Here is a 60948-nt window from a genome sequence, read left to right as displayed (position 1 = left end):
TCCTACAGAAAGGGACTGAACCTTCCGATCCAGATCAGCTGTTCCCTCTTCCATAGTAATGAATTTCTCCTTAACATCAGCCTGGAGAACTTCAAACTGATTCTTGAGAAGATTGTTATCAGCCTGGAGAACTTCAAACTGATTCTCGAGAAGATTGTTATCAGTCTGGAGAACTTCAAACTGATTCTTAAGAAGATTGTTATCAGCCTGGAGAACTTCAAACTGATTCTTCAGAAGATTGTTATCATTCTCAATTGTTTTTAAGCGTTCAATCTCTGCCTTAAGAATCCTGGATTCGTCTCGTAAAGACTTTATCATATTTTTATTATCAAACCATTTGGTGCCAATGAAAACTACGAATCCCAGAAGGATCCATAGATGTGGGGTGATAGACACCTCTTGTAAAATCTCCCACATGGTACAATTAAAAAAAACTGTTAAATTCTTGAACAGTAATGTGTTCAGACATTTTATTTATAAAAAAAAATTTTTTTTACCTGCAATGATCGGTTCCTGTCAGTGGTGGTTTCTGTGTTTTTGGAGCCTGTCCTAGAACTAGCTCTTGTAGACCAGGCTGGCCTCGAACTCACAGAGATCCGCCTGTCTCTGCCTCCCAAGTGCTGGGATTAAAGGCGTGCACTACCACTGCCTGGCCGGCCTCAAACTCACAGAGATCCGCCTGCCCTTGCCTCCCAAGTGCTGGTATCAAAAGCGTTCGCCACCCCTGCCCGGCCAAGTCACTTTGTATCAGACCAAATCTGACACTGTGGCAGCTTTTGTTGCAAAACCGCAGGTACTTGAGCTTCTGCTAATTCAGGCAGTGGGGTTCTGCTGCAAAACTTAGCCAAGGCAGGCAGAATGGGCCTGTGTTGCTGAGTATGTCTCGGACTGTTTTTCAGTCACGAACTGAAAAACAGCACCCGGGAGGGTGCTGTGTTAGCTAGCGGGCTACCCGCTTGAGTCGGGGGCAAAATAGCCCGACATTGGACGCCAAAATGTAGTGGCATAAACGAATGCAGACAGATTGTAAAAATATATATAGTTTTAATGTAGAAATAGACTTACAGAACCACCATTCCAGCGGAGACCAGGAAAGCAGAAGAGACAGCTAGGAGCACGCTTGCCAAATTTATAGGCAGACATTAGCCCGAGGCAAACACGCCCCCTAAGAGGCGGGACTTATCCCTACAACCAAGCTTCAGATGTCTTCCAGAGTCTAAGCTATCATGCACATTATATGGGAGGGAAAAAAAAGTAGTATTCTTGGCAGCAACATGTTATCACACTCCTCTCCTTAATTCCTCTCTCTCTCTCTCTCTCTCTCTCTCTCTCTCTCTCTCTCTCCTCTTTCTCACACATACACAGCTGATATTTTAAATGGAGAAAAGTTTTAAACTAAATCATAAAAATCAAGGAAGCCCATGTTTTGGCAGCTGATTTTATTACATAGCTTTAGATGGAAGCAAATGTCTTTGTCAAGGCATAGCAGAAAGTACAAAAGTTTGAAAAGCAGGACAGAGTCAGGTTCATGGCCAGTTGCAGCAATTACAGCTGGTATCAAAGACAAGGCCTGCCGGACAGTGCTGCAGGTATGTGATTCCGTGGGAGCAGTGCCAGAAGGCATGTCTGTCATTGACCACAGGGTACAGGCCATCAGCTTTGGCAGCACAGAATCCGCTGCCTTCAGAGCTTCCTCCAGAGCTCCCACTCCCACTCCTGCTTCCGCTTCCTGGAGGAGAAGTCACTGGCTCCGTAGGATCAGTGGGCACATCAGGGGCTGTGCAACCTAAAATATAATAATAGAAAGAGTAGAGGGGTGGTCATGTTGTGGCCATAAACTTCAAGTGAAAGTAAAGAAAACTAGGTACATTATTCCCAGTCTGTATTCCTGTAGGGTCTTACCACATTGAGGCAATCATTGCTGCCAGTGTCAGTAGGATATTTGTAGAGGGAACTGTTCTCTCCTGTGTAGCCATCCCAGGAGCCATGGAGGTCATATGTCATGACATGGATTTGATCAAGGTACCTGACAGGTAATAAGATTTAAAATCATTTCTGATAACTGTTTCTCACATCTTTGCCTTCAATAACACCTTTTCCAAAGCAAGTACACAAGCAATGTCTTTTGAGTGCAAGATATCGCTAGACTGACCACCACAGTGCTTTAACAGTTCCCACAGACGTTTGGAATAAGTACATCACTCACTGGGAAAGTTCACGGATCTCATAGCCAGCCTCAATGTTGGAAATGCCAGCAGCTACAGCCACAGTTATCATCAACCTGGGTTGGTTCTCATTAGCCTCCTTCTCAAAAGCTTCATAAATTTTCTATAGAACAAGGCAAGCATATTTGAAGTTAGTTTCAGAGATGTATATATAATAAATACATATTTTCACAGTGTCTTTCTTCTCTAAAGTACTTCAACTATTTTATCTGACATTACTCTATCAATGTCTTAATAATGTCAATAGTACAGATGATATTAATTTTAAAAGTTACAGCTATGCAATATGCATGAGAGTGTGGGAAAGTACTTTGCAGGCTACTGAAACAGAAACACGGACACCAACCCAGGCACAAAATCTTCGAACTACATTCTGTCCTGCTATAAAATATGCTAGGACACTTTTTCACAATGGGTTTGCCGTCAGAATGCAGGTGTTGTGAAAACCACTGCTAATTCAAAGCCAAAATGGGAAAGGAAAAGACTCACGTCAACATCATCTTCATTGGACAGGTTAATTCCGGCAAGTCCACTACAACCGGCCACCTGATCTACAAGAGTGGTGGAATCAACAAATGAACCATCAAGAAGTTTGAGAAGGAGGCTGCCGAGATGGGAAAAGGCTCCTTCAAGAATGCCTGGGTCTTGGACAAACTGAAAGCTGAGCGTGAGCATGGTATCACTATTGGCATCTCCCTGTGGAAGTTTTAGACCAGCAAGTACTATGTTACTATCATTGATGTCCCAGGACACAGAGACTTCATCAAAAACATGATTGCAGGCACATCACAGGCTGACTGTGCTGTCCTGATTGTTGCTGCTGGTGTTGGTGAATTCAAAGCTGGTACTTCCAAGAATGGGCAGACTCGTGAGCATGCACTTCTGGCTTCCACCCTGGGTGTGAAACAGCTAATTGTTGGTGTCAACAAAATGGATTCCACCGAGTCACCCTACAGCCAGAAGAGATACAAGGAAAATGTTAAGGAAGTCAGCGCCTACATTAAGAAAATTGGCTACAACCCTGACACAGTAGCATTTGTGCCGATTTCTGGTTGGAATGGTGACAACACGCTGGAGCCAAGTGCTAATATGCCTTGGTTCAAGGAATGGAAAGTCACTTGCAAAGATGGTAGTTCCAGTGGGACCACCCTGTTGGAAGCTTTGGATTGTATCCTGCCACCAACTCATCCAACTGACAAGCCTCTGCTACTGCCCCTCCGGGATGTCTATAAAATTGGTGTTATTGGGACCGTCCCTGTGGACCAAGTGGACACCGGTGTTTTAAAACCTGGCATGGTGGTGACCTTTGTTCCAGTCAATGTGACAACAGAAGTAAAGTCTGTTGAAATGCACCATGAAGCTTTGAGTGAAGCTCTTCCTGAGGACGTGGGCTTCAATGTGAATAACGTGTCTGTCAAAGATGTTAGACGTGGCAACATTGCTGGTGACAGCAAAAATGACCCACCAATGGGGACTGGAGAGATGGCTCAGCGGTTAAGAGCATTGCCTGTTCTTCTGAAGGTCCTGAGTTCAATTCCCAGCAACCACATGGTGGCTCACAACCATCTGTAATGAGGTCTGGTGCCCTCTTCCGGCATTCATGCAGACAGAATATTGTATACATAATAAATAAATAAATATTTTTTAAAAATAAATGACCCACCAATGGAAGCTGCTGGCTTCACTGTTCAGGTGATTATCCTGAACCACCCAGGCCCCATTAGTGCTGGCTATGCTCCTGTACTAGACTGTCACACAGCTCACATAGCATGCAAGTTTGCTGAGCTTATAGAAATGATTGATCATCGTTCTGGCAAGAAGCTGGAAGATGGTCCAAAATTCTTGGAATCTGGTGATGCAGCCAGTTTTGATATGGTTCCTGGCCAGCCCATGTGTGTCAAGAGCTTCTCTGACTATCCTCCACTGGATCGTTTTGCTGTTCATGACATGAGGCAGACAGTTGCTGTGGTGTCATCAAAGCTGTGGACAAGAAGGCTGCTGGAGCTGGTGAGGTCACCAAGTCTGCCCAGAAAGCTCAGAAGGCTAAATGAATATTACCCCTAACACCTGCCACCCAAGTCTTAATCAGTAGTGGAAGAACTGCTTCAGAATTGTTTGTCTCAATTGGACATTTAAGTTTAATAATATAAGACCAGTTAATGATAACAATGCATCGTAAAATCTTAAGAAGGAAAGGAGATTGTTTTGTGGACCATTTTTTTGTGTGTGTGGCAGTTTTAAGTTATTAGTTTTCAAAATCAGTAAATTTTAATGGAAACAACTTGGCCAAAAATCTGTCACAGAATTTTGAGACCCATTAAAACAAGTTTAATGGAAAAAAATATGCTAGGACAATTATGGCACAGAATTCTGTGAGAAGTCAACCATTTTCTGATTTGACCTAAGGCCCACTTCACAAAAGGCAACTCATACCTGACACTTCTAGGGTGGAAAAGAACCAGAGAATAGATAGCCCTAAGAACTAGGATAAAACAAAACACTAATGATCTATAAATAAAGAAAAAAATACAAATAAAATGACTCCCAATAGTATTCTGCTATAGTCATAGACCATGGCCTTATCTAATCATCATCAAAAAGACTTCTTCTGGCAGCAGATGGGAACAGAGTCAGAGACCCACAGTTAGACATTATACATTGAAAGAGTGTAACTGAGAGGGCTCCATCAAGTCCTTCCCCTCTGAGCTCAGGGAATCCTGCCAAATAAGAGGCAGATTCTTTTGTGTTTTGTTTTGTTTTTTAAAACAGAATTTTTCTGTGTAGCTTTGGCTATCCTGTAACTCATTCTGTAGACCAAGCTGGGCTTAAACTCATGAAAATCTGCCTGAATCTGCCTCCTGATGTCTGGGATTAATGGCATGTGCCACAACCTTCAAGTCTGGCAGAAAGGTTCTAAGATCAAGAGGAGATAGAGGACACCAGGAGACCATGGACTTCTGAATCAACTAAACAAGTACATATAAGCTCATAGAGACTGAAACAACAATCACATGCCCACAGTGGCCTAAAACACATCCTCTTCATATATGACTATTAGTTTAGTATATTGTGGTACTCCTCACTGTGAAAGCAAGTGAGCTGTGATTCTTGAGACTGTGCTTTATACTCTTTACCTACTGTAAGTTTTCCATGTCCAACTTCAATATGGTAGCCTTTCCCTTACATTATTATATCTTATTCTTGTCATGTTTAATTATTATCTTTTAGAAGCCTTTCTTTTTCTGATAAGGACAATAAGGGCATAGGTATTCCTGGGAAGGGAAGTAGGGAAAATGGGAGGAGCAGGGAAAGAGGACACTATAATCTTGATATATTGTAAAATAAAACAATATATTTTCAATAAAAGAAAAATATCTTTATCTATACATATATATATAATTTCTATAGTAGTGGGTTTCCATATGGTTTGTCAAAAAGCCTTTCGTGTAGGCTGTCACTCCCCTTATTCTCTTCTTTATTGGGCCCACCATCTCCTCCCTGACTTAATCCTCCTATTCTATTGTCGTTTTATCTCTTTATAAAACTATATTCAATTTCCTTTCTTTGGAAGAGTGTATCCTCCTGCCTGATCCCTTTTTAATAATGCAACCTCTGTAGCTATTCAGAAAAAACACACACATACAAAGCTTAAAGTCAAAGATCCACATATAAGAGAAAATACGTGATGATTATCCTTTGGGTTTGGGTTACCTGGCTCAGGATAATAGTTTCTAACTCCATCCATTTAGCTGAAAATTTCATTTTTCTTCACAGTTGAATAATACTATAAAATACATATGTGTCATATTTTTATTATATGCTCATCAGTTGATGGATATCTAGGCTGTTTCCCATTTCTGACTATTATGAATAGAATAGCAGTGATCATGGATAAGCAAATATCTCAAAGTAAGATGCAGAGTTCATTGAGTATATACCCATGAGTGATGGACTGGATCTTGAAATAAACTGATTTTCAGCTTAAAATCGGAGAAAATAGTTGAACAAATGCTTTTGTCATATGATAGAGCATCTCTTGGGTATATTCCCAGGAGTGGTATTGCTGGGTCCAAGGGTAGGTTGATCCTGAGTTTCCTGAGGAACCGAAACACTGACTTCCACAGTGGTTGCACAAGATTGCATTCCCACCAGCAATGGATGAGGGTACCCCTTCCTCCACAGCCTCTCCAGCAAAGGCTATCATTGGTGTTTTTGACTTTAGCCATTCTGACAGGTGTAAGATGATATCTCAAAGTTGTTTTGATTTGCATTTCCCTGATTGCTAAGGAAGTTGAGCACGACCTTAAGTGTCTTTTGGCCATTTGAACTTCTTCTGTTGAGAATTCTCTGTTCAGTTCAGTGCCCCATTTTTTAATTGGGTTAATTAGCATTTTAAAGTCTAGTTTCTTGAGTTCTCTATATATTTTGGAGATCAGACCTTTGTCTGTTGCGGGGTTGGTGAAGATCTTCTCCCAGGCAGTAGGTTGCCTTTGTGTCTTAGTGACAGTGTCCTTTGCTTTACAGAAGCTTCTCAGTTTAAGTAGGTCCCATTTATTCAATGTTGCCCTTAATGTCTGTGCTTCTGGGGTTATACATAGGAAGCGATCTCCTGTGCCCATCTGTTGTAGGGTATTTCCCACTTTCTCTTCTATCAGGTTCAGTGTGTTCGGGCTGATATTGAGGTCTTTAATCCATTTGGACTTGAGTTTTGTGCACAGTGATAGATATGGGTCTATTTTCATTCTTCTACAGGTTGACATCCAGTTGTGCCAGCACCATTTGTTGAAGATGCTCTCTTTCTTCCATTGTATACTTTTAGCTCCTTTATTGAAAATGAGGTGTTCATAGGTTTGTGGGATAAAATCCGGGTCTTCTATACTATTCCACTGGTCGACTTCTCTGTTTTTATGCTAGTACCACACTGTTTTCATTATTGTAGCTCTGTAATAGAGTTTGAAGGCAGGGAAGGTAATGCCTCCATAAAATCCTTTATTGTATAGGATTGTCTTGGCTATCCTGGGTTTTTTGTTTTTCCATATAAAGTTGATTATTGTCCTCTCCAGATCTGTGAAGAATTTTGATGGGATCTTGATGGGGATTGCATTGAATCTATAAATTGCCTTTGGTAGAATTGCCATTTTTACTATGTTGATCCTCACAATCCAAGAGCAAGGGAGGTCCATCCATTTTTTGATATCCTCTTCAATTTCTTTCTTCAATGCCTTAAAGTTCTTGTCAAATAGATCTTTCACTTCCTTTGTTAGATTTACCCCATAGCAGTATTATTTGTAATAGCCAGAACCTGGAAACAACCTAGATGCCCTTCAATGGAAAAATGGATGAAGAAAGTACGGAATATATACACACTAGAGTACTACGCTGCGGCAAAAAACAATGACTTCTCGAATTTTGCATGCAAATGGATGGAAATAGAAAACACTATCCTGAGTGAGGTGTCCCAGACCCAAAAAGATGAACATGGGATGTACTCGCTCATAATTGGTTTCTAGCCATAAATAAGGGTAATGGAGTTTACAATAGGTGAACCTAAAGAAGCTAAGTAAGAAGGTGAACCCAAGGAAAAACATATAGTTATCCTCTTGGCTAAGGGAAGTATTCAAAATTGCCGGGGAGAAAATTGGGATCTTGGGGGTGGTGTGGGAGGGGGGTAAGGGAACATGGGGAGAGAAAAGGTAGAAGGGAAGGAGGGGGGGGACTTGGGGAAACAGGAGGATTGGGATAAAGGAAGGGTGGATAGGGGAAAACGGAACCACAATTCTTAGTTAAGGGAGCCACTTTAGGGTGGGCAAGAGACTTGACCCTAGAGGGGCTCCCAGGTGCCCAAGATGAGGTTCCCAGTTAGTTCCTTGGGCAGCTGAGGATAGGGAACCTGAAATGACCCTATCCTATAGCAATAATGACGAATATCTTGCATATCATCATAGAACCTTCATCTGGTGATGGATGGAGATAGAGACAGAGACCCACACTGGAGCACTGGACTGAGCTCCCAAGGTTCCAATGAGGAGCAGAAGGAGGGAGAACATGAGCAAAGAAGTCAGGACCACGAGGGGTGCACCCACCCACTGAGACAGTGGAGCTGATCTACTGGGAGCTCACCAAAGCCAGCTGGACTGTGACCGAAAAAGCATGGGATAAAACTGGACTCTCTGTACATGGCGAACAATGAGGACTGATGAGATGCCAAGGACAATGGCACGGGGTTTTGATCCTACTTAATGTGCTGGCTTTGTGGGAGCCTAGCCAGTTTGGATGTTCACCTTCCTAGATATGGAAGGATGGGGGAGGACCTAGGACTTACCACAGTGCAGGGAACCCGGACTGCTCTGTGGACTGGATAGGGAGGAGGAGAGGAGTGGGGGAGGGGGAGAAGGGTGGTAGGATGGGGAGAAGGGTGGGAGGAGGGGAAGGGAAATGGGAGGCTGGGAGGAGGTGGAAACTTGTTTTTTTGTTTTTGTTTTATTTTCTCCTTTTCTCAATAAAAAAATTTTTAAAAAAAATTGGAGAAAATATCTGCAAACCATATATCTTGCAAAGGATGCTATCCCAAATATATCAAGAACTCATCTCAATAGCAAGAGAACAACCTAATTGTAAAAGGGAGAAGACCCTGAGTAGATGTTTTCAAAAATAATATAAATGTCCTAAAGATATATAAAAATAGATATATAATATAAAAAACTAAAAGAGTATTGAGAGTACAATTTATCAAAAACAGAGTAGATAAATCATTTTGTCAATCATAGCACTTCAATATTAATTGTAACATTATTCTTAATTATTTAAGAAACATAATCACTGCAAATGTCTAGAAAATAATTAAACTTGAAAAATTATGTAATTAATTATGTTATTCAGTCTTTAAAAGAATTAAATCTGCCATTAGTAACAAAATTTCTAATTTGAAGGTATGTTAACTGAAATTAACAAGGCATAGATTAACAAATAATACAAGATCTCACTTATGAGCAGAATCTAAAATATTTGAACTCATAGAAGTAGATGGCAGAATTTTATCTTCTTGCTTTTATTGAAAATAGATTTCATTCTCATACAATATACCCTGATTATTGCTTATCTGCCCTCAACAACTCCCACTCCTCCAGCTTTGTTCTCCACTCTGTCTGTATTCACTTCCTTTCTGACTATTATTAGAAAAGAATAGGCTTCTAAAAGATAGCTTAGCTAGACATGACAAAATAAAATATAATAAAATGAAGAAACAACTGATTCTGAAGTTATAATGTTTAAGCAGGGGAAGAAAGGATTAAAGAAATGTTGGTCAGCAATACAAACTTTGAGTGAGATAGAATGAGTTCAGAGCTTATCTCTACAACAAAGGACCTACAATTCATAGCATTGTATCATATTTTGAAAACCATTTGTATCAACACGAAATCAAAAGAACCTGTGTGTCCAAGGGTCTTGGTCCTGACAATAATGCCTTTATGACTTTGATCATGTGGACCAGCCCATAAATCAAACAGGGAAATATCACAGAAGAGGGGGTAGAAAGAAGCAGAGATGGTGGACTACAGTAAAGGTGTTTTCCAGAAACAACAGACAAGTTGCACATATGAATACACTTCACTGCAGGTGGAACAGCCTGCACAAGACATCCAAGATCTCAAGCCAGACTAAACACCATCACAGAAAGGGAAGGTGGGCATAAGGTCGCATCTCTAGCTGAAGCACTGGTGCCAAATGATAGGTTCTGGGAGAGTTGTGGGACTCCTTATGGGCAAACAAATTTCCAATGGATTCCCACACACTCAAAAATATATGAACTTAGACTAAGTTTAAAACAAAGATGAGGACACTAAAGTTGTATAGGTAGAGAAAGAGAGCATTTGCGGAATACTGAAAAGGTACTGATATGATTTGAATACATTATACAAATTCTCAAAATTAATTTTGAAATAAGTAAAAGGTGGTAGATAGATACATAGATGATAAACGTTGACTTGTTACAGTCAGTTTTGAGGAATATCTTCAAAGAAACTGGGACTTGGCAACAACTGGACCAAATGATACTAATTTAGATATTTACCCCTTTCTTTTACCTGTTTTTGAGGCCATTGAAAGCTTTGTAGAACTCTACATCATTCCATTCTATGGTGGTGATCTCATTGTTCTGCATCCCAGCAAAAGCATAGATCAGGTGAGTACACAGGCAAGGGTCAATGTTATCAGGTGTGAAACTATCCGGGCCTGGCTGATACTGAGCCCAGTTGGAGAAGTAGAATACCAGATTGTAGGCAGACCCTGTGGTGGTCAAAAATAAGGATGATGATCCATTATAGATATCATTTATCTATGATGAATGTTTGGGTTTTGCTTATGCCCCACGGCTTTAATCCTACTGATAATGCTTGGTAAATTAAAGGCTCCTGTGGTCAGAAAAAGAGAGATATACAGTAAAGAGAGATTCAAAGACAAAGAAAATTTCTAAATGGTTTACTGTGTGTTAAAAATATGTGCAAGCTAAAAGTTGAAGTTCTTAAAGTAAGACAAAAAAATGAAGAGAGTTGTTGTGTGTGGTACACACCTTTAATCCCAACACTTGGTAGGCAGAGGGAGATAGACCTCTGTGACTTCAAGGTGTGGTAGCACATGCCTTTAATCCCAATGCCTGGGAGGCAGAGACAGGCAGATCTCTGAGAGTTCAAGGACAGCCTGGTCTACAGAGTTACTTCAGGTCAAAGATACAGAGAACCTATCTCAAAAAGCAAAAAAGTTAAAAGTAAAAATAAACAAAATAGAGGTTAAAATAAAACGAACAAAGATGGAAAATACACAGAGAATCTTGATACTGTATGCTATTATGCTCTCTTTGAATTGTTTGAATGCTGAGGAAGGAGCAACAGATGCTAAAAGATATTTATTTATAAATTCTGCTGAACTAATCCAACATAGATATTTTGATGCCTTGACTTTGAAATTTGGATCTAAGGACATGATACTTTGGAAAGGAGTTTCTTATTTTGTTTTCACAGAGGATGAGACACTGTTCATTTCTTCAATTCCGATTTGGTATGATGGACCACGCCCTCCTGAAGGGTTGCAGTGAACATCTTCAGAAAATTTGCTTAGCTCAACTGCCAACTGAGATGAAACTAGCACACAGTTTATACCATGAAAGACCTAATTAATGACGCCCCCATTCAGCAGGAAGCAGTTTGGAGAGAAAAAACTGTGCCCATGTTCCCAAATATGGTTTATAAACGTCCTTTTAAATTTAAAGGGGGATATGATATAGATATGAATAATTTACATTAGTATAGATTTTGCTTTATTGATAGAGATTTAAGGTCAATTTTGTTATATATATAAGTGTTTCTGATTTTGATTAAGGTATTGTGATTGTGTAGTTTATTTAAATATGTATTGTATAATTAAGAAATAAAGGTTGTTAATGGTTAATCATCAATAATAGTAAAGCTTGTAGTCATGTTAGTTAGATTTTCTAGATATATAGAGATATATATTTAGATAGACATTCTTCATGTCTTTCAAAGATTACAGAATAGGACATTTAATGTTTTAATAACTAAGGACTTTTCATGACAATGAGACACTCTGCTCCTGGCAGCACCAATGTACTTCAAAAAGAAGATGGGCATCGAAGAGGCAACTTATGGAGTTTGATAGCCATTTGGGCAAGAAACTGCTCTTGCCTGGACTATTGCATAAACTGGACACAGAAAACCCATAGAGAGAGGACTACTGAACTTGCCTAAAGGTGAGATGATCTTTTGGGGTTCCTGATTCATGAAAGAGTCTGAGACATTCTGCAGGACACAACAGATAGTGACTGAACTGACTTTGAATTTTCCTGCTTTATGGAAATGTCTGCTGGATACCATGGGCCTGAAGGCTGAAGATGGATGCCCCAACGGTACAGAGGAACTTTGGGTGACTGTCCAGGCAGCGAGATGTCTCTGTCATTTCTAGAGTTGCTTTTTTCTTGTTTGCTTAGGTAGTATTGTATCTTTCTGGAGTCTTTGATGGAATTAAGAATAGTTAGTTATAGTTTTCCTTAGTTATGATAAAGATTATTGTAACTTTTACTTGATAACTGTTTTGTTATATGTAATTTTGCTATGTTAAAGTTAAAGCCTTTTTTTTGTTTAAACAGAAAAAGGGGAAATGATGGAGGAAGGTCATTGGCTAATAAAGGAACTGCCTTGGCCCATTTTATTGGTTAGAAGATAGGTGGGAGGAGTAAACAGAACAGAACGCTGGGAGGAAGAGCAAGTGAGGTCAGACTCCACAGCTCTCCTCTCGGGAGCAGATGCCTGAGAGAGATGCCATGCCCCGCTCCCGGGCAGACACATGCCATGAAGCAAGCCGCCAGGTTAGACATGCTGAACCTTTCCCGGTAAGACCGGTGCTCACAGATTATTAGAGATGGGTTGATCGGGATAACAGAATTAGCCAGTAAGGGCTAGGGCTAAAGGGCCAAGCAGTGTTTAAATGAATACAGTTTGTGTGTTGTTATTTCGGGCATAAGCTAGCCGAGCAGATGGCCGGGGTGCTGGGAACGCAGCCCTTATTACTACAAAGGAGGCACAGAGAAAGCAAAAATCTGAGGTCACAAGCAACAGTTTGTGGCAAATTTTGTCACTGTCTCATCTTTTCTTAATCATTTTATAATATGGTAAACTTTGAACAACTATGCAAAGTGACCACAGCCACATAAAAAAGGAGAAAATGTTTGGTTCCATTAATAGGAGATTCATAGATTTAATCTTGCTTATCAGGATGAGTTATGAAGAACTGGAGATTCAATATCTAATGACTATTACTGTGAATTTTTAATAGAGTAGAATTCAATAAGATGAAAATAAAGGGGAAAATAGCGACACACCTAATTTACTGTTCTGTTGTGTTAAAACACTGACAGAAACTATCTATGGAGAGAAAACAGCTTATTAAAGCTTATATGATACAATGTATCATCAAGGAAGACAAGTTAAGACAAGTTGGGTGTGAATCAAGGGCACGAAAGGAACACTACTTGCAAAATGATACTAAAGGTCTGTATAGTTACCTCTCTAATATAACCCAGAGCCGCTTGCCTAAGGATGCATTGCCCACTTTGGGATGAGTCAGCCCACATCAATCAGTAATTACCAAATTGTCACACAGACCAATTGTATGGTGGTTCTTTCTCAGTTGTGACCTCCTTTTCCTAGATATGTCTAAATCAGAACTAAGTTTAACTGTGCTTGAAAAGCAATATGAATACAATTTTAATATGGACTGCATGCTGAAGAATAGTTGAGAATATCAACTGGGAGTAGAGTAATTTTGCTACAAACCACCATGGAGAAAAGGTAAATGCAGCCTGATGAGTGAATTCAGATCAGTCAAGGCAGTTAGGACTGAAGATGGCGGCTACTTTTAGAATTTCTTCAAGAGGGACTTGTACTCATGAGAATGCCAAGCAGAACTGCCCATCTTAGAGTCCTGAGGTGTAAGTAACATCTTTTTATGCTGGATGCCAGACAAGAGACCTTTTCTGTAAATGTTCTTATTCTGCTCATGTGCCCAGATCAGCAATATTCCTTTCCAGGGTCTCATCCATCATGGCTGTTAAATAGAAGCATGTATGACTTTGGAATCAGTTCATCCCTACTCACTCTCTTGCACCTCTCTAACAATGCACAAATGACATTTCTACATCTACGACAGAATAGAGCAAGTTAAAATTTCAGAGACATGGATTTTCATATCTCATTATATTCAACAGTGTTAGGAAAGATTATTTTGTCCACATAGTGAAGACTAGAGAACCCTAAGAATCCTGGGAAATGGAACAGGTCAAGTTCAGGCCCAGATGCACAATTACAGCTTATACAGCATACAATGTCTTCATCGCACACAGTTCTTCTGGAATGTGATTGTTAGGTCATGCCAGAAGCTACTGCTGTCACTCTTCTTGCGAGTGACAGAATCAACAGTCCTAGAGTGACAGTTCCTAACTATTCCTAGAGCAGTTGCTACTAACAATACATCAGAACAGAGGATCTACAACTGAAATACATACCACAGGGAGCATGGAAGTGAGCTTCTAGTGCCAGCAGCTTCTCCAGAGGAAAAGCGAGTATGTTTGTGCTGTCCAGAAGAGAGATGTGAGCTATGCCTAGAGGAGTCCCTCAGATGAAGGACTTTAAGCTCTGAAGGTAACTTTCTCTTTTGGAAAGACAGGTTGAAGTTAGAATAACATTCAGTTCAATAGATTCTACATGTCGGGTGAGGGTAGACCTCTTGTCATGAAATTTACACAGAACTGTGCATCCAGCCAGCCTCCTGACATCTAAGTGGGCCAAGATCCCAAACTTCCTAGTGTAGGCATCTCAATATTTATAAAAACCTACCTAGTAGGAGTGAAACAGAATGTAAGAAAATTTTTTGAACTCAAATATCCTGACAAGGGAATCATACCCAGAATTTGTGAAAGCCCATAAAACAAAAGGTAAAACTAAGGAGTGAATGGGGGAAGAAGAGGGAGCTAGAAGAAAATGGGAAAGAAATAATAGTTTGTAGGAAGAGACTGCTCTTTTGTTTCCTGGCTGCCCAGACCCAAAATAATCACACAGAAACTATATTAATTACAATAAGTAACTTAAGTGTATTTCTAGCTAGCTACTACATCATAAATTAACCCATTTCTATTATTTTATATTTTACCACAACGCTCATGATTTACTGGTAAGGTTTCTGGTATTTGTGTCCTTCTGCTGTTACATGGCGTCTCTCTAATTCCACTTTATTTCTCCTAGCATTCTTTCTTTCCATAGGCCAAAGCAGAATTATTCATTAACCAATAAAAGTAACACATGTACAAAAGGACTTCCCGTACCAAGAGTTTGGTAAAGGGGGAATAACATCATCAAATAGTAGGAGGTGCTGAAAGGATTTTGAGACCCAAGGAGAGATGAAAGAGTGACCTGGACTTTACTGTTCAGCAAGACATTCAGCTTTGCATATGCTGTGCTGTCTTGTAGTCACTGTGACTCCTTCTGCAGTTTTGTCTCAAACTGAGAGATATAAATGATCCAAGTCTGGGTTACCTCACTCAAGATTGTATTTTCTATTTCCATCCATTTGCATGCAAAATTTGAGAAGTCATTATTTTTTACTGCTGAGTAGTACTCTAATGTGTATATATTCCACACTTTCTTCATCCATTCTTCCATTGAAGAACATCTAGGTTGTTTCCAGGTTCTGGCTATTACAAATAATGCTGCTATGAACATTGTTGAACAAAAATGCCCTTGTCATATGATTGGGCATCTCTTGGGTATATTCCCAAGAGATGAACATGGGATGTACTCAGTCATAATTGGTTTCTAGCCATAAATAAAGGTCAGTGAGTCTATAATTTGATATCCTAAAGAAGCTAAATAAGAAGGTGAACCCAAAGAAAAACATATAGCTATCCTCCTGGGTAGGGGAAGTAGACAAGATTGCCAGGCAAAAAATCAGGATCTTAAGGGTGGGGTGGGAGGGGGGTAAGGGGAGATGGGTAGAGAAAAGTAAGAATGGTAGGATGGGGATAACTTGGGGCAACGGGATGATTGGGATAAAGGAAGGTTGGATAGGGGAGCAGGGAAGCACATATCTTAATTAAGGGAGCCATCTTAGGGTTGGGAAGAGACTTGGACCTAGAGGGGCTTCCAGGTGCCCAAGGTGAGGTCCCCAGTTAGTTCCTGGGGCAGCTGAAGATAGGGAACCTGAAATGATCCTATCCTATAGCCATACGGATGAATATTTTGCATATCACCATAGAACCTTCATCTGGTGATGGATGGAGATAGAGACAGAGACCCACACTGGAGCACTGGACTGAGCTCCCAAAGTCCCAATGAGGAACAGAAGAGGGAGAAGATGAGCAAGGAAGTCGGGACCAAGAGGGGTGCACCCACCCACGGAGACAGTGGAGCTGATCTATTGGGAGCTCACCAAGGCCAGCTGGACTGTGACTGAAAAAGCAGGGGATAAAACCGGACTCTCTGAATATGGCGGACAATGAGGGCTGCTGAGAATTCAAGGACAATGACACTGGGTTTTGATCCTACTACATGTAGGGACTTGAGAGGGAGGGGGAGAGGAGTGGGGGGAGGGGGAGAGGAGTGGGGGGACGGGGAGAGGAGTGGGGGGAGGGGGGAGGAGTGGGGGTCGGGGAGAGGAGTGGGGGGAGGGGGGAGGAATGGGAGGCTGGGAGAAGGCGGAAATTTTTTTTCTCAATAAAAAAAAATGAAATAAAAAAATAAATGATCCAAGTCTTCATTCATCCCTGCACCAACATCAAATGCTTCTTTCCCAATCTCCATCCATTATGAAAAGAATGCTGACAGATAAAAGACCATGAGGTTCATGGCTCTACAGCTTCTTTTTTTATTATTTATTTATTTATTTATTTATTTATTTATTTATTTGGTTTTTCGAGACAGGGTTTCTCTGTGGTTTAGGAGCCTGTCCTGGAACTAGCTCTTGTAGACCAGGCTGGTCTCGAACTCACAGAGATCCGTCTGCCTCTGCCTCCTGAGTGCTGGGATTAAAGGCGTGCGCCACCACCGCCCGGTTTATTTTTTTATTGAGAAAAGGAAAAAAAAGTATCCGCCTCCTCCCAGCCTCCCATTTCCCTCCCCATTCTCCCACCCTTCTCCCCCTCCCCCAAACTCCTCTCCCCCTCCCTTTCCAGTCCATAGAGCAGTCAGGGTTCCCTGCCCTGTGGAAAGTCCAAGGTCCGCCCCCCTCCGTCCATATCTAGGAAGGTGAACAACCAAACTGGCTAGGCTCCCACAAAGCCAGCACATGAAGTAGGGTCAAAACCCCGTGCCATTGTCCTTGGCTTCTCATCAGCCCTCATTGTTTGCCATGTTCAGAGAGTCCGGTTTTATCCCATGATTTTTCAGTCACAGTCCAGCTGGCCTTGGTGAGCTCCCAGTAGATCAGCCCCACTGTCTCAGTGGGTGGGTGCACCCCTCGTGGTCCTGACTTCCTTGCTCATCTCATCTTCTCCCTCCTTCTGCTCCTCATTGGGACCTTGGGAGCTCAGACCAGTGCTCCAGTGTGGGTCTCTGTCTCTATCTCCATCCATCACCAGATAAAGGTTCTATGGTGGTATGCAAGATATTCGTCAGTATTGCTATAGGATAGGGTCATTTCAGGTTGCTTATCCTCAGCTGCCCAAGGGACTAACTGGGGACATCACCATGGGCTCCTGGGATCCACTCTAGGGGCAAGTCTCTTGCCAACCCTAAAAGACACATGTCTTTTAGTATTACAACCCACACAGACACACAGAACTGCTGTTTTCACATGAAAGAAAAAATTCTCCAATTTCTGTCTGTCTGTATGTCTCTCTCTCTCTCTCTCTCTCTCTCTCTCTCTCTCACACACACACACACACACACACACACACACACACACACGGGGAGAAATAAAGACCCATGTTCTGAATGCTGATTTTATTTTAGTAATTTAGGGAAGAGCAAGGGAGCTTTGCAAAAAAACAAAGGATACCATTCTGTTCAGAGTAATGAGAAAAGCTGAAAGGTCAAGCTCATGCCATGTCCCCTCATCACGGGTGGAGTGAGGACAAGGTTCACTTGGGATATGTGCAGGGATTAGATTACATTCAGGCCACACAGGAAGGCATCTTTATTATTCTCTTGTCACAGAAGGCCGAGCATCCACTGGCTCAGTTGTGTTCTTCTCATTTCTACTCCCACTGTCTAGTGGAGCATTTACCAGATGAAGGTCTGGAGCAGAGACCATGCAACCTGAAAGACACAGCACAACAGGATGAGTGGAAACCTTTATATAAAAAAAAACCTTTCCTAGAAGTGAAGTGAGGACAAGATGCACTGGAGAGGAGAGGGGTGATTATCTCGTCTTGCTTACATTCGATCAGAAGATTTCTCTATCATCAGAAGTTGAAAAGAGATGTCATATTGACCCGTGTTCTCATGTGATTGCCTGTCTTTGTATCTTTCTTCAATGACACCCTTTCAATTTAATATGTCTTGCTTTATAAATCATATATGACACTGTGTGCTGATGGAAGCCACTTATATAAAAGCTTCTTATCCAAAAGATCTTGTTACAAACAAAATTTACAAACAAAAATTAAAAGGTCATTCCGGTAAAAGAGCTAAAGTACTCTTAATTCATTTCTGTTCTGTTTCTCCATGAAGAAAGAGTGAGGCAGTGAAGATGGCCTTCACAAGGAAGCAGATACCTATAGTGAGAGTCAGTACAGTTTCTAAATGTTCCTATACATCATGAAATTTAGGAATCTCTGCACATCCCTTTGAATGCTAGAAGTCCAAGAAAGTAGCAAGGAACTTTGGGTACTGGACAGCATCAGGATATTTATCCCACTGGGGATGAGCAATGGGATGAAATGGGAAGATTCTCCCCATGCAAGGGTGACACACATGTCAAGAGTGCCTTTTGCTCAGTGAAGGGACATGCTTGTACTGTTGCAAAACCCTGCTGTCACTTACTTGCACTGGTCACCTTGAGGGCTTCCTTCACTGTAGAGGTCAGAGGGAACTTGCCCTGGTTACAGAAAGAGCCACTGAAGTCATCCATGCCAAGGGCCCAGATCATGGCACCTCCAAAATTGTTCTGCTGAAGCCACTGGGCCTGTTTCAGGAGAGAGGTTAAGAGTCATTTGGATTCTTGCCACTTAATTTTGGGGCCTGTGGTCTTCCAAGGGAATGAACATACCTTGATAAGAAAGCTCTTGACATTGTCATAGCCAACCCACTCATTCCCTTGGTAGGCATAGGGCACTTCCTGGGAGCCTTCCCAGATCTGAGTGGCTCCTTTTGTGAGGAAGGTACAAACCTTTAAAAAGACAAGAGGTCAAATTCTTAAAATATTATGCTAAAAAAAGAAAAATATATTTTGTTTGGTATTCTTTGTGCCTCATTTTAAAATTTGTGTTATTTGTAATTAAAGACATTAAATTACATTTTAAGTGGGGCTGATCAGTGAGGGAAAATTCTCTACAGCTAAACTATATCAAAGGTGAATTTTCTTTCTTTTTATCTCTCTTTTATTTACATTTTGTTTTTTTCCCATTTTTTTGTTTTAGATACAGTCTAGGTCTGTAGCACACAGTACTTTTACACTCTCGCCTCTCCTGCATTTTGGCTTGAAATACGTTTACAGGTGTGAGGCATCACAGTTATCAACACAACTTTTCCCCAAACCTTGGTAAATGAACCCAGTCATTTTCACCAAGAAAAGAGCTGGATCACAGAGGAACACCCAGCTAGTGCTATCTTCAGATGCTCATCTAAGGTTGAGATTTAAGCACTGGATTTAGAGAATCCACATAGTAAGACACATACTTCAATATAACCTTCCTCTGTGCTAATGCAGATACACATCAGTATGTGGTCTGTTACATGAAGAAATAGTATCCAACGTTAAACACTGTATATATATTTTTTTTTGGTTTTTCGAGACAGGGTTTCTCTGTGGTTTTGGAGCCTGTCCTGGAACTAGCTCTTGTAGACCAGGCTGGTCTCGAACTCACAGAGATCTGCCTGCCTCTGCCTCCCGAGTGCTGGGATTAAAGGCGTGCGCCACCACCGCCCGGCCTAACACTGTATATTTGTATGACTGAAGAAGTATAAATTAAAACATTTTATAAATTTGGAAGGACATTTATTAGATCTAGTAAGAACTGGACAGAATGAATGTTCAGATTCAGCTGATTCCAATCTTCCACCCCCTGACACCTGGCTACAGCCCAGTTCTCATCCTGAAACTGAAACAGCACAGGATGGCCAACCTACAGACCTCATAATAGGCCAAGATCCTAGATTCCTGTGTGTAGGGACCTTCAGAGCCAGGGCTTGAGGTTGGGGCACCAATTCCATTGTTAGATGGGTCAGTCAGGGAGAAGGTTTGTGCATATGTTGCAAATCCAACAATAAGCTTCTCAGCTGCAGCTCCATTTTTCACCCAGTACTTCATGATGTAATCCTGAAACACAGCAGACAATTAAAAGTCCCAGACAGCTGCTGAAGACTTGTGGCTGTATATGTTATCTTCCCAATAGCACAAATTCTGTGATTAAAATAATTTTAGAGGTTTTTCAAAAACATATATCTAAATTTATTGTTAATGATTTATGATCAGTAGTTTGGGAAGCAGTGTATGCTTCTAGCTATTTCCTGTATTAATTTACTCATCATTTAGGTTGTCTCTAGTATGGTCTGCATTGCATCTTTTCAGGAACATACCATATTAAGGAAGGCATTGGTGCCAGTGTCAGTTGGGGATTTGTACAAAGGACTGTTTTCTCCGGTGTATCCCTCTTTATAGTCATGAAGATTGTAGTTCATGACTAGGATGTAGTCCAAGAACCTTGAGGAAAAGAGACTCTTAAATAATTTCTGATGAATATTTTCCACACTTATTCAGGAAAAAGACATAATTTCCCAAACTTGTACGCAAAGCATTGGAGCAACAAGACCCCTATGGGTTTGTGTCCTCTGAGTTAATTCCAAGGGATGAAAAAAGAGTAAGAGGGACCACTTACTGGGATAGCTGGGGTATCTCATAGGCAGACTCAATGGTGGAAATGATACCAGCTACTGTAGCAGTGATCATCAGCCTTGGCTTCTTGCTTTCCAGGGATTCTTGCTGAAAAGCTTCAGACATTTCCTACAGAACATTTATGTATACTTCACATTCATTTTGCCTATTCAAATATATTATGGATGTATATATATAATTGTATAATAATTAATAAGATGCTTTTAACATTTTGCCTCTTCTTAACATGATACTGTATCAAAAAATGCATGATATATGACATTAAAATTTGTCAGTTATCTAATAAACATGGATATTAGAAAATCTAACTATGCCCCACCTCAGTGTCTTATCCAGTCACCTACAATGTAGAGTCCGTGTTTCTGGTCAGAGCTTCCCCACCCGTCAGTACTCTGCCCGAGAAATTTCACTAGCAGGCTTTCCTCACAGCCAGTTTTCTATGGTGGAAAAACCTGCTTCTACTTTCTCAGTAGCTCAACTATCTCATAAGGCCAAGATTTTATGGAATGAAATGTACAATTCGCATAACACGAAGAGGAAGTTGGTAAAAAAAATGGTTCATAAGAATAATTAAGTTACAGAGAAAATCAACATGTATTTAGGTCAGCTCTAATAAACAAATTATTTTGATATGCAAATTATTTCCAACCAATTGCTACAGACATTACTATTTAGATCAGTGGTCATTTGTCTAAGAATTTTTACAGGATGGATAGACCAAATAAAATGGGCTTACCACCTCACCTCAAATATTAAACCCCTACATATTGCATTATATGTGCATTGATTTTGTGTAGGTCGAGAAGCAAGGACTAGGAATCATAGCAGTGTCTGGAGGCATGGATCCCTTGAAAACAGAGGAGCTGTGTTTGATGATTAGTGCTATTAAATAAAAGTAACCTAAGGCTGACTTAGTGTCTTACGTTGAAGCTATTCAGAGTGGTTGAAGATCTGGTATTGGTGGTGTGAAAAAGAATCTGTCACTGGAAGCATATCCCATTGGCATAATAGTCTGAGTGAAAACTGAAAGACTAGGAAAATAAATCTAGGAAGTAAAGGTTCTGACTTGCAAGGGGATAGATGTACAAAAGCATCTGTATTCTTAGACTTCACATTATTTATTCATTTTGCTTCCTAATCACCTACTGTTGCTGATACCACCAGTAAAGTAAATTATCTCGGGTTCTTTTGCATGAACTCTTAGTTATTATTTATTCAAGATGTTTTGGGCTTCTGGAGTTATCACACCCAACAGCTTTATGGATATTCATCAATTCTGTTCAAAATCTCCTTGTCTGTGTTAACCATCTTACCTAACATTGTAAGGGTTAAATGATCTCAGCAGGAACATGTAGCTCTCAAACTTTTTTACATGAAAATGCTCCCCTGGTCCTATTGATAATGTCTCTTTTATAGTCTCATGTACCTGACATCCTACCTTTGTGTACAACCCCTGTTTAGTACGGATTTAACTTTTACCTTGTTGACTGACTTCTATGGCTTTCTGTCCTAACATGCCTCCTCAGATTTTTCCATCCTTTATGGTTAATGTCTGAATAAAAACCCAAACATACATATTTCACAATTCTACACTCTCTCTAATCCTTCAACTAATTACATAGAATGGAATAAAAATTCCAAATACTTGAATATACACAAAGTGCCCCATGATCAGAAGCTAGTCATTTTTGCAAACTCACCTTTTCTATCTTACTCCTTTGCTCATGTAGATCCCTATATGTCATCCTCTCCTGACCTAACTGAACACTCCCTGAGTTTGTCAAGACTGAGATCAAGCATCAACATGAGAAGTTTTTTCTCATCCTACCATAGCATAGACTTGGGTAAAAACTAGATGCTGAAATTTTGTCCTCCAGGGACCTTTATCATATCAGTTATCTAAATGAACTTGTAATTGCAACTATGGCTTCAAGATTCCACCCCAGATATACATTACTCAAATCTAATTATGCTCAGTTATCTCAGTTTTGACATAGTCCAAATATTTTCCATATGCCTTGCTTATTAACAACAAACAGTCTCACATAATTGTTCCATGCATTGAACTCTACAATCAGATTGCACTGGTGATTATAACATTCAGTGTCTTTGGGATCTTGGATGAGATATTCTCTACTGTACTTAGTCATTTGTGAAATAAACACTCATGCTTAGGGTTCCTATTTGACAGAAAATGTGAAGATGAATCTTGATTGTTGAAAAGCACGCAGAGTAATACCTAACACATAATAACTTGTTGCAGTAAGGTGTGGTGATATCTAAGGATCTTGGTAAGCCTAATATTCTCAACTCTAAACTCTTCTTAGACTTTGCTCTGCAACACTCCTTAGGAAGGACAGGTTTTGTATCTTCTAGGACTCAAACACTTTATCCTTTTCCTCACCTGCACCAGGACAGTGAAGAGATGCTTGTCCTCAGGAGGGCTTCCAGGAGACCCTGGGTATTGCCAGTCCAAGTTCAGTCCATCAAATCCATACTGGCGTAGGAAGTCAACAACTGATTTGATGAAAGTCTTGCGGAACTCAGGAGTGGACACCATGTATGAAAAACTGAGGAAAACCAAAAAAATAAGGTAAGGCCATGATACAGACACATTGGAATCAAACTCGTGAATAACTCAATTTCTGCCTCTGAGCCCTTCCCCTGGCCTCTCTGATTTCCATCCTGCCTCCTTCCAAAATCATGACTTTTCTCAGACATGGTACCTTAGTATGGTTTTCTTTTTTCTACTCTATATTTCCCGAATTTCCTGTGCTGTTTTTACCAACCAGATATCTGAGCTGTGTTTATTTTTTTTTCAAATGTCTTCCAAATACAGGGAAACTTATAAATCTTCTTATCCATAAGATTCCCTTTTATTTCTCTTCTCCAGAACACAGAAAAATGGAAAGACATTTGTCACACCTCTGTCCACGACAGTTTTAGGAACAGGCTGTTTGAAAGGCACTAACTCACAGCTCAGAGGACGCTGTCCATTCGTATCATTCCAAAATTAAATACATGAAAGCCAGGGTATCCTTTTCAATATCTTCTACTTACTATTTAGGCTCTAGTGAAAGATTTAACTGAATTTCAAAATTCGTGAAATGACATCTTTAATGCCCATGGTAATGTTGTGAAATAACAGAACTCATATAGAATAGAACTAGCTTGTTTTCATATAAATGAACCAGAGACTCTGAACAGAGCACTTACGGGGCAGATCCAGTATTGCTGCCTCCAACTGCCAGGAGAGTTATCATCTCATTGTTCCTTTAAAGAAAAAGTTAAAGATGAGAAATTTTATACTCTGTGGGTCTCTCTTTTTAAAAAAGTTCTGTTATCTGTACTAAGACTCATATTATTTGGTGTTGTCTAACATAATACATCATACTATATGTTAATCACATTACATGACTGAAAGATTTATATATTTATCTATAATATGTACATTATATGCTTTATATATACATACAACAAACTAAATATATTTTAATAAATGCAGTCCAAGCCCCTTATGATATAATCCAATTTTCTTTTTTTTTACTCTTTTAATAGAATTTTAATCCATCTTTTCTGTGATATAAGATAGTACTACCAGACATCTCTAACCTTCAGACTTTTTTTTCCTCTTTTTTTATTTTTAATTAACTTATTTTTTAAAGATTTCTGTCTCTTCCCCGCCACCGCCTCCCATTTCCCTCCCCCTCCCCCAATCAAGCCCCCCTCCCTCCTCAGCCCGAAGAGCAATCAGGGTTCCCTGTCCTGTGGAAAGTCCAAGGAACCCCCACCTCCATCCAGTTCTAGTAAGGTTTCAATTTGATTTTCTGAAAGTAGTAAATTGTCAGGTACTTATATTCCTATAACAAAAAAGTTAAAATTAGCTTCTATTCTCTTCTACAACTAGTTTTGTTTAACTTTCAAATACTGTATACCATAGTAATGTGAAATGTTATCTAAGTCCTTGTCACCTGACAGTTGACTTCTGAGAAAGAGGACCTGAGTTCAATCCCCAGCAACCACATGGTGGCTCACAACTATTTGTAATGAAGTATGGTGCCCTATTCTGACCTGCAGGCATACATGCAGTCAGAACACTTTACATAATAAATAAAAGGTGTTCTCTCTCCCTCCCTCTTTCTCCTAAAAAAACCTCACAAAATGAAAATTGAATAAAGATGGATTCTAGAATACCAAATTAAAAAATTTATCATTGAAATGAATGCATATGGATACATGCCAACCATGTACTGGAACATTCCAGGACATGGACAGGATGCAAATGTTTGTTTTGTTTGGTAAATATATACAGTTTCAGTTAATACAAATGTAAAAAGATGGCATTGTCTGGGATCACACATTAAAAAATTGCTTCTGAGCCACATTTTAGAAGAAGAGACACTATAGACATCAAACAAATAGTTTTTCCCTTCTCTGACCTGTTTTTCAGGGTATGTAAAATTTGGTAGTCAGTCAAGTCACCCATTCTTCTTTGTGTGATTCTGTTGTTCTGAATCTCCGCAAAGGCATAGATGAGGTGAGAACACAGGCAGGGATCAATATCACTAACACTGAAACTGCCCAGTCCTGGCCTGTCCTGGGCCACATTGTTGTAGTAGCACATCAGCTGGTAGGAAGAACCTGTGGAATGTGAAAAGTAAGAACTACAGTATGCGGCAGGTGACAGTGGGGTCTGCTGACTTTTGTTCCTTCCTCTTGCCCTTCTTGTATCTCAGGTACATTTTATCTCTGAGAACCAGATTGTGTGAAGACTCTTGAGCATGAGTCCAGGGTTTCTAACTCATGCACCAGCCTCTCACTGAGTTTTGTTATATAGAGTTGGTAGAGGTCCATGTTCAAAGCTTGCATGAGCATAGGAGCTCATAAGAATTCATGCTCACCATTCCTGAGAAGCTCTACAGTTACCAGTTCCTTAACACTCAGAGGGAAACACTGCTGAGGACATCACAGATGGCTGAACTAAGAGTCATTCCTTGATGATAACCCATCCCTTTCCCTGGTTGGTTTATCTCCTCATACTGTTTTACAAGTACACTAATATGATGGTATGGTGTAGGAGTCCCTTCTGTATGTGTGCTGCTTTCATTGATTAATGAATAAAGAAACTGCCTTGGCCTAGTTGATAGGGCGGAACTTAGGTAGGTGGAGAAAACAGAACTGAATGCTGGGAGGAAGAAGAGCAGAGTCAGAGAAGCCATGGATCCTCCACCTGAGATGGACGCTGGTTAGAATCTCCAGTAAGCCACTGCCACATGGTGATACACAGATTAATGGAGATGGGTTAAACTAATGTGTAAGAGTTAGCCAATAAGAAGTTAGAGCTAATGGCCAAGCAGTGTTTTAATTAATACAGTTTCTGTGTGGTTATTTTGAGTGTAAGCAAGCTGGGCAGCTGGGACAAACAAGTGGCCCCCTTTTCCTGCAACAACGGCATACTTTTAAAAGGACATACAATAAGCAGACATATGTTGTAAAAGTAAATTTGATAACATAAAGCTTATGGGAGGAAAAGACTTTGTCAACAAAATGAGGTAACATCACTAACTTACCCAGCTGGGCATTCAGCAGAAGTGCCAGACCTAGAGAGAGAGAACAAACATGGACTTAGAGGTAGCTGTTGGAATCCTTAGCACTTCTGAGAAGTCTGAACAATTCTACTAGAAGTTGATCAATATTATATAAATAGATCTTCACATCTGTACCAAGGGTGACCTTTTTAATTAACATACATACACTTCCCTCTACTCTTTATGAATTCACAAAACATGCAAAGACACTCCTGTTTCTCCTTCTGTGTCAAAATTGAAGATAAATTTCAGAAATCAACTGTCTATACTAGCAACACATGCTAAAATTTTACAAATTGGTTCTCTTCTGTGACTCAACATTCAGAAATACCCGGCCTGCCAGAACCCTTGGGATCCCAGACTTCCAACACTTAAGGTATACTCAAGCATCAAGCAATACACCCTCTAGATGTGTTTTTTTTTTTGAGTCATCTTTGAAGACTTTTTCCCACAGTTAATATGATGCGAGGAGCCACATATCTGTTATGGGTTTCAAAAACAGTCCTTGAATTTTTTAAAATGGGTTTCACCTTTTATTTTGTTTTTGGCTTTTAACTGGCAATCTCACTATTAGCTCAGGCTTTCCTTCAACATTGAACCTCGTCACTCCTGACAGATGAATGGTAGACATCTGACATCACCATGCCATCAGACCACTTGTACTCTAAATCTCTTATTCATTGAGCTTAGGATCATTTGAATATATTCAGCATTTTAGCAAATTTTGTAAACAAATTTAGAGCAGCTGGTAGATTTTCAATGAAATGGCATAAACAACTACTGACACAATCTCTTTGAATGAATCCATAAAAATTACACTTTTATGTCACCAAAACTACAGCATGTTCAAGGACAAATGAGAAAAACATTCTTCATTGTAAGGGGCAAAGAACGCATGGCTAGCTCTAGCTCCTCCCAATCATTTTCATCTCTGTAGAACTCTAGTTTCAAGACACTAACAGATTCATAAGCACAACTCCAAAGTCAGGCAAGAGGTTAACCAAGAGAAGCAGAGAGAATGATTGGCTGCAGCAAGGAGAAAAGAGCACACACATTGCACATGAGTGAGACTTTCTGCTAGGCCATGGCATTGATATCAAAGAAGAAGTGTCACAATAGCCCATGGTAGAAGAGCAGGAGAAATCCTGGTTAAAAAAGAAGAGAAATTAAATAAGAAAAGATAATCAATTTAATCATAGTAGTACTATACTATGAAATATGCTTCTTGGTTGTCAGATCTTGAGGCAAAAAAAAAAAAACCAGGCAAGATTGAGGCTCTAAATCTGATTACCAACTCACCTGTGATAAGAATGAGCCTTGCCATGGTGCCTTTAGGACTGCCCCAGCACAGCCTCCACTGCCTTTTTATGCATTTGAGAGCCTGCTTATCACAGATTTCAGATGAAAAGTAAACACTTTATGGGTTTTTGTGTGGGTAATCAGTAAATCCAGAGATCTACATACTGACTCAGCTCCTTCAGAATCTTACCACCATTACCTCCTTACCTGCCCTTTATTGAAAAAATGTTATATCTCCTTGCATTATGCTGGATATAATAGCCCTAGAAAAAAATCATTCTATCAGTATCTTTTAAACAGGGTTCTTCCATATATCAGCTGGTCAAACATAAAATTAAAGTTTTGTTGTGGAGATATTTCATATCAGGCATAAAATCACATTCCTCTTGAAAGGCAAACAAAATAATTCTGTAGAATTTATTATCTACTTTCCACATTTTTTCTTCCATGGAATTATTGCCATAGAAGTCAAGTACCCACTTGACATAATAAATTCTAAGGAAATCCTTAGAATCATAAGAACATACTTTAAAAACCCTTCACTCCACTAAATTTGAAAGTCTGAAAGAAATTGATACTTTTCTTGATAGGTACCACTTAGTAAAGTTAAATCAAGATAATATGTGCATTTTGAACAGACTTATAACTCCTAGTGAAATAGAAGCAGGTCATTAAAATTTTCTCAACCAAAATCCACCCAGGACCAGATGTTCTTTGTGCAGAAGTCTATCAGAATTTTAAAGACAAGTTAATGCCTATACTCTACAAATTATTCAACAAAATAGAAAGAACATTGATCATTTTTTTCTATGAGGTCACCATTACCATTATACCCAAAACACATAATGAACCAGCACATAAAGGTAATTACAGACTAAATTACATAACGGACATATATGCAAAAATACTCAATAAAACACATGGAAACTGAATCTAAGAACACATCAAGATCATTATCCACTCAGAGGAATGTTCAACACCTTCCCTTAACTTTTAGGGAAATGCAAATCAAAGCTACTCTGAAATTACAGTTTAAACTTCTAAGAATGGCTAAATTCAATAACATGAGTGAGAACTCCTGCTGGCAGGATATGGAATAACGGTGTTCTAGGATAATTTTATTTCATCATGACAGAAGCTGAATTTATCTGAGGGGAGGCAGCCTTTGTTAAGCAATACCTCAATGCTATCAGGCTGTAGGCAGCCTGTAAAGTATTTTCTTGACTAGTAATTAATGGGAGAAAGCTAAGCTCATTGTGGGTGGTGCCGTCCCTGGGCTGGTGGTCCTAGTTTCTTAAAAAGACAGACTGAATAAGCCATGAGGAGCAAACTAGCAAGCAGAATCCCTCCATAATGTATGCATCAGCTCCTGCTTCCAAGTTCCAGTCCTGTTTGAGTTCTTTTCCTGGCTTCTTTGTGAGTGTAAGTCAAGTAAACCCATTCCTCTCCAACTTACTTTTGCTCATGGTCCTTTATCACCGTAATAGAAAATCTAATGAAGATAAGATGGTACCAGCATAGCTGGGAATTGCTATGACAGACCTGGCAGAGTTTTGGGGAGGATTGTGGAAAGATTTTAGAACTTTGAACTAGAAAGCCATTGAGTGTTGAGAGTGGGATGTTCTTTGGGAGATTGGAAGATAAGAATGTTGAGAGCAGTGCAGAAGATGGAGGTTTGGCATGTCAAGTTTTAGAAGGGATTTTCCAAGACTCCATCTGGGCCATTTGTTAATTTGAATTAAGATTCTGTGGCTCTGGTATGCTTATGCTGAAGAATAATCTGTGAGTAGCAAGACGCCAGAACTACTAAAGTGAAAACTTGCTTCACTTGAATACTCAATGTTGGCTGGCTGTAGCTGAGAAATTACCAGTGATTAAGAAGGGACCTGCATCATTGCCATAACATCTCCTTGAAAGTGTTCTCTCAGAGATAGCATACAAGGTGTATTCCAGAGTTGGCCAAAGTTTCATTTCAAGCTGTCAGAATAACTTGATAGTTAAAGGGTCAGCCAGGTGGTAATGATTTTGAAGGCATGAAGGGATCATAGAGAGCAGCTGAGGTTTGGCACTGTGAGGGGCCAGGATAGGCCATTAGTGAAGGTACAGCCTCAGTGGTAGCTAAAGGTCCGGAACGGAAGAGGTCATGCAGAGAAGTTGAGGCTTGGCACCATGAAGAGAGCCTATCAGAGGCTATCAGCGAAACTAAAGTTCAGTTGCAGAAAAAGATACCAGTATTTTGGAGATGCCAGCACCTTGGGATGACCACTGAGTATAGCAGCAGGTGTAGAAAAGATCCAACTGGAGCCTAGAATACAAGCTGTGTGTGCTTCAGAAAGTAGAACATGAAAAATGATGCAAGCCCCTGGGAGGCGCTCAGGAGCTCCTGCATGTATCCCAGACATTGGACATTGCATTAATTATACAGTTGGAGTTTGGTTTTTCCTTTGTTTATATTGTTATTCTGCTTTGGTTCTTTCTTCCCTCTTGAAGTTAGGAAGTAGTTAACTTTTATTTTTAACATAAACCACAGAGATTTCAAACTTTTAAAGGAATTTTTGGATTTTAAAGACACTGAATATGTTAAGGGACCGAATTCTTAATGTGTTTAAATTTGTAAAGATTGTGGGCATTTAAAGTTAAGTTTTTAATGTGAGATCTTGGGAATAACTGAGAAAGAAAAGATAATGATAATGTGCTTGCCAATTTGACAAGGAGTAATTTGATGGATTGTTTTAAGTCAATTTGGCACAAGCTTGAGTCATGTGAAGGAACGTAGCTTCAATTAAGAAAATGCCTCAACGCCATTTGAGTTCCTCTCCAGACTTCCTTCAGCAATGGACTATGATGAGGATACATAAGCCAGAAAAACTCTTTCCTCTCCAACTTACTTCTGGTCCTAGTGTTTCATTGCAGCAATAGAAACTAGAACTAAGTCAAGAGGAAACACTCATATATTTCAGATGGGTGTGGAACAATGTACATCCACTATGGATATCAGTGTGGAAGTTCCTCAGAAGGATTGGAATTGATCTCTTTCAGGATCCAGTGATACCATTTTGAACATATACCCAAAGTATGTGTCATCCTACCACATAGAGACTTGCTCAACCATGTTCATTGTTTTTCTATTCATAATAGCCATAAATTGGAAACAACCTAGTTGTCCTTCAACAGAAAAATGGATAAATAAAAGTGGTGCATTAACAAAATGGAATATTACCCAGCTTTTAAAAAGAAAGAAAACATGAAATTTGCAGGCTAATGATTGAAACTTAAAAGAATATTACCTTGAGAGATAACACACACCCAGAAAGTTAAATATGGTATGAATTCACTTACATGTGGATATTAACCTTTAAGAAATGATAATCAGGCTACAGTCCATAGATTCAGAAAAAAATTAAGTATAAAGAAAGGGACTTGGGGGGACACATAGATCTACCTAGGATGGGGAAATAGAATAGATTTTAGGGTCAACTGAGGGCAGGAGGGATGAGTATGGGAGGATCATATGGGGAGGGGCTTAATAGGGGGGAGACTGCTAGAATTGAAGAGTGTTTGAGGGGTGATATGGAAACCAAGTGCAATGGAAACTTCCTAAAATATATGAAGGGGATCCTAATAAAGCAACCAAATGATAGGAGAGAAAGAGTCCCAGTTGGCCATCTCTTGTCAACAAGGGGAAGCTTCCAGTGCTGGGACTAGTTACACCCAATTGAGTTGACCAAAGGTATACCATGGAAATCTCCAAACAACCCAGGCTGTTGCCAAGACAAGAGATTGATCTTCACAGAGCAAGGACCTATAGCTCAAGACCATACCCATACAACTCATTGAGCAATGGAGATGTCTAGATGGTGCTTGCCTAGAACTTTCTCCATATGTTCTAGTGTCTTTGGTATAGAAAGGTACTCTATGGTCTTCTAAAAGAGAAACATAAACACCAACCCAGTCACAAACACTTTGATCGACAATGATTTCCTACTTTCAAGTTATGCTAGATCAGTGGAGACACTGCTTGTCAGAGTAACCAACTAAAGTCTGATTTGACTTAAGGTCTACTCTCATAGATGGGACTCATGCTGACACAGCCTGGGTGACCAATAACCAAGACTGGATATCCCAGAAACCCAGGATAAAGCAAATGCTACTGATCTTAAAAGATAGTAGTGATAAAATGACTCCCAATGATATTGTACTATAGTCATAGACTAGTGCCTATTCAGCCATCATCAGAGAAGTATCCCCTGCAGCAGTGAGAGCTGATGCAGAGACCCACAGGCCGATAATATACAGAGAGTGAGAAACCTTGAAAGACACAACTCTAAATAGGATGCCTGCATCAAATCAGGGAAGGAGCAGGTGAAAGGAATGTAAGAGCCAGAAGGGATGTAGGACCCAGGAGAGCAAGGGCATCTCAATCAACTGAGCAGAGCTCATGGGAACTCACAAAGACTGAAGCAACAAGCACAGGGATTCCACAGGGTAGTGCCAGTTCCTCTGCAAATAGATGACAGCTTTCCATTGAGTATTTTCATGGAAGTCCCAAGTTTGTGAAGCAGTGGGTCTCTGGAGCTTCAACCTTCTCTTTGGCTCTTTTCCTTCTTTTGGTTTGCCTTGTCCAATGTCAATGTGATGGTTTTGCTTCATTTTCATATGCATTGTTGTTATCTTTTAGAAGGCTGCTCTTTTCTAATGATAGACAAATAGGGAGTGGATCCAGAGGGAAGGCTAGTTGGGGAGGATGTAGGATGAGAGGGAGGGGAAACTAGAACACGGATAAATTTATTGGATGAGAAAGAACCTATTTTCAATTTAAAAGGGGAAAAATATAAAACAAAGTAATCACTCAGAAAACACCAAGTAAACTAGTCTCAGACATGTGAAAAAAAAGAAGTAGAAGACAGGACCATGTAAAAAATGATCTAATTTTGTTTTTTTTTAAATAAATTTCAAATTATTTTTTTATTTTTGAGATTGTAATGGTTATAACATTTCTTTTTTCTCTTTACTCCATCAAAGCCTTCCTTATACCCCTCATTTCTGTTTCAAATTCATGACCCCCCTTTTCATTAATGCTTGTATCATGCAAATATCTATATGGATATACATATATATTTCTAAGTATAACCTGGTTCTCAGTTTGTTAAAAATAAAAGTGCTCACTTGTGGGACCAGTCTCAGGACACCCAGCCTGTAGCTGTTCTGTAAAATGACTCCAAAATTGTCTTGCAATAGAATTTAATATTATAATGTAACTTGTAGGTACAAATTATTCATTCTTAGGTCACTCGGAGGCCTCTAGTCATTGTGTCATAATATCGAAAGATTTCTGGCAAAGATTTCAGTTGCTTATAATATATAAAGATAAGTGTAATGCAGACGTCAACTATAATGGACCATGGGCATCATTGTAAGACCAGACATAATGAATCTGAAAGAAGAGCAAATGCAGAATAGACTGGGATTCATTGCCACAGGAAAGAACTCTGAACAAAACACTGATAGCACAGGCATTAAGACCCCAATTACTAAGTGAGACTTCAGGAACCTCAAATTCTTCCTACAGCAAAGCACAAGACCATTTGAACAAAGTGGTAGCATACAGCACGGGAAAAAAACTCATATTATAATTCTGATAAAGTGAAGTATTTAAATCTGTAAATAAATTTTAACAACTGAATATCTAGAAAACACAGAAAAAATTTTAAAGAGTTTATAAAACTAAAGGGAAGTTTCTTTTTTTTTGCATGTTCACAAATTTTTATTTTTAGAACAAGACAAATTCCATTGGAAAAGATACCAGGGATATTAGAGGACCTTATGTATCTCTGAAAAAAAAGGAGCGTTCCCCCCAACACAATTTTATGTCTGTTCCTCCATACTTTGTAAATTTCACTTTAATGGCTCTTCACCAAATCATAGACATAGATATAGACATCGTTATCAAGCTTGATGAAATACATGGGAGGTTTAGTGGGAACTTGGTGAATGATTTTCCCTGACTTTTGGGTTCCTTTGCTTTTTTTGTACTGCACACATTTGCCTGTCAAGACATCCCTGCCTATTTCTGAGGTCACCTTTACTGGAGGACACTCTGTCATGATGTGGAGGTTGCCTTCAATGTAGTCATCCACGAGGTGGTAAATGTACAAGACCGGATATTTCTCATAGGTAATGTAAAACCAGGGCTTCATGATCGGCACTTCCTCTAGGACCATCCCCTCCACTCAATCTTAGAGCCATTTTTGCCCTCGAATTTATATTTCACTGCTTTGCCAACTACGATGTTTGCGAGGTGGGTGTCTGTCACCTGAGGAAATGGCACATTATTAGGCAGGATCTTAAGGTTTAAAATCCTTTCATCGCTGGGAAGCTCCAATTCATAGACACATCAATCCCATCACACTTCAGGAAGTAGAAAGATTTGTCGGCAGTTGATCTAGAACGATGGCATTCCACTGAGTGACTGGCTCATTGCCTTCTTTCCATCCATGAGAAATTCTGCGGCCTACAGTGTTCTCCAGGGCCTCAAAAGGACTGCCCAATTTTTGCTTTTGGAGAGATGACCCGTCCCTCTTCTGGAGAGGTGGCCCGCCTCTCATACTCAGAGGCATCCTCATCATGGCTGTAGACCTAGTGTGGAAGGCCACAGCACTCCTGGTCCACTGTTTTCTGGCTAACTTTCTGTGCTTGGGCATCATAGCTGCCCACTCTCTGGGTTGGAAAAGCTTGTCTGTTTAAACCAGACACAAAGTCGTTGCCTCCACCATGAGTGCCAATAGAAAATGTCCTAGTTGTCCAGATTCTGTCCTCTGGAAATGTTCAGGCACCAAAAGCCTGTTGAACACTCATGGGGCTCAGGAACTGAACTGACCTCCAGAGCCGCTGTGAAGATAGTGAACCCACCTTCAAGGGAGTCTAGCATCCCTAGTGGAACAGATGTGCAACCCCCACCCAGGGCTTTGTGACGTCACCAAGACTCTACTTATGTCATAGAACCCCTCATAGGCTGGTTTCTTCACTAGTTACCCACAGAAGAGTCCAGCATCCAGGTCCTAAAATGCTGCTCATACAACCATCTGGAGACAAAAAATAAAATTCCTTCTCATCTTCTCTATTACATGGGTCACACTCTGGCCCAAGCAACTCACTCCCAGTATCTTTATTTTCTGAAAAAGTCTCTGGTTTCTGAGTCAACAACTCACTTGAAGGTTTTTTTTTTCCTAGCTCCTATTTCTCCCTTGGTTATCTTTTTAAATTTTTTAATTACTTTATAAATAATACCATTCAAGATTTCCACTTCCCTCCCGCTTCACTGCTAACCCTCCCCCCCTCCACCTCCAGCCCTAAAGGAGGGCAGGGTACCCTGCCCTGTGAGAAGTCTAAGGCCCTCCCCTATCCATCCAGGAATAGGAGGGTATGCATCCAAACAGACTAGGATCCAAAAAAGCTAGTACATGCAGTAGAGAAAAATCCCAGTGCCATTATCATTAGCCCCAATCGTCAGCCACATTTAGAGGATCCAGAATGATCCCATGCTCGTTCAGTCCCAGTCCAGCTGGAGCTGGTGAGCTCCCATTAGCTCAGGTAAACTGTCTCAGTGGGTGGACCAACCCCATGTGGTCCTGACTTCCTGGCTCATCTTCTCCCTCCTTCTGCTCTTCAACTGAACTTTGGGAGCTCAGTCTAGAGCTCCAATGTGGGTCTCTGTATCTATCTATTATCAGTTGCCAGACGAAGGTTGTATGGTGATATTCAAGATAGTCATCAGTCTGAATACAGGACAAGGCCAGTTGAGGCACCCTCTACTCCACTGCCCAGGGTCCTAGTCGGGGACATCCCCGTGGACACCTGGGAACCCCTCTAGAGCCAAGCCTCTTGCCAACCCCAAAATGGCTCCCTCAATTAAGGTATCTTCTTCCCTGCTCCCATATCTGTCCTTCCTCCATCTCAACCATCCCACTCCCCAAAGCTCTCCCCAAACCTCCCCTTCTCCATTCTCTCTCCCCCTCTTCTCTTCCCCCATTACCACCCCCACTCCCATACTCCCAACTTTTTCCTGGTGATATTGTCTGCTTCTAATTTCCAGGAGGGGAGATATATATATATATATATATATATATATATATATATATATATATATATATACACACACACACACACACACACACACACATATATATATATATATATATATATATTTCTTTGGATTCATCTTATTATTTAGCTTCTCTAGAATCATGAACTATAGGCTCATTGTCCTTTGTTTATGGCTAGAATCCACTAATGAGTGAGTACATACCACATTCTTTTCATCTGGATTATCTCACTCAGGATAGTGTTTCTATTCTCATTCATTTGCATGCAAAATTCAAGATGTCATTGTTTCTTTTACCGCTGAGTAGTATTTTAATGTGTATATATTCCACATTTTCTTTATCCATTCTACCATGGAGGGGCATCTAGGTTGTTTCCATTTTCTGGGTATTAGAAATAATGTTGCTATGAACATAGTTGAATAAATGCTTTTGAAGTATGATTGGGCATTTCTTGGGTATATTCCCAAGAGTGATATTTCTGGTTCCTAAGGTATGTTAACTCCCAATTTCCTGAGAAACCGCCACACTGATTTCCAAAGTGGTTGCACAAGTTTTCATTCCCACCAGCAATGGATGAGTGTTCTAAAGGGAAATTTCTTAAAAGATGAAAAAGAAATGACTAAGAAAATAGCTGTTGAGAAAATTCAAATTAAACTACTTTGAGATGTCATTTTCTCTCAGTAGAATGGCCAAGATAAATAAAACAGAAAGCAGCATATGGTTGTGAAGATGTGGGGAAAGGTAAAATGTTTCCTTAACAATTGGAGTGCAAGCTGGGATATTGCTTATGAACATCAGCATAGAGATTCCTCCAAAAATTTGAAAATTTATCCTCAAAACAGTCCAACGATCCTACTCTTGGGCATATCTCCAAAGGACTCCATATACTTTGTCATCATGGTTATTGCTGCACTAGTCTTAATAGTTCATAATTGGAATCAATCAATACATCCAAAACTGACAAAAGTATCATGAAAATATGGAACATTATTGGGCAAGTGTCTAGGCAGAAAAGTCAACAGTCAGGTGAGCCAGTCAGGCCCATAAATGCCCACACCATGTCCAGCCATTTCTTGAGAGAACTGGAATGATGTCAGTGGCACATGTTACCACCAAGGGCCATGAAGAAGTTCATGGTCTTTCCTGTAGCCTAAAGCTATGTCCATAGGCTGTAATGCCTCTTTGTGTATGTGTATGTGGTGAGCATTTTGATGTGAAAAGTTTGACACGCCATCTGAGGCCCTGGTGATGCCCAGGTTATTCCTGCCACAGAGAGTCATGTCTTGGCCCATAGTCCTAGTGTAGCTGGGGTCTGTGTTGATGTCATTGGCTCCTGTTATCACCTAAGGCCATGCAGATGCCCACGGTCTGTGATGCAGCCTGAAACCATATAGACGTCATGTGCAATCTCCAGGGGTCACATTGTTGTGAGTGGTCTGGGCTGCTATCTTAGTCCATGCTGATGTCTGGTGTTCTAGGAAGCCTTTGAGGTCCTTGTCTATGTCCAGGACTCTACTGTATCATTAAATCATGTTATTGTCTGTGCCTTTCATAAAAATGATGTGCAAACCCATGATTCCTGTCTGCTCCTGTTGGCAGTGAAGAGCAAGGAAGCTAATTTTGTTGTGATATTGATAGTGCAGATGCACAGTTGAGAGGGAGGGACATAGAAGGCTTCTGTGACAACCCTACTTGCAACCCCACCCCCAAGTAAAAGCCTAGACAGGAAACCACCAAATAAAATTCTTAAAAAGTGTGATGGAAATGTGGAAGAGTAGCTCTTCATAACTGATGGCATCAGAAGTTGGGGGAGAGGATTCGGTTCTATTTAAGGATCATTTTACTAAGAGTTCAGTCATGAGTATATAGATAACCCAAAGTGGACTTGTATTTTTGTTATTTTTTCTTTATTTTCTTATGCTTATATTTAACTTCTTTTGTGGGGTAAGTCAGAAGGGAGAGTGAATATGGAAATACTGGGAAGAAACTGTGACTGGGGTTCATGATGTGAAACTCCCAAGGAGCAAATAAAATGTTATGGGGAAAATAAACAATGAAGAAAGACAGAACATTAAACACAGTGGAATATTATTCAATTGTTAAGAAAAAAATTAAACTTACAGGAAAATAGATGGAGCTACAAACAATCACCCTAAGTGATATTGCTCCAGACTCTTAAAGACAAATATTGACTTTCCCGATGAACATGGATATTAGCTTTTAAACTTTAGATATATGTGTGTTGCAATCTGAAAATCCCCGAAGTTAGTTACCTAGTAATGGACAAGGAAGTAGAAGGGCTTTTTCTAAGAATGGATAAAAGGAATATAGAATTTTGTAGAGATGATGGGGAAACTAGAGTAGAAGGATTAAACTGAGAGGCGTGCAGGGGAGAAGGGTAAAAAGAGAATAGAGGGAGACAAAACAGCACACTGCGCCTTTAGAAAAGCAACATAGAAACCTACCACCATAAAAGCTTCCTAAAATACTCAAATACCTTAAGGGAATTTACATGGAGTTTCCATATAACTTGGGAGAGAATACTTCCAAAAGGAGATCTTATTCTACCAAATAAAACTTCCAGGAATGGTTTATACCTTTTTGATTCCTTGGGCAAAAGGTCCCCTTGACATCTCCACAAACATCACAGCCTATTTTCAAAGATGTTTGGTTACTCTCCATAACCTGCTGTTAAGACTCTGTTGCTGAAGACACAACTTATTTATGCCTTGGAATATGGAGAAATTGAGTTGCTATCCAGCTGAAGCTTGACTGTTACTGATAAACATTCATAGTACTGAAAGTCACTTTGTATGCTACCAGAGAAGAAAAGTAATCATCAATAAATATCACACAGCTACAAGCTTTGTAACCTACAGTAGCAACCTGATTGCAGGATATGCTAGTGCAATTGTGGCACAGATGTCATGGGAGTAACCAATCAGCTTTAAAATTAGATTTAAAGCTTCCTTCATGAATTACATTCTATATCTGAAACTGCTAAAGTGGGCAACAATTGGAGAATAGATAGTTGATATGTCCTTTGGGAAAACTTACAAATATCATTCTGCTAAGGGAACATAGCAATAAAATGACTTCTAACAACAAATAATTATATCCACGATCTGAGTATCACTCAACCCTCATCAGTGTAGCCGCTTCTTATACTAGATGGTATAAGGTCCTCTAATATCCCTGGTATCTTTTCCAATGGAATTTGTCTTGTTCTAAAAATAAAAATTTGTGAACATGCAAAAAAAAAAGAAACTTCCCTTTAGTTTTATAAACTCTTTAAAATTTTTTCTGTGTTTTCTAGATATTCAGTTGTTAAAATTTATTTACAGATTTAAATACTTCACTTTATCAGAATTATAATATGAGTTTTTTTCCCGTGCTGTATGCTACCACTTTGTTCAAATGGTCTTGTGCTTTGCTGTAGGAAGAATTTGAGGTTCCTGAAGTCTCACTTAGTAATTGGGGTCTTAATGCCTGTGCTATCAGTGTTTTGTTCAGAGTTCTTTCCTGTGGCAATGAATCCCAGTCTATTCTGCATTTGCTCTTCTTTCAGATTCATTATGTCTGGTCTTACAATGATGCCCATGGTCCATTATAGTTGACGTCTGCATTACACTTATCTTTATATATTATAAGCAACTGAAATCTTTGCCAGAAATCTTTCGATATTATGACACAATGACTAGAGGCCTCCGAGTGACCTAAGAATGAATAATTTGTACCTACAAGTTACATTATAATATTAAATTCTATTGCAAGACAATTTTGGAGTCATTTTACAGAACAGCTACAGGCTGGGTGTCCTGAGACTGGTCCCACAAGTGAGCACTTTTATTTTTAACAAACTGAGAACCAGGTTATACTTAGAAATATATATGTATATCCATATAGATATTTGCATGATACAAGCATTAATGAAAAGGGGGGTCATGAATTTGAAACAGAAATGAGGGGTATAAGGAAGGCTTTGATGGAGTAAAGAGAAAAAAGAAATGTTATAACCATTACAATCTCAAAAATAAAAAAATAATTTGAAATTTATTTAAAAAAAAACAAAATTAGATCATTTTTTACATGGTCCTGTCTTCTACTTCTTTTTTTTCACATGTCTGAGACTAGTTTACTTGGTGTTTTCTGAGTGATTACTTTGTTTTATATTTTTCCCCTTTTAAATTGAAAATAGGTTCTTTCTCATCCAATAAATTTATCCGTGTTCTAGTTTCCCCTCCCTCTCATCCTACATCCTCCCCAACTAGCCTTCCCTCTGGATCCACTCCCTATTTGTCTATCATTAGAAAAGAGCAGCCTTCTAAAAGATAACAACAATGCATATGAAAATGAAGCAAAACCATCACATTGACATTGGACAAGGCAAACCAAAAGAAGGAAAAGAGCCAAAGAGAAGGTTGAAGCTCCAGAGACCCACTGCTTCACAAACTTGGGACTTCCATGAAAATACTCAATGGAAAGCTGTCATCTATTTGCAGAGGAACTGGCACTACCCTGTGGAATCCCTGTGCTTGTTGCTTCAGTCTTTGTGAGTTCCCATGAGCTCTGCTCAGTTGATTGAGATGCCCTTGCTCTCCTGGGTCCTACATCCCTTCTGGCTCTTACATTCCTTTCACCTGCTCCTTCCCTGATTTGATGCAGGCATCCTATTTAGAGTTGTGTCTTTCAAGGTTTCTCACTCTCTGTATATTATCGGCCTGTGGGTCTCTGCATCAGCTCTCACTGCTGCAGGGGATACTTCTCTGATGATGGCTGAATAGGCACTAGTCTATGACTATAGTACAATATCATTGGGAGTCATTTTATCACTACTATCTTTTAAGATCAGTAGCATTTGCTTTATCCTGGGTTTCTGGGATATCCAGTCTTGGTTATTGGTCACCCAGGCTGTGTCAGCATGAGTCCCATCTATGAGAGTAGACCTTAAGTCAAATCAGACTTTAGTTGGTTACTCTGACAAGCAGTGTCTCCACTGATCTAGCATAACTTGAAAGTAGGAAATCATTGTCGATCAAAGTGTTTGTGACTGGGTTGGTGTTTATGTTTCTCTTTTAGAAGACCATAGAGTACCTTTCTATACCAAAGACACTAGAACATATGGAGAAAGTTCTAGGCAAGCACCATCTAGACATCTCCATTGCTCAATGAGTTGTATGGGTATGGTCTTGAGCTATAGGTCCTTGCTCTGTGAAGATCAATCTCTTGTCTTGGCAACAGCCTGGGTTGTTTGGAGATTTCCATGGTATACCTTTGGTCAACTCAATTGGGTGTAACTAGTCCCAGCACTGGAAGCTTCCCCTTGTTGACAAGAGATGGCCAACTGGGACTCTTTCTCTCCTATCATTTGGTTGCTTTATTAGGATCCCCTTCATATATTTTAGGAAGTTTCCATTGCACTTGGTTTCCATATCACCCCTCAAACACTCTTCAATTCTAGCAGTCTCCCCCCTATTAAGCCCCTCCCCATATGATCCTCCCATACTCATCCCTCCTGCCCTCAGTTGACCCTAAAATCTATTCTATTTCCCCATCCTAGGTAGATCTATGTGTCCCCCCAAGTCCCTTTCTTTATACTTAATTTTTTTCTGAATCTATGGACTGTAGCCTGATTATCATTTCTTAAAGGTTAATATCCACATGTAAGTGAATTCATACCATATTTAACTTTCTGGGTGTGTGTTATCTCTCAAGGTAATATTCTTTTAAGTTTCAATCATTAGCCTGCAAATTTCATGTTTTCTTTCTTTTTAAAAGCTGGGTAATATTCCATTTTGTTAATGCACCACTTTTATTTATCCATTTTTCTGTTGAAGGACAACTAGGTTGTTTCCAATTTATGGCTATTATGAATAGAAAAACAATGAACATGGTTGAGCAAGTCTCTATGTGGTAGGATGACACATACTTTGGGTATATGTTCAAAATGGTATCACTGGATCCTGAAAGAGATCAATTCCAATCCTTCTGAGGAACTTCCACACTGATATCCATAGTGGATGTACATTGTTCCACACCCATCTGAAATATATGAGTGTTTCCTCTTGACTTAGTTCTAGTTTCTATTGCTGCAATGAAACACTAGGACCAGAAGTAAGTTGGAGAGGAAAGAGTTTTTCTGGCTTATGTATCCTCATCATAGTCCATTGCTGAAGGAAGTCTGGAGAGGAACTCAAATGGCGTTGAGGCATTTTCTTAATTGAAGCTACGTTCCTTCACATGACTCAAGCTTGTGCCAAATTGACTTAAAACAATCCATCAAATTACTCCTTGTCAAATTGGCAAGCACATTATCATTATCTTTTCTTTCTCAGTTATTCCCAAGATCTCACATTAAAAACTTAACTTTAAATGCCCACAATCTTTACAAATTTAAACACATTAAGAATTCGGTCCCTTAACATATTCAGTGTCTTTAAAATCCAAAAATTCCTTTAAAAGTTTGAAATCTCTGTGGTTTATGTTAAAAATAAAAGTTAACTACTTCCTAACTTCAAGAGGGAAGAAAGAACCAAAGCAGAATAACAATATAAACAAAGGAAAAACCAAACTCCAACTGTATAATTAATGCAATGTCCAATGTCTGGGATACATGCAGGAGCTCCTGAGCGCCTCCCAGGGGCTTGCATCATTTTTCATGTTCTACTTTCTGAAGCACACACAGCTTGTATTCTAGGCTCCAGTTGGATCTTTTCTACACCTGCTGCTATACTCAGTGGTCATCCCAAGGTGCTGGCATCTCCAAAATACTGGTATCTTTTTCTGCAACTGAACTTTAGTTTCGCCGATAGCCTCTCATAGGCTCTCTTCATGGTGCCAAGCCTCAACTTCTCTGCATGACCTCTTCCGTTCCGGACCTTTAGCTACCACTGAGGCTGTACCTTCACTAATGGCCTATCCTGGCCCCTCACAGTGCCAAACCTCAGCTGATTTACTGATTAGCCACACATGCACATCCTTGTTAACACTTTCTTAAATAACTTTGTGACTACCAGGGTCTCCGATGGGTAAAAACCAGAGAGTTCTGATGAGTCAGTACTGAAGGCACCATGGCCAAATTAATTATTTTCAAAAGTAAGTTTTTAATCAGACATAGATATAGAGGATAAATAGGTCTTTGTGCTCATGAGTAAGCACTAGCAGAACCTGGCATGTTAAACACATAGGAGTGTTCTTTCAAAGGAAGAAAGGCATAACCTGTTGCCCACCTAGATGGCTAGGAACAGACTTGGTTCCTAGATAGAACTAGTACCTTTGTGCTATCTATATGGTTGGGATTCCCTCCAATTATCCCCTCAGTCAGTCTCTTATTGGGAAATTGTTTTTCTCTGTCAGCCTATGGAACATATTTTTATTGAAGGTGTCACATGTTGCCAATCTATAAACCCCACTTTTATTGATGATGTTAATGTACTTACAAAGAGTTTGGAAAGTCATGTCTTCTTTAAATTTATTTACTTTTTTTCCTTAAGGTTATTTATACATACTTTATTGTACTGAATTAATTATCAACAGGAAAGTTTTCACCAAAGTGTGCTATGATTAATTATGCTTAAAAGTAATCTACTTGGGGTCAAGTTCCTGAAGTTTGAAAATCACCAGCTACTTAGTCTCGACTCCTATGGACTGTTATTGTGCTAACTGTGGTGGTCTCTGAGACCCCCACACAAAGAGAGTAAGTCCTGCCTGGTTTTGTTCAACACAGGATATGACAACTAAGAAGCAGATTTCACACTACAACTCTGCTATGACTCTATGATTTAATTTATCTCTTCTTATCCAATCAGGCTTTTCCATGGTCACTTAAGATCATTGCCTGTTTGGATACTTCTTCGTTGAAGAGGGCAGTAGAACCTGCACTGGTGTAAGCCAAAGGGAGAGGTGGCAGGGAGCCAGCAGGAGGAGAAGAAGTGAAAGTGTCTGTCTGCTGAGGCTGGAAAGGTGTGGGTACCTTAGCAGGGTCCCAGAGTGGGAGGTGAAGAAGTTGAAGTAGCTGCCCGCTGGGGTTGGAAAAGTAGGGGTTTGTTAGCTGGGACCAGAGCAGGAGCTGAAGAAACAGGAGTTGCTGCCCCCTGAGGTCAGAAAGGTGGTTTTTTTTCCTGGGTCCAGAGAGGAAGTGGAGGGTTCTACCACCTCAGATAGCATAGCCAGGAACCTGTGAGCAGTGAACAACTTGCAAGGACAGAGGGCTTAGACTTAGAGCTTAGATAGTAAAAGGCTTGGATATAAGAAAACTCCTTCCATCCTCCTGTGGGCTGCCAGTTAGAAAGCTCCCATAGCATATAGGGATAAAAGGTGCCATTAGGTGGCCACTTTAAATTGTTATCTAAATTGTAACAAGGCCATTTTCCAAGCAAAGACAGACAAGTGTGGGAATCTATAAGAAGGGCATTAAGGCCTGGGGCTTTAGTGCCTCTAAAAGCATCCCAGGGGGCTCACAGACAAGGCCAGATGGACAGCTTTCCATGAAGTTTCTGCCAGCAGCACACGTATAGAAGTCATTGTTGTAAGGGGTCAGGGGAGTCTGTACACTGTTGGCAGACAATCCAATGACAATAGTGCTGCCCAGTTTGCTGCCAGCGTTAACCTCCCTTCAGCTGTGTTCAGAGCTATGCTGGTACTTTGCTATCTGAAGGGGAATTCTAAATATTTCCCGTCCTCTTTTCCAGCATTGCCTGGCATGTCATGTGGGATCTACTGATTGGATTTTGTAATTGGCACCTCTGTTTCACATACTTTACTCTCCTAATCTGATTTGACCCCACCCATTTCTCTGCTGATCAAAGCATGGAGAATTGCTTCCTCTTTTATTCTATAATCCTGTTATTTCAAGGGAATTTTTTGCTTATATCAATTTACAAGTAAGGTAACTCCATTGTGTAAGAGAACACAAAGAAGAGGCAGAGAGTGAGAGGGTTCCTTGATAGAGGTTAGAGCATGCAGAGGAGAGTTACCCAAATAGTACCTGAACGTTTTTTGGCCCTATCAGATTTTTTTTCTCTCTTTTGGAAGTTGTTTCTTTATCCCACTTCGATGGGTTTTTATTAGACTCACACCTGGTATAAACCTCAAAATGAAGCAATTGTTTTAGATGTACTCAGGCTTTGGAGAAATCATTGTGATAAGCAGTGATTGTTTCTTGTAAGTTGTTTTTCTGAGGAGCTTTACAGCCTTTGCATGATCTTAGTCACAGTATATTCTCGGCAAACCAGGAAGTCTCACACCATTGAACACTGTAAACAGTGTACAAGAGCGGCTGAGATTGCAGAGGTGATGTGTTCCTTCAGCAAACACAGATTAGATCAGGGGCTCTGGTATGAGGAACTTGTTGAACTCTAAAAATAGCTTTTATATAACAGTCAATGCATGCTTCTGAAAGCTTGCTTGGTGTTCTATCCTTGACACTGTTTCCCCGTTCCTTTAAGGCTTCTTTGCATCCTTATACATCTCCCTTCTCCGGCTATGTTGCATAATTCAAAACACCAGTATCCCTTTTAAGTTAAAATTTTTGCAATATGGATCACATCCTTTAATAAATAAGTGCCTGATAGCCAGTTAGCAGTCTGTGCAAGTTGCTGTGTTCTTACTGTCCATAACCTTCAATAATTCAGCTGAAGAACTGCAGTAAAAGGTGTTATCTTGTCCCACTCACTGCTAATAACCAGAAGCATTAGTTCTCATATCCAATGGCTCACAAAATGGGATGGAGACACTGAATGTGTTTCTATAAGTAAGTAGAGTTAGGGAAGACTACTTTCTCTCTATTCCAACATTCTCTTGTATATATTTCCTCTTCTCCTGAATCCAAGATGACTTCTGTAGGGCTCCAAAGTGCTAGAGTTGGGGTAGGGGTACAAATTTTATGGTTTTTGAGAATATAGGTATCTGTTTACTTTGGAAATCCTTTTTAGCCTGTGGCCCAAGTTCCTTGTATTAGTTAATGGCATAATTCTGGAGTAAAAGCAGGTAAGTGACACTCAGGTTCCACACAGAGCCTGTGACTTAGGAGCTAAGCTCTTGTGGCCTGGTTGTATCTGCTGAGAATGTGCCAGTAGAACATCCAGGGGCTTGCTCTTTGGAGTTCTGTCTTCTCCTCAACAAATTTATTTCCATTACAAGTGAATGTTTATGCCTCACACGTAAATTTTCTATTTTATTCAATTCTTTTATTGTTTAATCAAATAATTTCTTTATTTTGTTTTATTGTTAGTAGACCTTAGAAAATTTTGTATAACGTATATTGATCCAATGAACCCTAAGAGAGCCTAAGAGCCTAAAGAGTCTAAGAGAAGGTTCAAGATCCAAGACCCACAGGTTCACATACTTGGAATTCCATCAAAATACTAGGTAGAATTCTGTAATATATATGTAAAAAACCAACAACAAATTTATGGAGTGCCTGTGCTTGCTGCTTCAGTCTCTGTGAGTTCACATGAGTCTTGCTCAGTTGACTGAGAGGGCCATGGTCTCCTGGTGTCCTATATCTCCCTTGGCTCTTACATTCCTTCTACCTGCTCTTCCCTGCCCGTGACGAGGGATTTGATGGAGACATCCCATGTAGAGCTATTTGTCCCAGGGTTTGTCACTCTTCATGTAATATGTTCCTATGTGTGTTCCAGATATGGGACATTTAATTATTTATACAATTGGAATTTGGTTTTGCTTTGTTCAGGTTGTGACTATGCCTTGGTTCTTCCCTCTTGAGGTAAGGAAGTATTTAACTTAATTTTGTTTTATTTCAGGGGTAGGAGGGATAGAGGTGGGATTGGGAGTCATGATACAAAAGATATAAAAATAATTTAAAAAGAAAGTTATAACAAAATTACTCATTTCTTGTGAATTTCTAATCTGGTGGAGTGTGTGTTTTAAAACATCTTCTTATGATTCTCAGAGTTTCCTCTGCTGTTTTGTCAAGAGGACACTTAAGAATTCCCTGGCAATCATTTCAGGAAGAAAAATAATGTTAAAAATATCTAATAACTTCCACAGAATTGTTTTGTTTGCCTTTCAACAATAATGTGATATGATGGGAGTGTAACTTGTACAGCCACTTTGGAAGCTGATATGGCAGTTTCTCATAAAACTAGGAATCTATCTACTTCAAGACCTCGCTATGGAAACCCTGGGAATATTCCCAAAGGCTGCTCAATCATTACCACGGGTCACTAGCTCAGATATGATCATATCAGTTTTATTTGTAATAGCAAGAACCTGGAAAAAAACCTAGATCCCCCTCAACTAAAGAATGGATAAAGAGAATATGTTACATTTACTCAGCTCTAAAATACAATGACATTATCGAATTTGTAAGCAAATGGATGAAACTAGAAAATATCATCCCAAATGAGGTAACCTAGACCCAGAAAGACAAACATGACATAGAGGAAGGATTGTATGGAAGCGGCTCATAGAAGCTCACTAATTCGGGACCAACATCTAGGGGACTGAATGGGACCAACCTAGGCCCTCTACATTTGTGTGACTGTTGTATAGATTGATCTACTTGTGAGACTCCTAACAGTGGGATTAGGGCCTGTCCCTAATGCTTGAACTTGCCTTTGGAAACTTATTCCTCTTACTGGGTTGCATCACCCAGCCTTAATACAAAGGAAGGAGCTTAGTTCTACTTCAACTTGATTATACCATACTTTGTTAACATCCAAGGGAGGTTTGCCCCTTTCTATACAGAAACAGAGGAGGGGTGGATGAGGGTGCAAAGGGGAGGTGGGGAAAGAAACAGGAGGAGAGGAGAGAGGGAAAACTTTAGTCAGATGTAAACTAAATAAAAAATTAATTATTAAAAAATAACGAGATTTGATGCCAGATATGAAATACTGGCACAACAAAACTTTAATGTGATATTTGAGCAGGTGTTATGTGGAAGACCCCTGTCCTGAAGTTGCTGAATGAATGCGTGTTTTCTAGGGCTATTTTACCCACTATAATACAAGGAGATATGGCATTGTTTTCCAATAAAGGGCAGGAAAGGTTGTGATGGTGGTTAGATACTGAAGGAGCTGAGACAGATTATATGTAGTCCTCTGGATTTACTGATTAGACACACAAAAACCCATTGTTTTTACTTTCTATCTGGAAAATCAGTGATAACCCGGCTCCCAAATGTATAAAAAAGCTGCAGAGGCTCTGCTGGGAGCAGTCCTGAAGGCATCATGGCCTGACTCATTCTTGTCACAGGTGAGTTAGCAATCAGATACACAGCCTCAGGCTTGCCTGGTTTTATTTTGCCACATGATCTGACAACAAAAGAGCATATCTCAGTTCTGTTATGCTTTAATGAATTAACTTTTCTCTTTTTATTTAACCAAGATTTCTCATGCTCTTCCACCATGGGCTATTGTGACACTTCTGCTACTTTGATGTTAATGTCACAGCCTAGCAGAAAGTCTCACTCATCTGCAATGTGTGTGCTCTTTCCTCCTGGGTGTAGCTAATCATTCTCTCTGCTCCTCTTGGTTTACCTCTTGACTGACTTTGGAGTGGTGCTTGTGAATATGTTAGTGTCTTGAAACTAGAGTTCTACAGAGATGAAAATGGGTGGGAGGAGCTAGAGCTAGCCATGTGTTCTTTGCCCCTTACATTGCAAAGCGTTTTTCTCATTTGTCCTTAAATATTCTGCAGCATTGACGATGTAAAAATTCCAATATTATGGAATGGAGCCCTTCAAAGAGATTGTGTTAGTAGTTGTTTGTGCCATGTCATTGAAAATCTACCTGTTGCTCTAAATTTGTTTACAAAATTTGTTAAAATGCTGAATATATTCAAATTATCCTAAGCTCAACTTGTAAGTGATATAGAGTACAAGTGGTCTTTTAGCATGGTTATGATGGATGCCTGCCATCTTATCTGTCAAGAAGCACAGTTAGGAAGTTCAATGTTGAAAGAAAGTCTGGGCTAATAGTGAGATTGCCAGTTTAAAACCCAAAGTCAAAACAAAAGATAAAATACATTAACGAAAATCCAAGGATTGTTTTCTGAAGCCCACAATAGGTATATGGCTCTTCATATAATCTTACCTGTGGGAAAGAATCATCAGAGATGATTACCAAAAATAATTCCAGGTTGTATTGTTTTATGTTTGAGTATACCTCAGGTGTTGGAAGTCTGGGATCAGTTTGGCTCTGGAAGACCAGGTATTTCTGAATACTGAGTAACAGAGGAGAACCAATTTGTAGAAATTTTAGTGCAAAAAAAAAAAGAAATTTTAGTGCATGTTGCTAGTATAGACAGTTGATTTCTGAAAATAATCCTCAATTATGACACAGAAGAAGGAACAGGGATGTATTTGCGTGTTTTGTGAATTCATAAAGAGTAGAGGGAAATAAATGTATGTTAATTGAAAAGGCCACCCTTGTACATATGTGAAGTTTCATCTGTATAATATCAATCTACTTCTGGTAGGATTGCCCAGATTTCTCAGAGCTCCTAAGGATACCAACTGCTGCCTCTGAGTAAACATTTGTTCTCTCTCTCTAGGTCTGGCACTTCTGCTGAATGCCCAGCTGGGTAAGTTAGTGATGTCACCTCATTTTGTTGACAAAGCTTTTTACTCCCCTAGGCCTCAGATCATCTAATTTATTTTTACAGCACATGTCTGCTTATTTTGTATGCTTTTAAAATTATACCATCATATTAGTGCACCTGTAAAACAGTGTGAGGAGATAAACCAACCAGGGAAAGAGATGGGTTATCATCAAGGAATGACTCTTAGTTCAGCCATCTGTGATGTCCTCAGCAGTGTTTCCCTCTGAGTGTTAAGGAACTGGTAACTGTAGAGCTTCTCAGGAATGGTGAGCATGAATTCTTATGAGTTCCTATGCTCATGCAAGCTTTGAACATGGACCTCTACCAACTCTAAATAACAAAATTCAGTGAGTGCCTGGTGCATGAGTTAGAAACCCTGGACTCATGCTCAAGAGTCTTCACACAACCCGGTTCTCGGAGATAAAAGGTACCTGAAATACAGTAGGGGAAAGAGGAAGGAACAAAAGTCAGCAGACCCCACTGTCACCTGCCGCATACTGTACTTCTTACTCTACACATCCCACAGGTTCTTCCTACCAGCTGATGTGCTACTACAACAATGTGGCCCAGGACAGGCCAGGACTGGGCAGTTTCAGTGTTGGCAATATTGACACAATATTGCTTGTGTTCTCACCTCATCTATGCCTTTGCAAAGATTAAGAACAACAGGATCACCCAAGGAAGAAACAGTGACTTGACTGACTATCAACCTTTACGTACCCTGAAAAAAAGGTCAGAGAAGGGAAGAATGATCTGTTTGGGGTCTACAGTGTCAATAGTTGTCACCAATCAATTCTTCTTAAATGTGCATCAGAAGCAATTTTTGATGTGTGGATTTAGTCAATGCCTTTGTCTTTATATTTTAATTGATTGCGACTGTATATTTACTACACATAACTAACCTTTGCATATTGTCTATGTCCTTGAATGTCTCTGGGGGTGTGGAGGGGAGGGATGTGATGAAAAAGTCCCACACAGAACTGCATATTCCAAGTCTCTCACCCTTTGCACACTGTCGAGCTGTGGGTCTCTGTTTTTGATCCCATCTACTGTAGGAGGAAGCTTCTCTGATGATGACTGAACAAGGCACTGCTCGATGAGTATATCAAAATGTTTTAGGAGGCCAAGTGGTGGTGGCACACACCTTTAATCCAGCACTCGGGAGGCAGAGGCAGGCGGATCTCTGTGAGTTCGAGGCCAGCCTGGTCTACAAAAGCTAGTTCCAGGACAGGCTCCAAAGCTACAGCAAAACCCTGTCTCAAATCAACCAACCAACCAACCAACCAACCAACCAAACAAACAAACAAATAAATAAGCCGGGCGGTGGTGGTGCACACCTTTAATCTCAGTACTCGGGAGGCAGAGGCAGGCGGATCTCTGTGAGTTCGAGGCCAGCCTGGTCTACAGAGCTAGTTCCAGGACAGACTCCAAAGCCACAGAGAAACCCTGTCTTGAAAAACCAAAAAAAAAAATAAGAGAATGTTTTTAGTTGTTTTGTGGCTTTATTCCTTTAGCAGAACAGTGGTGTTTGATTTGACCTTACTTTTCATACCTTTCTGGTCTCAGGTTCTTGGCCACCTCAGCAGTGCTGGGGCTAAATTTCATCTAATGGAATGGGCCTAAACAAAATCAGATATGGGTTGCTTACTCCACCAGCTTTGCACCACTACTGCTCTAGCATAGAGCACTTTTTAATCTACATTTCCTGATGGCTAAGGATGACGATCATTTCTTTAAGTGTTTCCTGGCCCTTTGTAAACCTTTTTTGAATATTCCCCACTTACTTCCATATTCACGGATTAATTAACTTGTTTGATTTTCTTCAAATTCAGGTTTTTTCCCCTCGTCCTTTATAGTCACTAATCGCCTAATAGATGGATGGCTAGCGAATGCTTTCTCTCATTCTGCAGGATGCCCTTCCATTGCACCAGTAGTTTTTTTTTGTGTGTGCAGAAGGCTCTTTCTTGCAACCATATTTGTCTATTATTGGTCTTATTTGCTATGTTTTCATCGTTGCATTCAGTCAATACTTTTCAACATGTTGAAACACACAGGCAGTTATGGGGAAAAGCCATGGGAGTGGACATGAAGTGTTTTCTGTTCTGGGATGGGCTGGGTCACTAGTGGTGGGTAATCTTCAGGATTCTCCAGAGTTAAGGAGTGGCTTACAGAAATGGAATTTGTAGGGGTAGACTTACTCAGTCTTGCCTGTCTCTGGAAAGGCAGTTCAAGTGAGCTGTAGGAGAAAGGGAAGTTTATAGGTTTTTGGTGTTGAAGGTCTGCCTGACTGTGTCTGTCCTGATCTTTGAATGGGAACTGTAGCTCCAGAAAACTGAAAAGGATAAGAGTTTACAGATGGTAGATGCAAGGGGACTGCCTTTCCTATTCTAAATTGAATACTGAATATTCCTCACATCATTTTATATTGATTTTTATTATATGTATAGTTTACAAATCTTTTCTTCCATTCCAAACTTCAGCATTTATTATGTTGCTTCCAATTTTCTCCCTTGCCGTGCAGATTCAATTGCACTGTTCAGTTTTGATTTGTTGCCTTTGTTTTGATTTCATATTGTGAAAATCACAGTCACTACTACAGAACTTTCCATTGCTTTCTTGCAATTATTTGATGAAGTCAAATCTTTTATCTATGCCTTTCTTTCTGTTTTATGTTGTTTTTGCATATGGTGTGACACGGAAGTGCAACTTCCTTGTTACGCATGTGGATAAGACATTATTTCAAGCAGTCCAGCAGCATATGATACTTGCCCTTCTGGTTCAGGAGCCAAGAGTGAGATAACAAGGAATTAGATAAAATTTCACATTACTGTGGTGTACAGTATTTGAAAATTAACAAAATTAGCTGTGGAAGAGTAAAATAGGGGTCGATTTTACTTTTCTGTTATAAGAAGATAAATACTTGTTATTTACTATTTCCAGAAAATACGATTGAAAACTGAATTACATATCAAGGAGTTTGGATCATATTTCAGACACATACACACATACTCATATTTCAGTCATATAATACAATTGATCTATAATATGTTGGGTTAGGTTAGATAGCACTGAATTGCAGGAGCCATATTATAGATAATAATACTATTTTAAAAAGAGAAATCCACAGACTATGCAATTTCTCATCTTTAACCTTTACCTTAAAGGAGCAATGAACTGATAACTCTCTTGGCTGTTGGAGGCAGCGATACTGGAACTGCTCCGTAAGTGATAAGTTCAGAGTCTCTGGCCCAATTACTTTGAAAGCAAGCCAGCTCAGTTCTATATGTGTTCTATTACTTCATTATATTAGCATGGGTATTAAGGATGTCATTTCATAAGATTTGAAACTCAATTAAATCTTTCACTAGAGACTAAATAGTAAGTGGAAGATATTGGAAAGGCTACTCTGGCTTTCATGTATTTAAGTTTGGAATTATGCAAATGGATAGCATCCTCTGACCTGTGAGTTAGTGCCTTCCAATCAGCCTGTTCTTAAAACTGTCATGAACAGAGATGTGACCATTGTCTTTCTTTTCTTTTCTTTTCTTTTCTGTTCTGTTCTGTTCTGTTCTGTTCTTTTTGTCTTCTGGAGAAGAGGTAAGAAAGGGAAGCTTATGAATAAGAAGACTTCTTTAGTGTCCCTGTATTTGGAAGGCATTTGATGAAAACCTGGTTAGCTCAGATATCTGCTTGGTGAAAATACCACAGGCAATTTGGAAATTATTAGAGTACAGACAAGGAAACTGTGCTAAGGTACTATGTCTGAGAAGAGGCACAATTGTGGAAGGAGGCAGGGTGAAAACCAGAAAGGCCACAGGAGGTGTTTAGAGGCAGAAATTGAGTTATTAATGGGTTTAATTCCAATGTGCCTATATTATGGTCTTACGCTTTTTTGTATGTGTGCCTCAGTTTCTCAGGTGTCCACTCCTGAGTTCCGCAAGATTTTCATCAATTCAGTTATGGTCTTCCTGCACCAGTATGGATTTGATGGGCTGAACCTAGACTGGCGATATCCTGGGTCTTCTGGGAGCCCTGCTAAGGACAAGCATCTCTTTACTGTCCTGGTACAGGTGAGTAGAAGGTAAAAGTGGGTTGAGCCTAGAAGATACAATATCTATACTTCTTTGTTTCTTTTTTTTTGAGACAAGGTTTTTCTGTAGCTTTGGTGCCTGTCCTGGAACTAGCTCTTGTAGACCAGGTTGACTTTGAACTCACAGAGATCCATTTGCCTCTGTCTCTGGAGTACTGGGATTAAAGGCATGCACCACCACCACCCAGTTCCAAAATCTGTTTTTCTAAGGAGGGTTGCAGAGAAAATTCTAGCAAGAGTTTGGAATTGAGAATATTAAGATTACCAAGATCCTTAGGTATAACTAACTATACCTTACTGCAGAAAGCTATATGTTAGGCATTACTCTGCGTGCTTTTCAACAATCAAGATTCATCTCCACATTTCCTGTCAAATAGGAACCCTAAGTATGAGTCTTTATTTCACATACAACTACCTAGAGTAGAAAAAGTGTAAAACTGACTCATCCAAGAGCCCCAAGATACTGAATGTTATAACTATCAGTGCAATCTTAGAGCAGATTTCAATGCATGAAACAATTTTATGAGACTGTTTGTTGTCAATGAGCAAGGCATATGGAAAATATTGGAATTATGTCAAAACTGAGATGACTGAGTATAGTTAGATATGGAGAATGTATATCTGAGGTGGAATCTTGAAACTATAGCCACAATTCCAAGCGTATTGAAATAACTGATGTGATAAAGATTCCTATAGAGCAAAATTTCAGCATCTGGTATTTACCTAATTCTGTGATATGACAGGAAGAGAAAGAACTTCCCATGTTGGTGCCTTATTTCAGTCTTGACAAATTCAGGGACTATCCACTTAGATCAGGAGAGGATGACATATAGGGATCTACATGAGCAAAGACTGGGGTAGAAGGTAAGTTTGCAAAAATGGCTAGCATCTGATCATGGGGCACTTTGTGTGTGTCCAAGTGTTTGGAATTCATTTTCCATACTGTGGAATTGTTTGAAAGATTATAGAGAGTGAAGATGTGTTCCAACATGTGTACATTAGGGTGAGTATTTGGACATTAACCCCGAAGGACAGAAAAAAGTGCAAAGGTTGGAAACTGAGGTAGAATGTTAGGTCACAAATATATAATAGTCAGTGTCTATCGGACTTGGGGAACATTTTGTGAAGAAACAGAGAACCCCATGTTTCTGGTTTGACCATTTGACCCTTACAATATTTGGTAAGATGGTAAACACAGACAAAGAGATTTGAACAAGAATTGACGAATATCCATAAATCCAGGAGCCCAAAATGTCTTGTTTGGATAGTAACTAAGAGTTCATGAAGAACCCTAGATAATCCACTTTATTGATGTTAACATCTACCTACTGATATAACCAGTAGGAGAGTAGGAAGCAAAATGAGTAAATAGTGTGAAGTCCAAGATTACAGACGATTTGGACATCTATCCACTTGCAAATCAGAAACTTTACTCTCTAGACTTACTTTCTTATTCTTCCTTTTCCCCCCTCAGATTGTTATGCCACTGGGATCTGTTTCCAGGGACATATTCTTTTTCATACCACCAATACCAGATCCTCAACCACTCTGAAGAGTCTCAGCATAAGACAATAAGTCAACTCTACTTTACTTTGCTTTATTACCTCTCTTCATCAGATATACTACTCTATTTTCAAAGGAAATATGCCTCCAGGCATAATTATGATTCCTAGTCCCTGGCACTAGATTTTACCTTGGAACAATAAAAATCAGTGCACATATAATACAATATTTGGGTTTAATATTTTCCAGTATGTCTAGTTTTATTTGGTATATCTGTCCAGTAAATGTCTCACCCAAAACAACCACTGATCTACATGGCAGTGTCTGTAGACATTTTGTTAGAAAAAGATTTGCATACCAAAATATTTCTTTATTAGAGCTGACCTTAATACATGTTGATTTCCTCTGGAACTGAATTGTATTTGTAACTCAGTCTTTACCAACTTCCTCTTTGTATTACTTTCAGTCTACATTTTATTCCATAAAATCTTGGTCTTGTGGCATAGTCCAGATACTGGAAAAATGCAAATAATTTTCTTCACCATGAAAACCTTGCTGTGTGGAAAGCCTGCAAAGCTCTCAGTGTAGTGATGGTTGTGGATAATCTAACAAGAAACCTGGGAACTAGATTTTGGATTACTGAATAATAAACTGAGATGAGGCATAGCAAAATTTTCCAATATCCATGTTTATTAGAAATCTTTTAAATTGCTGAATATTATCTGTCATGAGTTTATCTATATGGTATCATGGTAAGGTGAAACAAAATATTTAAATCATTTAATTAATTATTATACAATTATACATACATATATAATATATTTGAATAGGCAAAATGAATGTGAAGTATACATAAATGTTCTATAGGAAATGTATTAAGCCTTTCAGCAAGAATCCCTGCAAAGCAAGACACCAAGGCTGATGATTGCTGCTACAGTAGCTGGTATCATTTCCACCATTGAGTCTGCCTATGAGATACCCCAGCTATCCCAGTAAGTGATTCCTCTTACTCTTTCTTCACCCCTTGGAATTAAGTCAGAGGACACTTAGGGGTCTTGTTGCTCCAGTGCTTTGTGTACAGGTTTTGAATATTGTGTCTTTTTCCTGAATGAGTGTGGCAAGTGTCTGTCAGAAATGATTTATGAGTTTTTTTCCCTCAAGGTTCTTGAACTACATCCTGGTCATGACCTACAATCTTCATGACTATAAGGAGGGATACACCAGAGAAAAGAGTCCTCTGTACAAATCACCAACTGACATTGACAACAATGCCTTCCTGAATATGGTAAGTCCCTAAAAAGATGCAATGCAGACTGCACTAGAGACAATCTAAATGATGAGTAAATTAATACAAGAAATAGCTAGAAGCACACACAGCTTCTCAAACTACTGGTTTTTATTGTTATCATTAACAATAAATTTAGATATATGCTTTTGAAAAACCTCTAAAATCTATCTTAATAACAGAATCTGTGCTATTGGGAAGTTAACATATACAGCCACAAGTCTTCAGCAGCTGTTTGGGACTTTTTTTTTAATTTTAAATATTTATTTTTAAGCATGTATAGTGGGATATGTGTACGTGAGTGCAGGTGCCTAAAGAGACCAGAAGAGAGTGTGGACGACCTGAAGCTAGATTTATAGGTTGTAATGAGAGATACTTGTTTTTTTTTTTTTATTGAGAAAAGGAAAAAAAAGTATCCGCCTCCTCCCAGCCTCCCATTTCCCTCCCCCTCCTCCCACCCTTCTCCCCCTCCCCCAAACTCCTCTCCCCCTCCCTCTCCAGTCCATAGAGCAGTCAGGGTTCCCTGCCCTGTGGAAAGTCCAAGGTCCGCCCCACTCCGTCCATGTCTAGGAAGGTGAACAACCAAACTGGCTAGGCTCCCACAAAGCCAGAACATTAAGTAGGATCAAAACCCCGTGCCATTGTCCTTGGCTTCTCATCAGCCCTCATTGTTTGCCATGTTCAGAGAGTCCGGTTTTATCCCATGCTTTTTCAGTCACAGTCCAGCTGGCCTTGGTGAGCTCCCAGTAGATCAGCCCCCTTGTCTCAGTGGGTGGGTGCACCCCTCTTGGTCCCGACTTCTTTGCTCATGTTCTCCCTCCTTCTGCTCCTCATTGGGACCTTGGGAGCTCAGTCCAGTGCTCCAGTGTGGGTCTCTGTCTCTATCTCCATCCATCACCAGATGAAGGTTCTATGGTGGTATGCAAGATATTCGTCAGTATTGCTATAGGATAGGGTCATTTCAGGTTCCCTATCCTCAGCTGTCCAAGGGACTCACTGGGGACTTCACCATGGGCTCCTGGGAGCCACTCTAGGGTCAAGTCTCTTGCCAGCCCTAAAGTGACTCCCTTAACTAAGAATTGTGGTTCCGTGCTCCCCTGTCCAACCTTCCTTTATCCCAATCCTCCTGTTTCCCCAAGTTCCCCCCTCCTTCCCTTCTAACTTTTCTCTCCCCCATCACCCCTTACCCGCATCCCACCCCACCCCCAAGATCCCAATTTTCTCCCCGGCAATTTTGTCTAATTCCCATAGCCAAGAGGATAGCTATATGTTTTTCCTTGGGTTCACCTTCTTATTTAGTTTCTTTAGGTTCACCAATTGTAGTCTCCGTGACCCTTATGGGACTTTTAATTGCCTGCTGTGTTTCAGGATTACATCATGAAGTACTGGGTGAAAAATGGAGCTGCAGCTGAGAAGCTTATTGCTGGATTCGCAACATATGCACAAACCTTCTCCCTGACTGACCTATCTAAGAATGGAATTGGTGCCCCAACCGCAAGCCCTGGCCCTGAAGGTCCCTACTATGAGGTCTGTAGGTTGGCCATCCTGTGCTGTTTCAATTTCAGGCTGAGAACTGGGCTGTAGCCAGGTGTCAGGGGGTGGAAGATTGGAATCAGCTGAATCTGAACATTCATTCTGTCCAGTTCTTACTAGATCTAATAAATGTCCTTCCAAATTTATAAAATGTTTTAATTTATACTTCTTCAATCATACAAATATACTATGCTTAACATTAAATACTATTTCTTCATGTAACAGACCACATACTGATGTGTATCTGCATTAGCACAGAGGAAAGTTATATTGAAGAATGTATCTTACTATGTAGATTCTCTAAATCCAGTGCGTAAATCTCAACCTTAGATGAGCATCTGAAGATAGCACTAGCTGGGTGTTCCTCTGTGATCCAGCTCTTTTCTTGGTGAAAATGACTGGGTTCATTTACCAAGGTTTGGGGAAAAGTTGTGTTGATAACTGTGATGCCTCACACCTGTAAACATATTTCAGGCCAAAATGCAGGAGAGGCGATAGTGTAAATTGACTGTGTGCTACAGACATAGACTGTACCTAAAACAAAAAATGGGGAAAAGACAAAATGTAAACAAAAGACAGAATAAAAAAATAAAATTCACCTTTAATATAGTTTAGCTGTAGAGAATTTTCCTTCACAGAGAATACTGTAACTCAATGTCTTTAATTACAAATAACACTCATTTTAAAATGAGGCACAAAGAATACCAAACAAAATATATTTTTCTTTCATAGCATAATATCTTAAGAATTTGACCTCTTGTCTTTTTTAAGGTTTGTACCTTCCTCACAAAAGAAGCCACTCAGAGCTGGGAAGGCTCTCAGGAAGTGCCCTATGCCTACCAAGGGAATGAATGGGTTGGCTATGACAATGTTAGGAGCTTTCTCATCCAGGTATGTTCATTCCCTTGGAAGTACAGAAGCCTCAAAATTAAGAATCCAAATGACTCTTACCCGCTCTCCTGAACCAGGCCCAGTGGCTTCAGGAGAACAATTTTGGAGGTGCCATGATCTGGGCCCTTGGCATGGATGACTTCAGTGGCTCTTTCTGTAACCAGGGCAAGTTCCCTCTGACATCTACAGTGAAGGAAGCCCTCAAGGTGACCAGTGCAAGTAAGTGACAGCAGGGTTTTGCAATAGTACAAGCATGTCCCTTCACTGAGCGAAAGGCACTCTTGACATGTGTGTCACCCTTGCATGGAGTGGATCTTCCCATTTCATCCCATTGCTCATCTCCAGTGGGATAAATATCCTGATGCTGTCCAGTACCCAAAGTTCCTTGCTACTGTCTTGGACTCTTCAAGGGAAACAGGATCACCTTAGCATTCAAAGGGATGTGCAAAGATTCCCAAATTTCATGATGTATAGGAACATATAGAAACTGTACTGACTCTCACTGTAGGTATCTGCTTCCTTCTGAAGGCCATCTTCACTGCCTCACTCTGTCTCCATGGAGAAACAGGACAGAAATGAATTAAGAGTACTTTTAGCTCTTTTACCGGAATGACCTTTTAATTTTTGTTTGTAAAAAGATCTTTTGGATAAGAAGCTTTTATATACGTAGCTTCCATCAGCACACAGTGTCATATATGATTGATAAAGCAAGACATATTAAATTGAAAGGGTGTCATTGAAGAAAGATACAAAGACAGGCAATCACATGAGAACACGGGTCAATATGACATCTCTTTTCAACTTCTGATGATAGAGAAATCTTCTGATCGAATGTAAGCAAGACAAGATAATCACCCCTCTCCTCTCCAGTACATCTTGTCCACACTTCACTTCTAGGAAAGGTTATTTTTATAAAGGTTTCCACTCATTTTGTTGTGCTGTGTCTTTCAGGTTGCATGGTCTCTGCTCCAGACCTTCATCTGGTAAATGCTCCGCTAGACAGTGGGAGTGGAAATCAGAAGAAAAACTGAGCCAGTGGATTCTCTGCCTTCTGTGACAAGAGAATAATAAAGATGCCTTCCTGTGTGGCCTGAATGCAATCTAATCCCTGCACATATCCCAAGTGAACCTTGTCCTCAATCCACCCGTGATGAGGGGACATGGCATGAGCTTGACCATTCAGCTCTTCTCACTACTCTGAACAGAATGGTATCCTTTGTTCTTTGCAAAACTCCCTTGCTCTTCCCTAAACTACTAAAATAAAATCAGCATTCAGATCACGAGTCTTTATTTCTCTCCTCGTGTGTGTGTGTGTGTGTGTGTGTGTGTGTGTGTGTGTGTGTGCGTGTGTATGTGAATTTGGAGAATTCTTTCGTTCAGGTGAAAACAGCAGTTCTGTGTGTCTGTGTGGGCTGTAATACTAGAAGACATGTGTTAAGAAGTTGTAGAGCCATGAACCTCATGGTCTTATCTGTCAGCATTCTTGTGCATAATGGATGGAGATTGGGAAATAAGCATTTGATGTTGCTGCAGGGATGAATGAAGACTTGGATATTTTATATCTCTCAGTTTGAGACCAAACTCCAGAAAGAGTCACAGTGACTACAAGACAGCACAGCATATGCAAAGCTGAATGTCTTGCTGAGCAGTAAAGTCCAGGTAACCTTTTCATCTCTCCTTGGGTCTCAAAACTTTTTCATCACCTCTCAGTATTAGATGATGTTATTCCCCCTTTACCAAACTCTTGGTGTGGGAAGTTCTTTTGTATATGTGTTACTTTTATTGGTTAATGAATAAATCTCTTTTGGCCTATGGAAGAAAGAATGCTAGGAGAAAGAAAGTGGAATCAGAGAGACGCCATGTAGCAACAAAAGGACACAAATACCAGAAACCTTACCAGTAAACCATGAGCCTTGTGGTAAAATATAAAATGATAGAAATGGATTAATTTATGATGTAAGAGCTAGATAGGAATACACTTAAGTTATTTATTGTAATTAATATAGTTTCTGTGTGATTATTTTGGGTCTGGGCAGCCAGGAAACAAAAGAGCAGTCTCTGCCTACAAACTATTATTTCTTTCCCATTTTCTTCTAGCTCCCTCTTCTTCCCTCATTCACTCCTTAGTTTTACCTTTTGTTTTATGGGCTTTCACAAAATCTGGGTATAATTCCCTTGTCAGAATATTTGAGTTCCAAAGATCTTCTTCCATTCTGTTTCACTCCTACTAGGTAGGTTTTTATAAATATTGAGA

At 39.8% G+C, this 60948-nt stretch overlaps 1 protein-coding gene and 3 pseudogenes across 1 annotated transcript; 2 read left to right on the top strand and 2 right to left on the bottom strand.

The window, feature by feature from the left end:
- Positions 1-1526: 1526 nt before the first annotated feature.
- On the bottom strand, positions 1527-27752 carry LOC121446235 (acidic mammalian chitinase-like). The gene is made up of 11 exons (XM_041648712.1): positions 27728-27752; positions 26411-26440; positions 25280-25481; positions 24057-24113; positions 23245-23410; positions 20824-20948; positions 20525-20648; positions 20079-20264; positions 18996-19115; positions 18770-18911; positions 1527-1786 (listed from the first exon to the last, which is right to left on the bottom strand). Exons 1-11 carry the CDS (start codon positions 27750-27752, stop codon positions 1527-1529), a joined length of 1437 nt encoding a protein of 478 aa, XP_041504646.1.
- Positions 2694-4276, top strand: LOC121446217 (annotated as a pseudogene).
- Positions 27753-33548: 5796 nt separating the features above from the next.
- On the bottom strand, positions 33549-34431 carry LOC121433768 (annotated as a pseudogene).
- Positions 34432-48020: 13589 nt separating this feature from the next.
- Positions 48021-60948, top strand: part of LOC121448964 — a 14680-nt pseudogene continuing 1752 nt past the window's right edge.

This window comes from Microtus oregoni, unplaced genomic scaffold (genome assembly GCF_018167655.1).
Source record: "Microtus oregoni isolate MIOR12 unplaced genomic scaffold, Mior012 000000F_ref0000247, whole genome shotgun sequence".
Taxonomy (NCBI): Eukaryota; Metazoa; Chordata; class Mammalia; order Rodentia; family Cricetidae; genus Microtus; species Microtus oregoni.
The sequence above is the reverse complement of the archived record's forward strand: the minus strand, read 5'-3'. Positions and strand labels throughout refer to the sequence as shown.

Coding starts and splice junctions, on each gene's coding strand:
- LOC121446235 (XM_041648712.1), bottom strand. CDS start 27,752: ATGGCAAGGCTCATTCTTATCACAG. Junction 24,114..25,279: donor TTACATACCCTGAAAAACAG/GTCAGAGAAGGG, acceptor TTTTCTTTAAAG/GAACAATGAGATGATAACTC. Junction 20,649..20,823: donor GAGATACCCCAGCTATCCCA/GTAAGTGGTCCC, acceptor CTTTTCCTCAAG/GTTCTTGGACTACATCCTAG.